This window comes from Apodemus sylvaticus, chromosome 22 (assembly GCF_947179515.1).
Source record: "Apodemus sylvaticus chromosome 22, mApoSyl1.1, whole genome shotgun sequence".
Taxonomy (NCBI): Eukaryota; Metazoa; Chordata; class Mammalia; order Rodentia; family Muridae; genus Apodemus; species Apodemus sylvaticus.
In genome coordinates, this window is record NC_067493.1 from 8,621,265 (window position 1) to 8,693,353 (window position 72,089).

At 39.1% G+C, this 72,089-nt stretch overlaps 1 pseudogene; it reads right to left on the reverse strand.

Annotated features, from left to right (window-relative positions):
* Positions 1-3,918: 3,918 nt before the first annotated feature.
* LOC127673257 (zinc finger protein 431-like) lies at positions 3,919-48,723 on the reverse strand (annotated as a pseudogene).
* Positions 48,724-72,089: the final 23,366 nt, after the last annotated feature.

Below are 72,089 nucleotides of genomic sequence, written 5' to 3' on the forward strand. Positions count from 1 at the left end.
GACATGCCTAAACATAAAAATGTCACTTTACAGAAAGCCTAGAGCCAACATTAAATTAACTGGAGATAAATTCAAATTAAGTTCACTAAATCCCAAACTAGACAAGGTGGACCATTCTCTCTATAACTATCTATTCAATATATTATGTGAAAGTTTAGCTAGAGCAATAAAACTAAAGGAGAGGAAGGTGATATAAATTAGAATGGAGGAAGTAAAATTATCTTTCTTTGCAGATGTTATGATAGTTTGCATAAGTGAACCAAAACTTCACAAAGGCAGTTCCTAGAGCTGATGAACACTGTCAATAATGTTGTTGGATGCATGGTTAGCTAAAAAAGAAAATAAAAATTAGTGGTCTTTGTAGGTAAAAATGAGTTTGCAAGTACAAATAAAATAGAGAGATATTATAAAATTTTAATTGATTTTTGACCCTTGTCACATTTTTCTACATGATAAATTACATTGAGTAACTCAATATAGGTGTGTTGGCAAAGAACTTACCAAAATCAATTTAGTCACAGATTACTTTTGGTATTCCTGGAAGTTCTCAAAATCTACTGTGATATGCAAAGGCTTTAATAGATTAGTTGCATGCTAAAGAGTTTACTCTTGTATAAAGACATTAGAAAGTAAAAATTTTAACACATTGCCTATGTTTATGAGGTTTCTCTGTATTATGGCTTTTCCTTATGGTTTCTATGAGAACTGCTACATGCAAAGTCTTTCTTTACAAAATGGCTTATTCATAGCATTTCTCTCCAGGATGTATTTTATGCATTCATAGTTAACTATTGTAAAATATTTTATCACATTGATTGCAATTATAAGATTTCTCTTCAATATGTGTTCTGTTATATTGTCAAAGATGACTATGATATACAAATATTGGGAACAAGGAAAAAAAACTTGCTCTAAGGACTGCCTTTCGGTTGCCAACCTCCATTTATTCATGAGTTGTAACCAAGTTCAAGTACCAGGTCATAGGGGACCTGCATACTTAAAAATATTTGGCAAGGTTTCATCATTTGATTTATTCCACAAACATAATGACTGTTCTTAGCCATAATTTCTGTTATCCATGTTTTATTACTCAAAATAAAATTCCTGTTCCTAACTACGAAAGAACCAATGGGTGTGAAAGCTAAAAAATAAAACCTACATTCTGTATCATTTCACTTAGAGTAACAACAGAAGAAAATCCTGATTGTTGAGAAATATAGCTGTAACTTAGCATGGAAATTTGTGGTTTTCAGGTTTGAAATCTGTATCAAACTCTGGCTCAGGGTAGGGACAGAATGGGGCGTTTCAGATAAGCTTCTTAATATATTTTTCAAGAATGCATTAATCAGTAATGATTTGACTACAAAAGCTTCTTATCATTTGCATTGTCCTGGTGTATGAATTGTGTTGAAACTCAGTGAATCTCAAAACATAGAGGCTTTACCACATTGCTGCCATTCATAGAATTTCTCTCCACTGTAAATAGTTTCATAATGATGAAGACTATAGAGGTGTGCAAAGGTTTCATTATACTAAACACATTCATAAAGTTTCTCTCTAACACACATTCTTTCATGAAAATGAAGACTACAGAATTGTTCAAAGTCTTGACCACATTAAAAGAACTCACATTGTTTCTGTCTTATCATGTCCATTGCTATGAGAAGTCATAATGAACAAGGCAACTCCTATAAAAGCAACCATTTAATTGAGGCTGGCTTATAGTTTGAGAGGTTTATTCCATTGTCATCATATTAGGAATGCAGAGAGTCATGATGCTGTAGAAGCTGAGAGTTCTCCATCTTTATCTAGTAGCAGCTAGAAACAGACTGTCTTCCAGGGACCTAATATGGGGGGTCTCTTCAGCACTGGTAGGAATTTTAGAGCCCACCCCACAGTGATGCACTTCCTCCAACAAGGGCACACCATCTCATAATGCCACTCACTTAGCTTAGCATATTTAAATTACTATATTTTACTGCCTGGCCCCCATATGATTTTCCAAACACATGAGAGTATAGGGATCACATTTAAACATGCAGAATACATGAGCTCCTACTTCAAAAGTCCCCATCCTCTATAGCAGTCTCAAAAACATTGAGTCCAAAGTTCAAAGACTCTTCTGAGATTAATCTAATCATATAATAGTAATCACATATAATTTTAAAAACAAAAATCACATCATATGTCTTCATATAGACAGGATACAGTTCACCATTCCTAAAGGTCATTGTGAGGACATCCTGTACCTAAAAAAGACCAAACACCAGCTGAGCAATCTCTAAACTCTGCAAGTCCAGGTCTGATGTCAAAGCATTCTTCTGATGTCTAACTCTTTTCTGTGTTGTTTACTGAAACACAATTGTTTCACTTTGAGTCGCTTTTATTCCCTTAAAGCAGTTTTTCTAAGCAGGTAACACACAGTTCTAACATCTCAAAATCTCGGTGTCTGTCTCCAAGGTAATTTCAATATCACAGTTTGTTGTTTCAATGTCTGGGATCCACACATGATTACCCATGGTCCTTTAAAGAGAATGGGTCTCTTTTCCAGTTCTGCCCTCTGCATCACTCTAAGGTCTGGGTGACTCCACTATCCTACTCCTGCTGTTCTTGATGCTCATCCCATGGTACTTGCATCTTCAGGATGCTGGGTTCTTCTGCTGCAAATATGCTTAACCTGTAGCCTCCCTATGATCGTTCAGTGATGCTAAGACTCAGTTGCTCTGCATGACAATTTGATGCATTCAAAACCAATACCTCTTGGGTGATTCTTATACATGAACAAGTCCAACATTGACTATCGCTAGAACACATTCTCTTTTTCACTCTGAAAACACTACCCAGAAGATTTTCACACAGTGATGCTGTTTTTTTCCCCATCATCTCTAATTCTTGAATTACAGCTATCCAGCATTAATTGTCTCATTAGTCCCTTCTATTCCTGTCTCTAAATCCAGAGCCACATAGACAAAGCTGCTGACTTCTGCCACTTGATATAGCTGAAACATGGATACTTCCATTACATTATCACCCACTTTCTATTTTTCAAAAGACTTCACTGCCTAAGTTTGGTGGTCCTGGAACTTGCTCAGTAGAATAACCTTGAACTCAAGAGATCTCTAGGGCTCTGTCTCCTGTACTCTGGGATAAAAATCATGTAACACCATGCCTGGACCTAAGCTTTTCCTTTCAGATATTAAATTGAAAACCCAGAATAGCAATCAAGTTCCCTTCTCAGTTTGACACATACTTGTAATGTCATATCCACACATGAAAACAAGAACAAGGTAATAATAATTCCTAACATGATATAGTTCACATTCATACAACTGCAAATCCATATGTTTAGCTGGATGGAATCTTACCCTAATGTAACCATTCCTTTAACACCATTGACTATCCTTGATCACAGGATTTAGCCTCTTTCAACGTCTTGAGGATGCTTTGCATTTTGAACCTGACATTTTGTATTTTTCATTTCTTAGTTTTCTATGTTTGTTAAAAACTGTAAGTCAAATTTTATGTGGTGATTTTCAAGACTTATTTTGTCAAAGCAATCTCTTTCACATAACCTCAAGGAAACTCTTCAGGTAGGGGTAAAAGGCAGCAATCTTCTATGCCAAGGCATCAAAAGAACCATCTCCAGAGTGGAAATAATCCCAAGCACCAATGTCTATCATATTCCTAATATGATAGCCCCCTACTCCCACTTAATTCATGATTATAGTCAGTAGGTTTCTTTCCAACACAGAGAATTTGCAGATATCTCCCTTCTGAATATACTTTACCACATTGATTACATTAATAAGGTTTCTCTCTGGTATGTGTTCTTTGATCATAGTGGAGCTGAATGGGTGTTGCAATTGTTTTACCACATTGATTATATTCGTAAGGTTTCTCTCGATTATGTATTTTCTTATGTCTTTGGAGATTACTGTGACATGAAAAGGCTTTAAAACATTGATTACATTCATACGGTTTCTCTCCAGTATGTGTAAGTTTATGTCTTTGTATATCACTGGGTCTTGCAAAGACTTTACCACAATGGTTACATTCATAAGGTTTCTCTCCAGTATGTATCAGTTTATGTCTTTGGAGATTTCTGTGACGTGCAAAGACTTTACCACATTGATTGCATTCATAAGGTTTCTCTCCAGTATGTGTTCTTTTATGATATTGGAAAGAACTGCGCTGTGCAAAGGCTTTACCACATAGATGGCACTCATAAGGTTTCTCTCCAGTATGTGTTCTTTTATGTCTTTGGAGATCACTGTGCTGTGCAAAGGCTTTACCACATTGATTACATTCATACGGTTTTTCTCCAGTATGCGTTCTTTTATGTCTTTGGAGATTACTGTGCTGTGCAAAGGCTTTACTACATTGATTACATTCATAAGGTTTCTCTCCAGTATGTATTGTTTTATGATATTGGAGATGACTGGATCTTGCAAAGGCTTTACCACATTGATTACATTCATAAGGTTTCTCTCCAGTATGCGTTGTTTTATGTCTTTGGAGGTGAATGCGCTATGCAAAGGCTTTACCACATTGATTACATTCATAAGGTTTCTCTCCAGTATGTCTTCTTTTATGTATTTGGAGAGCACTGTGCTGTGCAAAGGCTTTACCACATTGATTACATTCATAAGGTTTCTCTCCAGTATGTGTTCTTTTATGTTTTTTGAGATGATTGTGTCTTGCAAAGGCTTTACCACATTGATTACATTCATAAGGTTTCTCTCCAGTATGTGTTCTTTTATGTCTTTGGAGATGAATGCGCTGTGCAAAGGCTTTACCACATTGATTACATTCATAAGGTTTCTCTCCAGTATGTGTTCTTTTATGTATTTGGAGAACACTGTGCCGTGCAAAGGCTTTACCACATTGATTACATTCATACGGTTTCTCTCCAGTATGTGTTCTTTTATGATATTGGAAAGTACTGTGACATGCAAAGGCTTTACCACATTGATTGCACTCATAAGGTTTTTCTCCAGTATGTGTTCTTTTATGTCTCTGTAGATAACTGTGAGCTGCAAAGGCTTTACCACATTGAATACATTTATAAGGTTTCTCTCCAGTATGTGTTCTTTTATGATATTGGAAAGTACTGTGATGTGCAAAAGTTTTGCCACATTGATTACATTTATAAGCTTTCTCTCCTGTATGTGATCTTTTATGTCTTTGTAGATAACTGTGAGCTGCAAAGGCTTTAACACATTGATTACATTCATAAAGTTTCTCTCCAGTATGTGTCATTTTATGTTTTTGGAAATCACTGGGTCTTGCAAAGACTTTACCACATTGATTACATTCATCAGGTTTCTCTCCAGTATGTGCTATTTTATGATATTGGAGATGACTTGATCTTCTAAAGGCTTTACCCCATATATTACACTCATAGAGTTTCACTCCAGTATATCTTCTTACATGCCTGCAACGTTAATTAGCACATGTGAAATCTTTACCACATTCATAACTCTGATCAATCATTTAATCAATATGAATTATGTTTACAATTTGTCTAATGGTAAAGAAGCAGCAGACCTTAAGGTTTTAGCAATTTATATGTTCATGGTGTTCTCCCTTATCATGAGTAGTTCAAGACCCCTGTGATAGTTATTACATGGCTCATATTTATAACACCATCTTTTTATATGATGTATTTTAGCTATCTGAAGAAAGAAAATCTCTGATCTTTATAACACTGATTGTATTCATATTTTCTCCTCTCGTGTGAATTACAACACTTTTGACTATTAACCAGGACACACAGAAGAATTTTCAAATTCTTAATACCCATAAAGGTTTTCTGAACTATGAGTTTTGGGATATTCCCTGTAAAAATAGAAAACCAACTAATTGCAAATATCTTTCACATTCCTAATTTCTATCAAAGTCAGAATACTATGTATCTTCTTGTTTTAGAACAAAAAATTTATGTTTCCTCTTTCAATATGCCTATGCTCACATCATTTTTATCCATTGTGACACATGATATACCTAATAAAAAAGAATGATAAATGAGAGTTTTACACATTGCATTCACACTGTTTGAATTTTTGTTTCTCATACGATGTGCAATATAGTCTAATGTTTCTCCACAACAACATTCTTGATACTCATAAAATGCTCTCTCACCAAACTTAACCATATTACTACAAGAATATGAGTATCACCAAACTTTCTATGGACTATCTGCTTATTAGAATGTTTTGGATATAGATTTATCATTATTCATCATGCAATTTTTAAATACTTTGAGCCTATACAGAATGTCATGACCACAGCATAGCTCTAATGGAGCTATTTATCAAATGGATACACAAACCAGATATTGGATCTTGAGGTACATGGTTTTGTAAGAATATTATAATCATAGCTACACCTAAAAGACTGTTATTTTATAGTCTTGCTTTTAACTGGAGATTCCATAAGATATTAAAATTTCCTCAGAGATAGTTTTGTATAAGCTTGTACAAGAAAATTACCTTTCAGGTTTTCTACTACTTTGACAATGTTCTTCAAGATGATGGTCTTCCCAATCATAGCCTAAAACACAGTACAAGAAAATGAATGATATAGTTTTGGAAAATAGGCAAAATTAAAGATACTGTGAATTTTAACTGTACTGTGAAAGTTACAGTGAAAATTCAGAGAAACTGAATTATTCAGCTCAATTTTTATACAGTTAAAATAATAGAAGATCATCAATAACCAAGGAACATTTTTTCCTTCTGAAAAAAAAATAACAGTCTTACCTACAGCTTTGAGGTTCAGGTACGTTTCAAACATCACATTTTTGTAGAGACTCTTCTGGGAAGGATCCAGCAAATTCCACTCTTCCTCCGTGAATTTCACATGCACATCATCAAAAGTCACTGCATCCTAAGTATCCCATACAAATGTACAACACAAAGCATGATACTAACATCACCGGAAAACAAATATATGCTTTCTCAAATATATACTCATATAATTCTCGTGCTTGCTCTGCTTATTTTCTGACTCAGAATTTATAATTACTGTGTCATTTTAGAAGGAGCTTTAATTATAATTTACACCTCTGTTACTTTTGAAACTTTGAATAGGACACAGCTTTGCCAGAGAAATGCAAATTGAGAGGGAGATGCAGAGGAAACAGACCCACAATACTGAGCACACATTTGAAAAATTGTATGAACAATTGCTAACAACAAACATGATGGGCAATCTGTGTGTATTTTCTCATGTCTTTAATCACAGAGGCACAGGCAGGTGTATGCCATTTACCTAGACTCCGGCATGGCCTTTGTAATGTGTTCTAGGAGACTAAAATGTATATTTTAAGACCCTCAATCCCTACAAAAAATAACCATGGGAAAAATGATACTGAACGCAAAGTTCTTTATGAAAGTTCCTACAAAGAATTATAAATTCACAGAACATCTGTATTCACCTGGCAGAAATATGAAGTTTAATCTATAACATTTGGTCAAATTTCAATACTAAAGATATGGATGAAAAACTACAGAGACAGGTAGTAGTGGCGCACACCTGTAATCCCAGCACTCTGGGAGGCAGAGCCAGGCGGATTTCTGAGTTCGAGGCCAGCCTGGTCTACAACGTGAGTTTCAGGACAGCCAGGGCTATACAGAGAAACCCTGTCTCGAAAAAACCAAATCCAAAAAACAAAACAAAACAAAACAAAAAAGAAAAACCACACAAAAATATGCTTATATTACAAATACAAGACAGGTGTCTTTTGTGGTTTCTCTACTACTTTAAGGACAGACAAAGCTACACAGAGAAATTTGTTTTGGAAAAGAAAAGCAAAAAATAGAATAAATATAAAAATATAAAACAACTAGACTTGTAAAATAGATTATCACTGATTAGCAAATGTATCCATTGTATTTTATATGATTTAAGGAAAGAGATTATCATGAATATACGGGAGCATGAGAAGAAAGCTGAAGGGTCAGTTTCAACCACAACACAGAACACACCATGGACACAATGTTTCACCTCTAAAAGAAATGCTGGGTAAAATCTGGAGCAGAGACTGAGGGTATGGCCAATGAAAATTTGCCCCACTTGAGAGTACCATCCTATGGGCAAACACCAATCCATGACATTATTAATGACAATCTGCTATGCTCCCACACTGAAGCCTTGATTAATTGTCTATTGAGAGGATCCACCCATAGGCTGACTGAAAAAGCTGCACAGATCCAGAGTCAAACCTTGCATGGACCTTGGGGAATCTTATGGAAGAGTTGGCAGGAAGACTGAAACCCCTGAGGAGGATAGGAACTCCACAGGAAGACCAAGAGACTCAAGTAACAAGCACCCTTGGGGACACTCAGAGACTAAGCCACAAACCAAGTAGCATACACAGGACGGACTAAGGCCCCTGGCACATATATAGCAGATGTGCAGCGAAGAGGCTCAGATGGTCGTCTAATAACAACTGTAGCAAGGGCTTTCCCTATACCTGTGGGGGTGGGATATCTTTCCAATCTCTTTCTTTAACTGGGCTGCCATGTCTGGCCTCAGTGAGAGAGGATGTACTTAACTCACAATAGAATTGATGCACCAATTTTCGGGATACCTGGGGGCCCCGCAAACTCTCAAAGAAAAACAGAAGAGACTGGGGCAGGGACTCTGCCATAGCAAGGGACATATAATGCGGATAGTGATAAGGGTGACAAGGAATATATAAATAATTGGAAAAGCAAAAAAAAAAAAAAAGGCAGCAAAAATAAAATTTTCATTCTATAAACACTATCCTGGAAGGTATCTGGAATGGCTCCTACCAGAAGATCTTCCACAAGCTTCACAAAGAAAGCCAGACAGGACAGACAAGCAGCCAAAGACATCAGCCTATCTATAAGCTTTTTTGTTTCAATCAACTGCATCCTGACCCTTGACACTATGGGCAAATATTCATCCTGTGATGAAAATGCATTCAGTCTTTCTTCAGGGATCCTAACAGTCTGCAGGAACTCCTACACTGTTCAAACATGTAAAGTCTCTTCTGACACACAAGGCAAAATCTTGAAGGTCACCTTTTGTAACAGCTTGGGTACATCCTCTCCTTGTATACATCTCTCCATGGCAGATTTACCAATGCTTTAGTTACCTCAACAAACTGTGGTCGCAAAATGAAATTCAAGAAACATCTTCATAATTTCAGTGCAATGAACTCTCATGGAGTCTTCCCTATGGCTGTGACTCTGCCAAAAGATGTCTGGATTTGGGCCAAATTTAAACCATACAGGAAGAATCCAGGAACTCGAATTTATCATCTATCACTTTTCAGAGGCCACACCATATAAAAGATCCTCTTAAGTTTGGCTTCTAAGGTGATGGACTCTGCCTCACTTGGTCCACAAATAAGAGCTAGAAACTGAAAAAAATCAAGATGTCCCTCAACAAAAATTTGGATAAAGACTATGTGGTTCATTTACAAAATGGAATTCTATTCAGCTAGTAAAAACAAGAACATTATGAATCCTGCAGGCAAATGGATACAACTAAATACTATCATCCTCAGTGAACTATCCCAGACCCAAAGGGACATGCATGTTTGTACTCACTTACAAATGTATAATAACCATAAAGTACAGGATATCTGCATGACATTTCTTAGTCCGGAAGAAGCTAAACAAGAAGGAATGCTCAGGTGCTAGATAAATGGCTCAGTTGGCAAAAGCACTGATTGCTCTTTTGAAGGTCCTGTGTTCAGATCCCAGCATCGACATGGTGGCTCACAACCACCAGTAATGAGATCTGATGCCCTGCTCTGGTGTGTCTGAAAGCAGATACAGGGTTCTTATATATAAAAAAATAAATATATTTTTAAAAAGAAAGAAGGCTAAAATGAGCATGGTTGAATCACACTCTGAAGTGGAAATAAAACAGTCAATGGAGGCAGATGAAAGAGAGAGAACTGGAAGGGCCAGTAGTTAAGAAAGGGGAAGGGGAGGTAAGGAACAGCTGTGGTGAGAGAAAAGGAAGGGCCATAGGACAAGGAAAATGAATTGAAATCTCCAGCTGACAGGGATCTAAGAGTTTAGGCATCTTTAGGATATGCTACAGACCATGAAAGGGAGGGCAACAGGCAGTCCATGGGGGGGTGATTATAGCTGAAATACATAGCAGTGAGATTTGGACACTGAAGAGGGCCACACCCTAAAGACAGGCAGAACTCCCAGTGGAAAGTTAACTACACCAACCAAACCAAAAACCTTTCCAAGCAAAATTTATCTTGTCTACAAGAAATACAGGCAAAAATATGGAGTAGAGAATGGGGGACTCACCAAAGTATACCCTGCTCAAATTGAGACCCATCCCATGGGCAATCACCAATCCCTGACTATACTGAGGATATATTTTTTTGTACTTCCAGAGAGTAGCTTAGCATAATTGTTCTCTGAGAGTCTCCATCCAGCACCTGACTGAAACAGATGCAGAGCCCACAGCCTAACATTGCACAGAACACAGGGGATTTTTGGAAGAGTTGGGGAAAGAAATGAGGGCCTCCAAAGAAAAAGAAACCCATAAGAAGTCCCTCAGTGTCACCTAACCTGGGCACTAGGAAACTCTCAGAGACTGAGCCACCAGCCATCCTTCAGATGACTGTAGCTCTGAAAGGCTGAAATTCTCTCAATGTCACATCTCTCCTTATGGATTATGTTTCCTTATGGATTGCTAGGGTTTTCTTACCCTACCCACCTCCTCTCTTAGCTTCCAACATCAACCAGCAATCTCTCTTGAACATAACAAACAGGTCAGTAACAGAGCCTGCACTCAGTCAACACTCTAAAAATCTACAAAGAAAACTGTAACACAGAAATAACACTTCCACAAAAACAAGACAAACTGAGAAACTAGTACCTAGTCCAATAATCACCAAAAATGCAAATACCTAGGACCAGCATAGAAAGATGTAATACCAGCCAGGAAAATAAGTCACCATCCTCAGGCTCTCACTCCTCTCCCATTCCACAAACAACATCTTTTGTATCAGAGCTCTTGTGTGTTTTACTTTCTCAATATATGTTAGAGAAAGAGGGGGAAGAGGAGGAAGAGGAGAGGGAAGAGGAGCAGGAGGAGGAGGAGGAGGAGGAGGAGGAAGAGAAGAAGAAGAAGAAGAAGAAGAAGAAGAAGAAGAAGAAGAAGAAGAAGAAGAAGAAGAAGAAGAAGAAGAAGAAGAAGAAGAAGAAGAAGAAGAAGAAGAAGAAGAAGAAGAAAATTAGCATAAAGAAAATATTTCCAAGAAAACCACAAATGAACGAATTGATCCATCCTTGTCTCCTTGTACTAAGCTCAAATCCAAATGGATCAAGGACCTCCACATAAAGCCAGGCACTCTGAAACTAATAGAAAAGAAACTGGGGAAGACCCTTGAGGACATCGGTACAGGGAGAAAGTTTCTGAACAGAACACCAATAGCGTATGCTCTAAGAGCAAAAATTGACAAATGGGACCTCATAAAATTACAAAGTTTCTGTAAGGCAAAGGACACCATCAAGAGGACAAATCGGCAACCAACAAATTGGGAAAAGATCTTCACCAATCCTACATCAGATAGAGGGCTAATATCCAATATATATAAAGAACTCAAGAAGTTAGACTCCAGAAAACCGAACAACCCTATTAAAAAATTGGGTACAGAATTAAACAAAGAATTCTCACCTGAAGAACTTCGGATGGCGGAGAAGCATCTTAAAAAAATGCTCAACTTCATTAGTCATTAGGGAAATGCAAATCAAAACAACCCTAAGATTTCATCTTACACCAGTCAGAATGGCTAAGATTAAAAATTCAGGAGACAGCAGGTGTTGGCGAGGATGTGGAGAAAGAGGAACACTCCTCCACTGCTGGTGGGGTTGCAAATTGGTACAACCACTCTGGAAATCAGTCTGGCGGTTCTTCCGAAAACTGGGCACCTCACTTCCAGAAGATCCTGCTATACCACTCCTGGGCATATACCCAGAGGATTCCCCAACATGTAATAAGGATACATGCTCCATTATGTTCATAGCAGCCCTATTTATAATTGCCAGATGCTGGAAAGAACCCAGGTATCCCTCAACAGAAGAATGGATGCAAAAAATGTGGTATATATACACAATGGAGTACTATTCAGCCATTAGAAACAATGAATTCATGAAATTCTTAGGCAAATGGATGGAGCTGGAGAACATCATACTAAGTGAGGTAACCCAGACTCAAAAGGTGAATCATGGTATGCACTCACTAATAAGTGGATATTAACCTAGAAAACTGGAATACCCAAAACATAATCCACACATCAAATGAGGTACAAGAAGAAAGGAGGAGTGGCCCCTTGTTCTGGAAAGACTCAGTGAAACAGTATTCGGCAAAACCAGAACGGGGAAGTGGGAAGGGGTGGGTGGGAGGACAGGGGAAGAGAAGGGGGCTTATGGGACTTTCGGGGAGTGGGGGGCTAGAAAAGGGGAAATCATTTGAAATGTAAATAAAAATTATATCGAATAAAAAAAAAGGGGAAAAAAAAGAAAGCTTTCATTGACTAAAGGAAGGTGCCTGTTAATGTACAAGAAGCATCAAAAATACCAAACAGATTGGGAAAGAGACTTTTGCCACATCAAAATCAAAACACTAAACATATTAGTTAAAAAAAAACAACAAAACATTACAGCAGAAAAAAATTAACAAACCAATCAAAAGAAAAATTAGTAATGTTTGAAATTAGAACTATTAGATTCATATTTGTGTTCTTTTTTTTTAAGGAATATATTCGTTACTTATATTATATTCTCCCTGCATGTATTACTGCAGTCCAGTAGAGGGCACCAGGTCCCATTACATATGGTCATGAGACCATGTGGTTGCTAAGAATTCAACTCATGGCCTGTGTAAGAACAACCAGAAGTCTGAACCTTTGAGCAATCACCGCAGGCCTAATCCTGCCTTCTTAATGTATATTGTAAAAGACAAAAAGCTTTGGGCACAGGCACTGCATAGTCACAGAAAGCACCCATGCTTCTACAAGAATGCAACTGGTCCAGATATTTTGGACAGAATTACAATCATCCGTGATACTGATGTTATTAAGAGGTCATGTCCTGAACTATCAAGTAAGGAGCAATACTAGAAACCTCACAGGTAGTCACATCTGGCTGGAGATTCCAATCCAACCCCATAGAGGACTCACCACCCCAGTGCATACAGCTCAACTGCATGTTCCTCCCCATTGTTGGCAGTGATCCTGTGCTCACCATGTCTTGATTTCAGAGCTTCCCTGTGGTCCCCTCACAGCAAACAACAGCAGAGCTCAGAGCAGGACACAGAGAATCATTCAAGGTGCACAGCCACAGGGAACACACCAAAAGGCACCCTGTAGATCCCGCCTCTTTGTCTGACTGGCAGGTCTGCCTCACGCCCTTGATTGGCCAGTGACTCTTAGCCTTCCTCAGGTTAAAGTGAGCTTCCTATCTAGGGCCACACCTTTTCAACATCTCAGGAGTGGTTTGCACTTCATTAACATTTGAAATAAGATTCCAAGAGGTATCTCACCCCACCCAGCTCAGTGGGGGAAACAACATTCCAGTCCAGGCTGGTCAGTTGCCTGCTCCTCCCCTCTCTGAGCCAGGACTCTACACTTATCAGTACCTGTGCCTGTGCTTTCCTCAAAGCACTTGCCTTTTTCCCATAATCATGATAAATAGTTTGCCTATGCCATTACTGAAGGTGCATTGGACATATCAATCTGACCCAGGGATTGATGACCAAATGTATCATCCAGGTTACTAACATTAAATATTGATATTTAGAAACAACAGTTTTAGCCAGGTACATGCCTGTAATCCTTGCACTTGGGTGGCAGGCAGATGAGTCTCTGAGTTCGAGGCTAGCCTGATCTACAGAGTGAGTTCCAGGTCAGCCTCTGCTATACAGAGAAACCCTGTCTCAAAAAAAGAAAGAAAGAAAGAAAGAAAGAAAGAAAGAAAGAAAGAAAGAGAGAGAGAGAGAGAGAGAGAGAGAGAGAGAGAGAGAGAGAGAGAGAGAGAAGAAACAAAGAAAGAAAGAAACAAAGAAAGAAACAAAGAAAGAAAAACTAACAAAACCAAACTCAGTGTTTTGTTTTTGTCTAAATCCTGGGCTCAGTGAAACTGAAGCTCCCTTCTCAAACAACTTCATAAAAAAAGCTAGAAACATAATGGAAACACTGTTGAGCACTATTACTAGTCAGCACATTTTCGACAGTGGCAAATTAAAAAACAAAATACAGTTGAATTAGTACAGATTGTCAAAATAAGCCTATCTCAAGTCATATAGAAAATGAATCTTTCTATGTATATAGAAAGGGTAGTTAACAGAATGTCCTGATAAAGGCTGTCAGCCAAGGGGAGTTAGAAAAATCAAGGACTGGTGGATTTCATGTGGCAGGATATTGTAGATGATCTTCAGTATATACCAGTATATTTAAGAAACAAGTACTTCTGAATGCCAGTTTAAAAAACAAACAAACAAACAAATCACCTTTGTTTTATAAAATAAAATAGTACAAATACCAAAACAAAAGAACTGCTTTTTCATGACACTTCTATAGGTAGGTTGCAAAAAACACATATAGCCTATATCAAAAGTGGATCAGAAAATCTCAAAAGATCAAGATCAAGAAAGGGTTTCTCACTTCAAAAGGTATAATTAAGAAATATCCCCCACAGTAAACAGGGCTACAGTTAGGGTTAGGGGAGTAGAAAATATGGTAAGATCAGTATAAGGGATTTTAGGATTAGGATGCTTAGGAAATTAAGGTGTTTAGATAGGATTAGAGATTTAGAGGAAGTCCCAGGGTTAGGGTCATGTTTAAGATTAAGATGGCCACCATTATTCTTGATGATCCCACTGAATCAATAGTATCCCTGTTACACAATGAAAAAATGTCAGGGATTGGGTCAGTCTCAGGATTAGGTCAAAATATTTGTTTGCTGTGCTATGTGTACTCAGCTTCTATCTCTACAGCCATCTGCCTTCCTAGTCCTCTTTTTCACAATATCAAAATCTTTCCTGTCCCAATGAAAGTGTAATGTGAGTTATCCAAGAATCTAAATTTCTCAGATCGGAAATATCTTTACATTATTATGGGTCCCAGTGCACATACAACAGAAGAGTAAATCTGACTCACAACATCACTTTTCCCAAGCTTACAAACACACTACACCTAAAGAAATTCTTAAGATTATTAAAGAATGGCAGTAAAATGTCCTTGTTATTAGTTAGTACTTGCTGATCAATTTATTACCTACTCCTAGGTCAGGACACACCTCATCGCTCCTCAGGCTCAGGGAGAGCTTCTTTAAAAATCATAAGCCTAGCCAGGCGAGGCACGCCTACACTGCCACCACCACACACACATCACTGGGCACTTGTAAACCAGGAGAGTGCAGTGAGTTCCATCCAACCTGGAAGACACAGTGAGATCTAGGGCAGCCATAGACGATGCTGCAAGATCCTGTATCAAAACTCTCAGGTTAATAAACATCACCCACTACATGTATGCACGCAAAGGACTTCAGTTTGAGAACAAATGTTGTAGGCAACATTTAAAACTTACGACAAGTCACTTCAACACAGCATCCTCTGATCACAGGACATGGACTCCTTTCTCAGAGGGAATATTAAATAACACTGGCCAACCTTACAGCTTTACAGTGATAACTGCAAACACTGTCAAAAAAATATATGGGCCAAAATTTTCGCCCCTGAGCTAATGGCTTGGCTGCTGTTTCCACCCTTCTAAACCCCTCATGTATCCCTACTGCTTCAACTACACAGTAGGACAGCAAGAACATATTTGACACTTAGCAGTTTCCATGTGGTTTTAGGACTCAGATAGCTCTCACTGTTAGTCTATGTCCTCCCAGATTTATAAAGAACCTCGCCAGCCAATCAGTAGTGGCACACAACTTTAATCCCAGAACTTGGGGGACAGAGGGAGGTGGATCTCTTGTGATTTTGAGGCCAGTCTGGTCCACAGAACAAGATTTAGGGGCAGCTAGTCCTAATGATGAAACTCTTTCTCAAAAAAAAAGCAACCAAACCAAACAATCAAACAAAACACCCTTGACAAACATGCAAAATATCCCACCTGTCTCAAACCTAATCCAAGGCTATCCCCCTTACCAATCCATTGAAGACCCTTCCAGATCATCTTCCCCCATAGTCTCATCTCACCATAACAAGTCAACATCACTTTAATTCCCTGCAAGCTCACTCCCTGATGGCTTAAGTCTGAGCCTCAGGAGTCACAGTTCTGCATTTAATTGCAAGGTAAAGCCCACCTCCAAATGTGTTTGTTTTTTAACTAAAAAATTGTATGTTGTGGTTTTAGTTGTCTAATCAAATCCTATTCATAGCACGTCTATTATGGAGACCTTTAAAGAGAAAAAAAATCAAAACATATATATCTTTGTCTTTTCTAGACATCTGGGGACATTCATTCATTATTACTTTATGGTAGTTCTCAAAGTTAAAAAGAAAATCTGGCCCATTTCCTGTAAGAAATTTAATTTTAGAGTCTGTCAACCTTTTAAATGCACTGTTCTTATTTTTAAAATATATGCATGCATACTTGAATAAGGCTCAGCCAAAGTTTCCATATTTCCATTCCCTGGGCACTCGATAACTGATTAGATGCCAGGCTCCCTGATTAACACATCAACTCCACGATCTCATTTGTTTAACAAATAAACTCTTGTCATCTCTGCCATCCCAGGCATAAGCAGCAGCCATTACAGTTATCAAAGTGATACCTATACCTGATACTGGTACTGTGCAGAATCCTAATGCCTAACACACACACACACACAAACACACACACACACGTGTTATCTAACTCAGCCCGTGTTAATGTTAGCACGGTCTCCATCAGCAATGCTGTGGGAGCTGTAGGGTTCGCCATCTGTGGTAGCACAACAGGGAAAGCCATTATTAAGTGATATCAACTCACATTCCTTTCTACAGGTAGATGAACATTATCTTAACCACCCAGATACTTAATTCCCATCATAAATGCAAATTAAATTTCCGCAAACATGATAATCAGCATGTCACCAAAAAACTGAAATGCCTTTCTCCTGAATTCTTAAGGCTGTTGGTGGTGGCAAAAGCCTTTAGTCCCAGCACTCTGTAGGCAGAGACAGGTGGATCCTCTTGTAAGTTCAAGGCCAGACTTGTCTACAGAGCAAGTTCAAGAACAGCCAGGGCTACATAGAAAAAATAACTGTCTTGAAAATCCAAAATAAATACAAAAATGTTGATTAAGTGCTGTTATACATTTTTTTCACTCTTTTGAATTTCAGACTCAACAGATGGGCAATTCTACTTTGGTTTTGTTTTGTTTTTAAAGTAAAGTAACAAAGCTCTTCAAGGATCCGCTAAGTTATACCACCGCCTTCCCAATGGCAAAACTGTGTTTCCAAGTTTCTCCAAAAGCAATTAGGGGAAAGAAAGGAAGAATACACTCGGGATGTAAAGAATGGTGAACCTCCATGATAAGACAATAGAAAAAAGTTGGTAACCAGATCAAGACTAGCTTGTCCCTACAACACACACACACACACGCACACGCACACGCGCACGCGCACGCGCACACGCACACGCACACGCACACGCACACACACACACAAAGCTCTGCAAGAGCCAGCTTCAATTCAAAATCTCTTCAGTCCTGAATCTTCAACTGCCCATGTGTCTTCACCTCTCCACAGACCTCTCCTGGCCTCTCATACTGGCAAGGCTCAACTGCTACTCATTTTCATTACTCCTTGTCTTAGTCAAGGTTCTATTCCTGCATCTTGACCAAGAAGCAAGTTCGGGAGGAAAGAGTTTACTCAGCTTAAACTTCCATGCTGCTGTTCATCACTAAAGGAAGTCAGGACAGGAACTCAAGCAGGTCAGGAAGCAGGCTGATGCAGAAGCCACGGAGGGATGTTTCTTACTGGCTTGCTTCCCCTGGCTTGCTCAATCTGCTCTCTTATATAAACTAAGAATACCAGTCTAGGGATGGTCCCAATCCACAAGAGACCCTCCCTCTTAATCACTAATTGAAAAATATGGCCCACAGTTGGATCTCTTGGAGGAAATTCCCCAAGATAAGCTCATTTCTCTGTGATAACTCCAGCCTGTGTCAAGTTGACACACAAATCCAGCCAATATATTTGACCCCTTGTCACTTGACACACCAACATTTCACTATTAATCCTATATCCCTACTTTCTTATTCATCTCTAAGATCTAAATAACTTTACAAGTCCCATACTCTTTACATGTTAAAAATTCAATTCCTTTAAAAGGTCCAATATCTATTAAAATTCAAAGTATTTTAAAAATTCAAATTCTCTTAACTGTGGGCTCCACTAAATACTTTCTTCCTTCAAGAGGGAAAAATATCAGGGCACAGTCACAATCAAAAGCAAAATTCAAACTTAAATGCTTCAATGTCTGGAATCCAACTCAAGAACTTCCAGGCTCCTCTGAGGGCTGGGGTCATTTCTGCCACTCTTCCCTTTGTAGCACACAACTTTTCTTCTAGGGTCCAGCTGCCTGTACTCCACTGCTGCTGCTGTTCTTGGTGGTTATCTCATGGCACTGGAATCTCCAAAACACTGCTGTTTTCTGCCATAACTAGGCTTCACATATGAAGGCACTTTTCATGGTGCCAAGCCTCAGTTCCTATGCATGACCACCTTATATCCTGGCCCATCAATTGCAACTGAGATTGCACCTTCACCAAAGGGCTTACATGGCCGGCCTCTCACAGTGCTGCGCTTCAGCTGTCCTCAATGACACCTTCACACCTTCAAAACTAGTACTGTCTGTGTTAAACATATGCACATTATCAATTCCAACCACAGCAAAAAAGTACAACTGTGGTTATCTGTGGAACATAGCCTCTGTACTCACAGTAAACACTTCCCAGAAGATTTCAGTTCAGTGGTGCTGGGCTCTTCTTAATCACTGCTAATTTCTTAGTTCCAGCGAAGGAGCCATCAATAGTCCCATTAATGCAAAAGGTTTTGCTTTAATAATTCTAGTATCTTGTTAATCTCAGCAGATTCTTCAGCCCCAGCTAACCAAAATCACAGAATCTTCAAAATCAAAACAGCAACATCCCTGAAAAGAATCTTAAATTTTCCTTCTGAAATTTCACGAGCCCGGCCATCATTTACTGAACTGCTCTCAACATATTATCATACAAGCTCCTACAGACAATTCCACAGAGCTCTTAACAACCAATGCCTCTTCTAACCCAAAGTTCCAAACTCTTTGCACAGTCCTGCCCAAAACAATGGCCCAGGTTGTCTCAGGGATACTCCACTACGCTGGTACAAATTTCTCTTAGTCAGGGTTTCTATTCCTGCACAAACATCATGGCAAAGAAGCAAGTTGGGGAGGAAAGGGTTTATTGAGTGTATACTTCCATACATTTGTTCATTACCAAAGGAGGTCAGGATTGGAACTCAAGCAGGTCAGGATGCAGGAGCTGATGCAGAGGCCATGGAGGGATGTTTCTTAGTGGCTTGCTTCCCCTGGCTTCTTCAGCCTGCTCTCTTATATAATCAAAGGCTACCAGCCCAGGGATGGCACCACCCAAAATGGGCCCTCTCCCCATGATCACTAATTGAAAAAATGCCCCACAGTTGGATCTCATGGTGGCACTTCCCCAACTGAAACACCTTTCTCTGTGATAACTCCAATATGAGTCAAGTTGACACACAAAACCAGCCAGTACACTCTTCAATTCACTTTGCTGCCTTGTCTAAATTCAGTAAGAGAGCTATGCCTAACCATGCAGAGAGTTGAAATTTCATAGGTGTTTGATACGCCAGTGGTGCTCATGCTTCTTAAGAGATAAAGGAGTTAGGGATGAAAGCCCGTGTAAGGTGGAAAAGAGAGATGGGAGAAAGTGGAATTTAAATCAAATGGATAAATAATAAATAAATAAATTAGTGGGGAAGTAACAAACAAATACATATAAATAGAATGAAAATTAAGAAATTAGCCCATTATTTTTAAAACTTGCCCCACTCTATATGCAGGTATAAGACAAGGAAAAAGGATTTTTGGCAAAATATCACACAAATGACCTCTCACTGAAATTTACAGTTTCTGAATTCCTCTGATATGCTATGTTCTTAATTTTCTCTGGCTGCATATTGTCAAGACTTCCATCTTCCAGGTCCTATGAGAAAAAATTATTAAATACCATCTACATATTTCTATGACTTTCACCATCTCAATTTCTGATGTATTCCATATTCCTTCAAAAGAGAACATAGATTCTGTCCAGCAGCAAAATCATATATTGATACCATTTGTTGTTGCTGTTCTAACTTCCTATTCTGCTTCTGTGATGGAATCCTGTGCGCAAAAGGATCTCGTGTAATAAATGGTTGTTGTGAATGCTTCTGTCAGACCACAGTTCACCACTTTGGGAGCTTAGTGTAGAAAGTGAAGCTACAAACTGAAGGTCAAAGCATGGACAAACATTGTCTCCTGGCTTGCTGTCCTGCTTGGTCAGTGTCCCATGCGCAGTTAGCTCTCTCATGCATCCCAGATCCACTTGTTAATGAATATTGTCACCCTCAGTGGAAGAGCCTTCCCACATCAATCATCAACACTGTCTCACACAGATAGAGCAACCAGCAATTATGACAGAGACACACCTTCAACTGAGGCCCGTTCAGATGACTGTAGCTCTGGAATATTGAAATGTTGGCAGCTTCACCTCTCTCCTGACTACATCTCCATGTGGATTGTTAAGATTATGTCTTCCTGCCAACCTCCTATCCTAGCTTCCAACATTAGCCAGCATTCCCTCTTGAACATACCCAGCAAACAGAGCAGTAAAAGGGGCAACACTCAGTCAACACTCTCTGATAATCTAAACAGCAAACTATGACCCAGGAATAACTTCCCATCCAAACTAGACAAACAGAGAAAGCTTACCTAACCTAAAATAACCACACATGCAGATGCCTAGACAGCAGCACAGAGAGAAAAGGTATTCCAGCCAGGAAAATAATTCAACATCCTCTGATTTTTCATGCTCTGCCTCGCTTCATACAACCTCTTTTTTTCATCAGTTAGTTTAGTTTAGTTTCTCAAGAAATATTAGGGAAGGAAGAGGAGAAAGAGAAGGAGAAAGGAGATGAGGAGGAGGAGAAGGAGGAAGAGAAGGAAGAAGAGAAGAAGAAGAAGAAGAAGAAGAAGAAGAAGAAGAAGAAGAAGAAGAAGAAGAAGAAGAAGAAGAAGAAGAAGAAGAAGAAGAAGAAGAAGAAGAAGGGGAAGAAGGGGAAGAAGAAGAAGAAGAAGAAGGGGAAGAAGGGGAAGAAGAAGAAGATCAATAAACATAAAGGTCTAGAAAATATTTCCACAGAAATCATAAATGAAAACTTTCCTAAACTAAAGAAGATGACTGTTAACGTACAAGTAGCATCGAAAATACCAAACAGATTGGAAAAGTGTCTCTTTGCCACAATCAAAACACTTAAGATAATTTAAAGAAATATAAAAAAAAATCTACAGAAGAAAAAATAACAAACTAAACAAAATAAAAATAATTAATGTATGAAATCAGAACTATTAGATTCATATCCATCTTCTTTTTTTAAGGATTGAATTCATTATTTATACAAAGTTGACAGAACATATATTCCTGCAGAACATATATTCCACCAGACCCCATTACATATAGTTATGAGCCACCATATGGTTGGTAAGAATTGAACTCATTGCCTGTGTAAGAATAGCCAGAACTCTTAACCTTTGAGCCATCTCTCCAGGCCTAACCCTGCCTTCTTAATGTATATTATAAAAGACAAAAAGCTTTGGACCCAGGTGCTGCATAGTCACAAAAACCACCCATGCTGCTACAGGAAAGCAACTAGTCCAGATGTTCTGGACAGAATTACAATCAACCACGAAACTTAAGGTATTTAGATTTCATGGCCTGAATTAGCAGGTAAGAAGCAGCAATAGAAACCTCACAGGAAGTCGCATCTTAATGATGCTTCCGACCCAACACCATAGAGGATCCACAACCCCAGCACCCACTGCTCAGCTGCATGTTCCTTCCCATTGTGGGCAGATATTGTGTACTCACCATGTTTTGATTTCAGAGCTTCCCTGAGGTCCCCTCACAGCACACAACAGCAGAACTCAGAGCAGGACACAGAGAAGCATTCAAGCTGCACAGCCACAGGGAACACCTCAGAAGGAGAAGATGAGGGCGAGAGTGAAGAAGATCAATCAGCATAAATGTCTAGAAAACATTTCCAATAAAATCATAAACGAAAACTTTTTTAAACTAATGGAGGTGCCTGTTAATGTAAAAGAAGCATCCAAAATATCAAATAGATTGTAGAAAAGTGTCTTTGCTGCACAATAATCAAAACAGCAAGCATCAAAGGAAAACAATATAAATAACTACTACATAAATAATTAACAAAACTAAAGAAAAAAAATAGCCTGGGACCTAGCCCCATCCATCCCACAGCCCTTGACCCCAGCCAGCTCCAACCTGATTATTTATGTTCCTTGGGAAAGCGCCAGCCCAGACCTCTCTAAACTCTACCAGTTCTTTGTCTTTTCTAAGCCCGGCCTGTCGCTTAAGGATCAGGATGCAGTTTATTGGCCTGTGAATTCCCTACTTCTCTCACCAGCTCACAGCCAGAAGCCAGGGCCGGGCACACAGCCCAGTGATACATGGCGGCCAGGCTCGGCTTCTGTTCCCACAGGAGGGTCGTGCCAGGAGGCCACTAGCCCCGCCTGGAGGAGCACAGAGAGGGTTTGCACTCCTCCCTGCTGCAAACTTTACAGAGCAGAGCAGGAAGCCCGTGCCTTGCCCATCCACTGTCCCTGCCAGGAGCACAGAGAGGGTTTGCACTCCGCCCTGCTGCAAACTTTCAAGAGCAGAGCCATAAGCCCGCGCCTTGCCCGTCCACTGTCCCTGCCCAGAGCACAGAGAGGGTGTGGACCACGCCCCACTGTAAACTTTACAGAGCAGGAAGCCCGCGTCTTGCCTGGCCTCTCCAAACTTACAGACTGCTTCTGTGGAGACAACAGGAGGATAGCGCGGTGTAACTTGAGAGCTCACAGACACCCACAGCACGGAGCACTATCTTCATCCGGATGCGCACATGAATGTGGTCCCATTCCACAATTCCAGGCCCAGCTGCTCCGAGCCAGGGAAGCTAAGCAATCGCAGCAGCTGTAAATGCGCGTGCTCACCTCCTTGCCGCCTCTGCCAGACCTCTGACCAACGCGCTCATTCAGACTCCCAGCCCACTTTCATTCATAAAAATTAAAGACAGGAAATGATGACATTCCAGGAGGCTGGATGCAGGTCGGGCGCTGAGGTGACGTCAGGGGTGGTGCCAGCGGTTGTTGGGTGACAGACAGGGACGCCAACATGGCGCCTGCCAGGGGCTGAGGTGCATGGTCATGGGGAGGGGGCGGGGCTCGGGGTACATCAGGGGCGTGGCCAGCGGTTGCTGGGTGTCAGTCAGGGAATCCAACATGGTTCCTGCCCAGGCTGAGATAGATGGGCGAGGGGCGGGGTTGGCATGATATCAGGGGCAAGGCCAGCCTTTTCTGCTTGACTGACAGTGATGCCAATGTGACATTTTCACTGAATTTGAAGAAATATATAAATATGTGTGTTAAAATTGAAGAATTTAAGGTAAAATAAAACACATGAAAGTGTACACATAGATAATACTTCAAAACTGCTTGATAAACCATGTAAAAAATTTCTAATCAAATTGATGGCTTTCATGGAAAATACTTCTTATAAACTTGAAGAAATATACAGAAAATTTATTTAAAATTAAGATTTGTTATTGAAAATAAATACATATAAAAAGTTGACAAAGAAAACTAAATGTGTAGGCAAACTCAATTTTAGGAATAAATTGAAAAATAATGTGTTAAAATTGAAAAATCTGTTGGAAAATAATAATGGTAAAAAGATAAATTATCTTTACTAGATCAAACACCTAGAAACATTTTCTCATAAAATTCATGATTTTCAAAGAAATTTTTTCTGATATAATTGAAACAAAATATAGAAAAGTAGTGTTAAATTGAAGATTTTCACTGGAAATTATTCACATAATTTTGTGTACATAAAAACATCTCTAAATAATTGAAATATTAAATAGAAATATTTTCTGATAAAATTAAAGTTTATCTTAACTAACATCTGTAGTGATATTGAACATATGTGAGTTCAAATTGAAGAATTAATTGGAAAATAATAATAGTAAAATAGTAAACATAGAAAATATACCTAGAACATTGTCCAATAACCTAGAAAATTTTTTTGATAAAATTGAAGATTATGATGGAAAATATTTCTAATACAATTGAAGTAATATACAGGAAATTTATTATAATTGAAGATATCAGAAAAGATAATACAGATGAAATATTATTAGACATATAAACTATTTCTAAACTAATGGAAAAAGGTAGTAGAAATATTCACTGAAAATATTTGTGAAAAAAATGAAGTGGAACTTGAAATAGTGAAGGTTTTAATTGAAAAATAATACAGATAAACAGTAGACATAAAAAGTTCCTAAAATGATTGTAAAATAAACTAGAATCATTTTCTGATAAAATTGAGGGTTTACATGTAAAACATTTCCGAGAAAATTAAAGTAATATATTGAAAAATGTGTTAAAATTGAAGTATTTGTTGGAAAATAATGTTAAAAAATGTAGATAATTTTATTTTTACTGAATGACCAAGGACATAGAAAAATTTGGGATGAAAGGGAAGATTTTCATGGAATATATTCCTGATAAAATTGAAGAAATACATAGAAAAAAGTGTGAAAGTTGAAGATTACAAGGAAAGGGATGCTTCTAAAATGATAGAAATAAAAATATTTCTAAATTAAATAATGAGAGAATTAGAAAATTTTGATAAAATTGGAGGTTTACATGGAAAATAATCCAAGCACTGGGCCTTTTTCTAGTTCCATTTAGCTTTGAATTTCATAATTTATTCATGTAAATGTCTATAGTAAGCTCCGTTTTTGAGACATGTTGAGCACAGAGTCACTGCCCATAGTAAGGAGGAGCAGACATATGAGCAGTGGGAGCAGTGGTGGTTGGTCCTCCCTAGAGCTGCATGGGAAGCGTCGGCCAGGTGTAGCCAGATGTTTGCACCTGTGAGGTCCCTTGTGGTGCTCCTCCCTTGCTAGATCAGGCTGTGACCTCTGAATAACTTCACTATCAGGGCTGAATCTGCTCAAAATACTTGGACCAGGGGCTTGCTTGAAGAAATGCAATGGGCAGGATGCCAAACTTTGACAGCACTGGTTTCTCTGGAATCTTCTACAAGTTCTGCCCTTAGCATTCACCACTTAGAAGTAAGGTCCACGTGCAATTAATTTTGTAGAGCAGTTAAAAGGCCTCTCATATACTGGGGTGCACTGCCATATTAAACTGAGATGTACAAGAGTAGAATTTGTGATGTAAAGGACTTACCAAGCTTAGGAATAATGACAGTAAGTAGCATTTAGCAGATGGAGGATGGCCTTAAACACACCCCACGGATGAAGTGTGCTAAGCAGGGTGGTTAGAGACTAGGAGGCTGGGATTCACGTGTTCGTTCACCAGGTTTGTTTAGAAATCAATCTCCAAATTATAACAAAGGAGACATCTGTGGTGTACAACCAGCTACTTGGCACATGCTCATAACAAAAAACAGATTTGTACAAGCTGCTCAAAGTGTCAGTATTGAGTCACCACCAACATCAAGGACTGTTGGGCCTGAAGCCCCCATTTTCTGATTGTGAAAAGCATAGGTCTGTCTCATTGTGAATACTACATTGGAATTGTAAACATTTTCTGATAAACTCGATGATTTACATGGAAAATGTTTCTGATAAGTTTGAAAAATATATAGAAAAACATGTTAAAATTGAACACTATAATGGAGATTATACAGATAAAATGATAGGTATAAAATAATTCTAAGTTGACTGAAAGTGGAATTACAAACATTTTCAGGTAAAATTGAAAATTCACGTAAAAATATCTGTAATAAAATTCAAGAATATGTAGACAAACACGTTAAAATTAAATATTTTCATAGCAATTTTATAGATAAAATGGTAGATATAAAAAACCTTTCTAAGTTAATTGAAGGTGGATGCCTACAATTATTTTATCTATATAAAATTTTCTATGATAATCTTCAATTTTAACATACTTTTTCTAAAATTTTCTATGATTTTATCAGAAATGTTTTCCATGTAAAACTTTAATTCAGTCATAAAAGGTTCTATTTTATTTTTGAAATAATATAGCAATGTTTTATGTACATCATTTTACTCTTAATCTTTCAATGAAAATTTTAAATTTTAAACTTTTTTCTATATATCTCTTCTATATTATCAGAAATATTTTCCACGAAAATCTTCAATTTTATCATAAACTGTTTTTAATTCCTTTTTTCAATAGAAATATCTATATTGGGAGACAGCCATTTGAGAAGGGAAGAAACCCTATGTTCTTGCAGACAGGAGCCTAGCATGGATATCCTCTGAGTGGCTCTGACAGCAACTGAGATAGATGCAGATACTCACAGCCAATCATTGCACTCAGGTCATGGATCGCTATGGAAGAGTTAGAAGAAGAATGGAAGGAGCTGTAGGGAATTCCAATAACTTAAGAAGACCAACAGTATCAGTAACCCAGACCCCTGGGAGCTCACAGCGTCTAAGCCATCCAGCAAAGAGCACACTTGGGCTTGGGCCGGACCCCAGTCACATATGCATCAGAGGACGGAATTGTCTGCAGTCAGCGGGAGACTATTCACCTAATCCTTGCTTTTTTGTGGCAATTACAAATAATCAGAACTACGAGTTTTCTTATTAGCACTGCGTGCTTTGTGTGTCAAAGGTTTAGATTTGTTTTGCCTTCATTTTCAGTAAACTCTAATCATTTTTTCTTTAATTCTTCCTTGTCCGAGTTATCATGGAGTAGGGTGTTGTTCGGAATCCATGTTGATGTGGGACTTCTCTTATTATTTCAAACCCAGCCGAAGTCTTTGGTGAAGTGATAGGATGCATGGGATCATCGTCAAACTTTTTTTGTCTGTTTAGGCCTGTTTTATGGAACTGGAGCTACAAACTGAAGGTAAAAACATGGACAAGCTTTGTCTCCTGGCTTGCTCTCCTGCTTGGGCATTGTCCCATGCTCGGGTCTCTCTCTCATCCAGCTCAGGCCCACTTGATTATGAGTATTGTCACATTCAGAATCATGAACATTACCTCACACGGACATAGCAACTGCCATTCTGATGAGAGCACACCCTCAACTGAGGCTCCTTCAGATGAACGTAGCTCTGACATGTAGAAATGCTGGCAGATTCACCTCTCTCCTGACTATGTCCCCTGGTGGATTGAAAAGATGATCTCTTGCTGCCCACCTGTTCTCTGCTTTCCTACTGCTTGTTTTCATAATATCGAAATCTTCTTTCTTACCCAGAATGAAATAGGTCAGTGCGTTATCCATTAACCTAGAATTCCCAGATGGGAACTATCTTTATATTATTATGGGGCCCAGTTCACATACAACAGAAGAATAAACATGACTCACAACATCATGGCTTTTCTGGTGTGTTGGGGTATCCAGGGCTTGCTGTGGTGGGAGAACTAGATTTTGATGATACCAATTTGCCTTGGGTTCTGTTGCTTTTGTTTTTGCCCTTGTGTCTCACTCTCTGGTTGTCTCTGGTGTTGGCTGATCTGTCTGTGACTGAGGTTTCTCTCTCCTGCAAGCCTGTGTGTGAGTACTCCTGAGAACAGTTCTCTCCAGGAGGAATTTTGGTATGGGGATAATTCGCACATAGTCAGCCCGCTCCTAGGTGGAGCTCCAGAAGGATTCTGTCCCCAGCTGTTACTTGGTTTCTGTGTCCTGATGGCTCTGGGTGGATCCCTCTTGGGCCTGGAATTTTAAGAAGAAGTGGAGTCTTACCTATGTTTGCAGGTGTGGTATTACTTCTGGGAGATCAGCTCTCTCCCCACAGTATTTGGATATGGAGCACTGTGGCACAGGATCAGCTCTGGGTGCAGGAGGACAATGGAAGGGTCATGTCCCAGGCTGCTCCTCAGTTATTTGACCTGAGTTCTCTGCGGGGGTCCTTTTGTGCAGATGTGGTAGTCTTACCTGTACTCACAGGATTGCCGTCACTCACTCTTGGAAGACCCTCTCTTGGGGATGGAGAACTGTGGTACAGAATTAGCTGTCACATTTAGAGTTTTGATTATATGTGACAGGACAATTTTATTTTTGTTCTAAATTATTTGGGGTGCTATAGGCTTCTTGGATATTTACAGCCATCCTCTTATTTAGGTTTGAGAAGGTTTTTATTTAAATGATTTTATTGAAGATTTTTTTCTAGTAGTTTGAACTGGGTGTTGAGGGATTGAAACATGCTATTAGAGAGAGAGAAGGATAGAGGAATGGGATGGGCATTTTGGGGATTGTGTACCAGGAGAGAGGTAAGAACTAGAAAAAAATATGAAAGTAATAAAAGAGTTAAAAGGTAAAAAAAAAAAAAAAAGACTAAAAGATCTCCCATGTTCAAGGATATAGAGATTTAACAAATTTTTTCTGACATTTCAAGGACAAATAATACAAATAACATCAAGGAAAAGTGTTCTAATAGCACCGTGGTTGCAGATCTCAGATGAACAGCTACGTGGTGCTATTCTATCCTTAGAATATGGCCGGTTTTGACTCTAAGGAGGCTGGTTCCAAAGATGTCCACAGCTGCGCCTAAATCCACACCAGAAGGAATCCATTTAAACTCGCCCTGACTGTGCACTGTCTCAGAGCTAAGTCAGCACTATAGTCAATTCCTTCATAGTTTCATTTTTATGTGCATGGTTGTGTTGCTTGCGTACATCTCTGTGCAATACCTGCAAGGCCAAGGAGCATCAGAAACCTTGGGACTGTATTTACAGGACTTGATTACTTACCAAGTTGTTTATGGCGCTGAACCTTATCTTCCTTCAGTTCACAATCTTCTTCCTTAGCATGCTGCCTGTCTACATGTGATTTTATTGAAAAATTATTTAACATTTTAATAAAATTATATCTTGTTATATCTTGTTATCTCTCAATGTCTTCCCCACGTCTTCCCTTCCAAGTCATTCATTTCAAGTCAGTATGTTTTAGAAAGTATGTACAAATATGAAGATACAGTTTGCTGAGTGCATTTTTGTTGGCTGTGTGTATGTGATTCAGGGATAAACACTTAGATGAACACATGTATTGGTAAGCAATTTGAAAGCTCTCTCTGCCTCAGGCTAATTCTTCCACTTGCGAGACACTTGCTGTGTTTCCACTTTCATGGTGAACCCATGTCCCTCTGGAATCATAAACAAATTATACTTTCTCAGAAGTAACCTTAGATATTATAATTTATGATAACACAAATGGCACTAGTACACAGCCATACATTTTTACAACTGCAAAAGTTCTTTCATGTACCTTAAGAAAATTGTGAAATACAAAAAGGTTTCCTTACTGTTGCCTTCATGTGTCTTTTCTCAATACATGTTTACAAGTGCAAATAAAATCGAGGGGCATCATAAACTCTAAATTGATTCTTGACACTTGTCACAGTTTTTTTAAGAAAAATAATAATCTTGAGTGAAACAATGTAAGTGTGTTGCTTCAGATTTTGCCAATTTCTTTGTAGTCACAGATTACATTTGGTATTCTTGATTGTTTTCAAAGACTATTGTAATATGTAAGGGCTTTAGTAGATTGATTGCATACCAAAGAGTTTCATCTTGTACAACGATGCCAGAAAGTGCAAAACATTAACCCATTGTCTATGTTTATGGGGTTTATCTGAATTATGACTTTTTCTTATGACTTTTTCATAGTCTTTTTCTAAGGCTACTGTTACATGCAGAGACGTTAACACATTGCTTTTGCACAGTGCTTCTCTCCAGGATGGGTTCGTTTATATATTTATAGATAAATGTGTTGTGAAAATGTCTTATCACACTAATTGCATTTGTAAGATGTGTTCTGTTGTACATTTGATATGATGTATATAATATATATATATATATATGTATATGTATATATATATGTATGTGTGTGTGTGTGTATATATATATATATATATATATATATATATATGATGACTTACATATATAACGTAATCTATTATATTATATATGACGTATATAACGTAATTATATGTGTGTTTGTGTGTGTGTGTGTGTGTGTGTGTGTGTGTGTGTGTGTATGACTATAATATATAAATGTTGGGAACAAGCAAAAAGAAATTTGTCCTAAGGACTGCCTTTTTGTTAACAACGTCCATTTAAACATAAGTTCAAACTAAATTTAAGTGCCAGGTAATAGCTGACCTTAGTACTTAACGATAGGTAGATTTCATTACTCATGTTTTGTTCTCCAAAAAAACCCCAACTATTCATAACTGTAATTTACATTACTCCTGTTTTATTTCTCAAAATATAATGCTTGTCTCTAAACACCAAAGAACACATGGCTATGATAGGCAAGAACATAACATCTATATTCTGTATCAGTTGCCAAAGATTAAGAATAGGAAACTGTAGTGATTGGGGGGAAATATAGATATAACTTGTCACTGGTATTTGTGGATTTCAAGAATGGAAGCTATATAATTTACAGACTCAGCGTGGATAGGAGTGGACTATTTCAGATAAGCATAGAAGTATATTTTTCTCACCCGGATTTATCAGTACTGACTTGATTACAATAATTTCTTATCATTTGCATTCTTCTGATGTTTGAGTTGTGATGTACTTCAGTAGACCCACAACATAAAGGCTATACCACAGTGCTGTATTTCATATAATTTCTCTCCAGCATGCATAATTTCATAATGATAAAGATTCCAGATTTTTGAAAAGCCTTCACCATACCAAATATTTTCACAAGGATTATCTGCAGTACGAATTCTTACATGATGAAGAAGACTGTAGAATTGTGCAAAAACTTCACCAACCTAAATTCGCTCACTTTATTTCTATATTACATTTTCAATTACTAAGAATAGATGAAATGATCAATACAAACTTTATAAAAGCAAACATTTAATTGGGGCCACCTTACATTTTCAGAAGTTTAGCACAATTTCCTCATAGGAGGAAACATGGTACACATACAGGCAAACATAATGCTGGAAAAGAATATAAGAGTTCTACATCTTGACCCAAAGAAAGTTAGGAAGAGTCATCTTCCACGGTGGTAAAAGGAGGGTTTCTTCAGCACTGGGAGGAACCCAAAGCCCACCCCAACACTGTTAAACTTTCTTCCAAAAAAACCACACCTCCTATTATTTCCACTCCCTCCCCCACATATATCATTCCACTGCCTGGCCCCATATGATTGTTCAAACACAAGAGTGTATGGCAACCATACTTCAAGAAAGCATATTGCAAAATCCATGATCTCCAATGTCAAAAGGCACCATCATCTATCAAAGTCTCAAAAATGTTAAAAGTCCAAACGTCAAAGAGTCTTCTGTGATTATTCCTATCATGCAAGAGTAATCCGCTATATTTTTGGAAACAATAAAGAACATCATATACCTTGAAATTCACAGGATATTCTTTATTAATCGTAAAGGTAATCATGAGGAAATACTGGACCGAAGGAAGACCAAAGCCAGCAAAACAATCTCCAAACTCTGCATCTCCATGTCTGTTGTCAAAGTATTCTTCAGGTCTCCAAATCCTTTCTGCTTTGTTTACTGAAGCACAATTCGTTCTCTTTGCTTTCATCCAATTCATGAGCAGGTATCATACAGTTCTAACAGCTCAAAAACTTGGGGTCTCTAAGATAACTTCAATTTCACAGCTTCTTGTTTCAATGTCCTGGATCCACACATGATCTTCTCTGCTCCTCCACTGGGTCACTTTTCCAGCTCTGCCCTCTGTATCACTTTAAGCTCTGGTTGACTCCATTCTCCTACTCCTGTTGTTCGTGCTGTTCATCCCATGGTACTTCTATCTTCAAGATGCTGGGTTCTTCTGCTAGAACAAGTCTTGACCCCATAGCGACCCTTATGCTTGCTCAATGGTGCCAAGCCTCAACTGTTCTGCATGACAACTTCATGAACTCAAATTTAATACCACCTGGGTTATTCTTACACATGAAAAACCCCAGTTGCACCATTATGTCCAACCTTGGTGATCTCTAGAACACACCTTTTCTGTCACTCCGAAAATAGCAGTCAGTTTTCACCACAGTGATGCTGATTTCTTCTTCATCACCTCTAATTACTAGCTAGCCACCATCAATTGTCTCTGTATTATTACCATTTAAGACCGAGCTGCTGAGTTCTGCTGCTTACTGGGGCTGGAACACAGCTCCTTCTGTTACTTTATCAGCAGCTTTCAATATTTCAAATATATCACTGCCTAATCGTGGCTTTCCTGGAACTTGCTTAGAGATCTACCTTGATCTCAAAGACCTGCATGACTCTGTCTCGTGAATGGTGGGTTAAAAAGCATGGAACACCATGACATGATCTAAGCAATTCTGCTTATATTTTAAATTCAGAACCCAGAATCCAAATCTATCTCTTGGCAATTTGACACATAATTGTATCTTCGTATGTCTACAACAAAACAGTAACCAGGTAATAAAAATTCCTAACATGATACAGTTCTCTTTCATACAACTGCAAATCCATATGTTTAGCAGAATGCAATCTTTTCCTAATGTAACCATTTCTTTAATGCCATTGAATATCCTTGATCACAAGATTAAACTTCATTTAAATTCCTGATAAAGCCTTGTATTGTGAACCTCTCTTTTTTTATTTTTCCTTTCTTAGTTTCTATGTTTGTTAAAATTTTTCATGCCAAATTCTATGCGGTGATTTTCGTGACTTACTTTGTCAATACAATTAATGTAAATATCTTTACCTTAACCTTAAGGAAACTCTTCAAACGGGGGTAGCAACCTTCTTTGCAAAAGCATAAAAAAAAAAATCTCCAGAGTGGAAATAATCCCAAGCACCCATGTCTATCATATCCTACTCTGATACCCTCCTAATTCCCTCTTAATTCATGATCATATTCATTATGTTTCTCTTCAGCACACAGAATTTGGAGACTTATCCCAGGTGAAAACACTTTACCACATTGATTACATTAATAATTTTTCTGTCCGGTGTGTGTTCTTTTATGATACTGGAGATAACTGGGTCTTGTAAAGGATTTACCACATTGTTTACATTCATAAGGTTTCTCTCCAGTATGTGTTCTTTTATGATATTGCAGATTATCGTGATGTGTAAAGGCTTTACCACATTGATTACATTCATAAGGTTTCTCTCCAATATGTGTTTTATGAATTTGGAGATGACTGCGCTATGCAAAGGCTTTACCACATTGATTGCATTCATAAGGTTTCTCTCCAGTATGTGTTACTTTATGATATTGGAATGTACTGTGACATGCAAAGGCTTTCCCACATTGATTGCATACATAAGGATTCTCTCCAGTATGTGTTCTTTTATGATATTGAAATTTACTACGCTGTGCAAAGGCTTTACCACATTGATCACATTCATAAGGCTTCTCTCCTGTATGTGTCATTTTATGTCTTTGGAGATAACTGGATCTTGTAAAGGCTTTACCACATTGATTACATTCATGCGGTTTCCCTCCAGTATGTGTTGTTTTATGATTTTGGAGATTACTGCATCTTGTAAAGGCTTTACCACATATATTACACTCATAGAGTTTCACTCCAGTATATCTTCTTACATGCCTGCAATGATAATTAGCACATGTGAAAACATTATCACATTCATTACTCTGATCAATCAAGTAATCAATATGAATTATGTTTACAATTTGTCTAATGGTAAAGAAGCATCAGATCTTAAGATTTTAGCTCTTTATATGTTCATATTGTTCTCTCTCATTATGAGTTGTTCAAGATAAGAGTGATGGTTATTACATGGCTCATATTTATAATACCCTCTTTTTATATGATGTATTTTGGCTATCTGAATAAAGTTAGAAAAACAATGATCTTTATAACACCGATTGTATTCATATTTTTCCTCTAGTGTGAATTACAACACATGTGACTGGGAATCAGGACACACAGAAGAATTTCCAAATTCCTAGTACCCATAAAGATTTTTTACACAATGAGTTTTGGGATAGTCCCTGTAAAGCTAAAAAACCAACTAATTGCAAATGTATTTCATATTCCTAATTTCTTTCAAAGGTAGAATACTACATATCTTCTTGTTTTAGAACAAAAATTTTATGTTTCTTCTTTCCATATCCCTATGCTCACATGATTATTATCCATTGTGACACATGATATACCTAATAAAAAGAATGAAAAATGAAAGGTTTACTCATTGCATTCACACTGTTTGAATTTTTGTTTCTCATAACATGTGCAATATGGACTAATGTTTCTCCACAACAATATTCTTGATTCTCATAAAATTCCCTCTCACCAAACTGAACCATATTTCTACAAGAATATGAGTATCACCAAATTTTCTATAGACTATTTGCTTATTAGAATGTTTTGGATATAAATTTATCACTATTCAATGTGCAATTTCTAAATACTATGAGACTATACAGATTGGCAGATCCACAGCACAGGTCTAATGGAGCTACTTATCAAATGGATACACAAATCAGATATTGGATCTTGAGGTACATGGTTTAGTAAGAATATTATAATCATATCAACACTTAAAGGACTGTTATTTTCCACTTTTGCTTTTTGCTGGAGATTCCATAAGATATTAAAATTTCCTCAGAGACAAATTTGTAAGAGCTTGCACATGAAAATTACCTTTCATGACTTCTATTATTTTGAAAATGTTCTTCAAGATGATGCTCTTCGCAATTATAGCCTAAAACACAGTAATAGAAAATGAATGATATAGTATTGGAAAATAGGCAAAATTGAAGGTACTGTGAATTTTAACTGCACCGTGATAGTTACAGTGAAAATTCAGTGAAACTGAATTATTCAGCTCAATTTTTATACAATTAAAATAATAGAAGATCATCAATAACCAAGAAACATTTGGTTCCTTCAGAAAAAAAAATAACATTCTTACCTATAGCTTTGAGGTTCAGGTAGGTTTCCAACATCACATTTTTGTAGAGACTCTTCTGGGAAGGATTCAGCAAATTCCACTCCTCCTCAGTGAATTTCACATGCACATCATCAAAAGTCAGGGCATCCTAAATATCCCATACATGTACAACACAAAGCATGATACTAACATCACCAGAAAGTAAATATATACTTTGTCAAATATATATTCACATAATTCTCGTGCTTGCTCTCCTTATTTTCTGACTCAGAATTTATAATCACTGTGTCATTTTAGAAGGATCTTTAATTATAAGTTACACCTCTGTCACTTTTGAACACTTTGAATAGGACACAGCCTTGCTAGAGAAATGCCAACTGAGAGGGACATGCAGGGGAAACAGATCCATAGTACTGAGCACACACCTGAAAAATTGTATGAACATTTACTAACTACAAACATGATGGGCAAGCTGGGTGTATTTGCTCATGTCTTTAATCACAGAGACACAGGCTGGTGTATGTCTAATAACTTGACACTGGCATGACCTTTGTAATGTGTTCTAGGAGACTAAAAGTTATATTTTAAAACCCTCAATCCATGCAAAAATCAACCAAGGAAATAAAAATGATATAGCAATCACAGTTCTTTACTAAAGTTCCTACAAAGAATTATACATTCACTGCACATCTGTATTCATCTGGCAGAAACAGGAAGTATAACAGTTTAAACTATAACATTAATAAAATTTTACTAAAAGAGAATACATGATTAAATTGTTACAAATGGATGGATGAAAATAATAGTAATATAAATTTTGATCACAAATAAGAAACATAGGGCAGGAGAGAGAGCTCAGCATTGGAAATCTCCTGCCCATCTTCCACATAATGTTGGACAATTCCTCGCAAACACATGGGGACCAACAGCTACTCATTACTTCAAGATCAGGAGTTCCCAGGTCATCTTCTGACAACAGTAAATATGAGGCACACATGATATTCATATTCATGCACACAGGCAAAATATTTCCATTTATTCAAACATTTCAGAACAAACAAGAGACAGAGAGAGAACAACATTCATATGAAACCTAACGAACCTGAATGCTCAGATAATATTGATGTCATGAATATATGCCATTCTGAGAAATAAAATATAGTCTATATATTTGGCCAAATTTCAATACTAATGATGTGGATGAAAAACCGCACAAAAATATGCTTATATTACAAGCACAAGACATGTGTCTTTTGCGGTTTCTCTTCCTACGTTAAGGACAGACAAGGTTCACAGAGAAATATGTTTTGGAAGAGAAAAGCAAAAAATAACATAAATTTTAAAAAATATAAAACAACCAGACTAATAAATAGATTATTATTGAATAGCAAATGTATCTATTGTATTTTATATAATTTAAGGAAAGAGATTATAGTGAAGGTTTGGGAGCATGAGAAGAAAGTTGAAGGGTCATTTTCAACCACAACACAGAACACACCAAGAACACAATGCTTCCCCTCTAATAGAAATGGTGTGTTAAATCTGGAGCAGAGACTGAAGAAATGGCCAATGAAAATTTAGCCCCACTTGAGAGTGCCATCCTATGGACAGGCACCAATCCATGACATTATCAACGACACTCTGTTATGCTCCCACACTGAATCCTTGAGCAATTTTCCATTGAGAGGATCCACCAAGCAGCTGACTGAAAAAGCTGCAGAGATCCAGAATCAGACATTGCATGGACCTTGGGAACTATTATGGAAGATTTGTTGGAACGATTGTAATCCCTGAGGAGGATAGGAACTCCACAGGAAGACCAAGAGATTCAAGTAACAAGCACCCTTGGGGACACTCAGAGACTAAGCCACCAACCAAATAGCATACACAGGATGCACTAAGGCCCCTGGCACATATATAGCAGATGTGCAGCACAGAGGCTCAGAAGGTCGTCTAACAACTGTAGCATGGGCTTTCCCTATAGCTTTGTGTGTGTGTGTGGGGGGGGGTGGGGATATCTTTTGAATCTGTTTCCTTAACTGGGCTGCCATGTCTGGCCTCAGTGAGAGAGGATGTACTTAACTCACAATAGAATTGATTCACCAATTTTGGGGATACCTGGGGGCCCCACAACCTCTCAAAGAAAAACGGAGTAGACTAGGGGAGGGACTCTGCCATAGCAAGGGAAATATAATGGGGATTGTGATAAGGGTGCCAATGAATATATAAATTATTGGAAAAGCAAAAAATGAGAGAAAAAATAAAGTTTTTCATTCTATAAACACTATCCTGAATGATATCTGTAAAGGCTCCTCCTTCATGATCTTCCACAAGCTCTGTAAATAAAGCCAGACAGGAAAGTCAAGCCCACAAAGAAATCATCCTATCTAGAAGTTTTTTGATTCAATTAACTACATCCTGACCCTTGACATTATAGGCAAATGTTCATCCTGTGATGTAAATTCATTCAATCTTTCTTCAGGGAACCTAACAGTATGTAGGAACTCCTACTCTGTTCAAACGTCTAAAGTCTCTTCTGACACACATGGCAAAATCTTGAAAGTCGCCTCTTGTAACAGTTTGGTTACTTCCTCTCCTTGTACATATCTCTCCATGGCAGATTTACCAATGCCTTAGTTATCTCAACAACCTCTGGACACGGGGATTGAACTCCTTTCTCAGAGAGAATATTAGACAACACTGGCTGACCTTACAGCTCTACAATGATAACAGCAAACACTGTCAAAAAAAAAAAAAAAAGAAAAAAAAAACATGGACCACATGAGCAAAAGGATTGGCTGCTGAAATTATCCCCCTTCTAAATCCGTCTAATATCCATACTGCTTCAACTACACAGTAGGACAGAAAGAACAGGTTTTGCGCTTAGCAGTTTCCATGTGGTCTCAGGTCTCATGTGGCTCTCAATGTTAGTCTATGTCCTCTCATATTTAAACAAAACATGGAAAGCCAAGCAACAGTGGTTCCAACCTTTAATCCAAGAACGTGGTGGGGCAGAGACAGGTGGATCTCTTGTGAGTTTGAGGCCAACCTGGTCTATAGTGACAGCTCAGGCTAATGATGAAACCCTGTCTCAAAAAAAGAAAAAAAAAAAAGAATTAAGAAAATCTAACAAACCAAAACCCTTGACAAGCACACAAAATGCCCCACCTGTCTCAAACATGCTCCAAGGCCATATGACCCATCCAGATCATCTTCCCCCACAGCCTCATGATCTGTCAACATGTTAAAAGCACTGCTGTTATTTTTAAAATATATGTGTGCATACTTGAATAAAGCTCAGCCGAAACTTTCCATGCGGCCATTCCCTGGGCACTCGATAATTTATTAGGTGCCAGGCTCCCTGCTTAACACATCAACTGCAGTGTCTCATTTGTTTACCAAATAAATTGCTATCATCTCTGCCACGCCAGGCATAAGCAGCAGCCATGACAGTAATCAAAGTGATATCTGTACCAGATACTGGTGTTGTGCAGAATCCCTAATGCCTAACACACGTGTTATCCAACTCAGCCCATGATGCTGTCAGCACAGACTTCATCAGCAATGCTGAGGGAGCTGCAGTGTCTGACATCTGTGGTAGCCTAACAGGTAAAGCCATGATTAAGTGATGTCAACTCACATTGCTTTCTACAGGTATATGAACATTATCTTAACGACCCAGATACTTAATTCCCATCATAACTGTAAATTAAACTTCCCCAAACATGATGATCAGCATGTCGCAAAAAAATGAAATTCTCTTCTCCTGAATTCTTAAGCCTGGTAGTGGTAGTGCAAGGTTTTATTCCCAGCACTCTGTAGGCAGAGGGAGGCAGATCTCTTGTGAGTTCAAGGCCAGCTTGTTCTACAGAGCATGTTCCAGAACAGCCAGGGCTACACAGAAAAAAAAAAAAAACTATCTTGAAAATCCAAAATAACAATAATAATGATGAAAAAGTGTTGATAGAAATTTTTTTCAGTTTTGACTTCCAGACTCAACAGATGGGCAATTCTAGTTTTGTTTTGTTTTTAAAGGAAAGTAAAAAAGTTACTTTGCGATAAGATTTACCATTGCTAGCTGGGCATGGTGGCACATGCCTGTAATCCCTGCACTTGGGAGGCAGAGGCAGGTGTATTTCTGTGTTTGAGGCCAGCCTGGTCTACAGAGTGAGTTCTAGAACAGCCAGGGCTACACAAAGAAACCCTGTCTCCAAAAAAAAAAAAAAAAAAAAAAAAAAAAAAAAAAAAAAAAAAGATTTACCATTGCTTTCCCAATCGCAAAACTGTGTTTCTAAGTTTCTCCAAAAGCAATTAGGGGATGGAAAGGAAGAATACACGCGGACGTAAAGAATGGTAAACCTCCACAATAAGGCAATAGAAAACAAACAAACAAGCAAACCAAAATGGGTAACTGGACCAGAAGGAGCATGTCCCCCCAACACACACACACACACACACACACACACACACAGCTCTGTAAGACCCAGCTTCATTTCAAAATCTCATCAGTACTGAATCTTCAACTGCCCCTGTGTCTTCACCTCTCCACTGACCTTTCCTGGCCTCTCATACGGGCAAGGCTCAACTGCTACTCATTTTCATTACCCTTGTCTTAGTCGGGGTTTCTATTCCTGCACAAACATCACGACCAAGAAGCAAGTTGGGGAGGAAAGGGTTTATTCAGCTTACACTTCCATGTTGCTGTTCATCACTAAAGGAAGTCAGGACTGGAACTCAAGCAGGTCAGGAAGCAGGAGCTAATGCAGAGGCCATGGAGGGATGTTTCTTACTGACTTGCTTCCCCTGGCATGCTAAGTCTGCTCTCTTATATAAACTAAGATTACCAGTCTAGGGATGGTCTCAATCCACAATCTCCCCTCTTGATCACTAATTGAAAAAAATGCCACACAGTTGGATATCATGGATGCACTTCCCCAAAAGAAGCTCCTTCCTTTGTGATAACTCCATTCTGTGTCAAATTGACACACAAAACCAGCCAGTACATTTGAACCCTTGTCAACTCGACACACCAACATATCACTATTAATCATCAACCCTTATTTCCTTATTCATCCCCAAGATCTAAATAACTTTAAAAGTCCCAAAGTCTTTACATATTAAAAATTCCAACTCATTAAAATATCCAATATCTTTTAAAAATTCAAAGACTCTTAACTGTGGGCTCTACTAAAATACATTATTCCTTCAAGAAAGAACAATATCAGGGCACAGTCACAATCAAAAGCAAAACTCAGACTCCAATAAATGTAATCCAACTCACCAGCTCACCATGTTCTGAGCTCCTCCAAGTGCTTGAGGCACTTCTGCAGCTCTGCCCTTTGTAACACACAGCGTGTTTTCTAGGCTCCAGCTGCCTGTACTCCACTGCTGCTGCTGTTCTTAGTGTTCATCTCATGTTACTGGCATCTCCAAAACACTGCTGCTTTCTGCTGTAACTAGATTTCACCAATAGCCTCTCATAGGTTCTCTTAATGGTGCCAAGCCTCAACTTCTATGCATTACAGCTTCAGTTTTGGGCCATCAATTGCAACTGAGGCTGCACCTTCACCAATGTCCTTCCATGGCCTCTCACAGTGCCAAGCCTCATCTACACTATCTCACACAGACATTGCAGCCTGCCATTCTGTTGAGGGCACACCCTAAACTGAGGCTCCTTTAGATGATTGTAGCTCTGAAATATTGAAATGTTGGCAGCTTTAACTCTCTCCTGACTATGTCTCTTTGTGTATTGAAATTATCACTTCCTTCACACCTCCTCTCCTAGTATTCAAGATTGACCAGCAATCTCTCTTGAACATAACCAAAACATCAGTAAAGAGGCCACACTCAGCCAACACTATAAAAATCTAGACAGAAAACTGTAACAAAGGAATAAACAACCACACAAACAAGACAAACTGAGAAACCTTACCTAGACCAATAATCACCACAAATGCAGTTGCCCAGATACCAGCGTAGAAAGATAAGTAATACCAGCCAGGAAAATAAGTCACCATCCTCAGGTTCTCACTCCTCTCCTTTTCCACAAACAACCTCTTTTGCATCAGACTCTTACATGTTTCAATTTAGTTTACTTTCTCAGGACATGTTAGAGAGGGGAAGGAAGAAGAAAAAGAAGGAGAAAGAGGAGGAAGAGAAGGAGGAGGAGGAGGAGGAGAAGAAGAGAAGGAGGAGGAGGAGAAAGGAAGAGAAGAGGAGGAGGAAGACGAAAAATATCAATCAGCTTAAAGGTCTAGAAAATATTTCAAATTAAATCATAAATTAATTTTTTTCACAAACCAAAAAGGTGCGCGTTAATGTACAAGAAACATCAAAAATACCAAATATTGGGAAAAAAAGTCCCTTTGCCACGTAATTATCAAAACACTAAACATATTAAAGAAATATAAAAAAAACTACAGCAAAAAATAACAAAATAAACAATAGAATGAGTAATGTATGAAATCAGAACTATTAGATTCATATCTGTCTTCTATTTTTTTAAGGAATGAATTCATTACTTATACAAATTTCTCCCTACATATACTCTTAAAGGGCAGAAGAGGGCACCAGATCCCATTACAAATAGTTATGAGCTACCATGTGCTTGCTAAGAATTGAACTCATGGCCTGTGTAAGAACAGCCAGAGCTCTTAAACTCTGAGCCATCTCTCCAGGCCTGACTCTGTCTTCTTAATGTATATTATAAAAAAGAAAAATAGATTGGACACAGGTGATGCATATTCACAGAAACCACCCAGGCTTCTACAAGAAAGCAACTAGACCAGATGTTTTGGACAGAATTACAATCAGCCATGATACTGAAGTTATTCATAGGTCATAGCCTGAACTTGCAAGTAAGAAGCAACCACTAGAGACATCACAGGAAGTCACATCTGGCTGCTGCTTCCAATCCAACCCCACAGTGGACCCACCACCCCAGCACCCACTGCTCAGCCACATGTACCTCCCCATTGTGGGCAGATATTGTGTACTCACCATGTCTTGATTTCAGAGTTTCTTTGAGGACCCCTCACAGCACACAACAGCAGAACTCAGAGCAGGACACAGAGAATCATTCAAACTGCACAGCCACAGGGAACACACCAAAAGGCACCCTGAAGATCCCACCTCTTTGTCTGCCTGGCAGATCTGCCATCGCCCTTTGATTGGCCAGTGAGTCTTAGCCCTCCTCAGGTTAAAGAGTGCTTCCTATCTAGGACCACACCTTCTCAAGATCTCAGGAGTGGTTTGCATTCCATTAACATTTGAAATAAGATATCAAGAGGCATCACACCCCACCCAGCCCTGAGGGAGGAACAACATTCCAGCTTAGGCTGGTCAGCTTCCTGCTTCTCCCCCTCTGAAGCCAGGACCCTGCATTTTCCAGTGCCTGTGCCTGAGCTTTCCTCAAATCACTTGTCTTCTTTCCATAATAATGATGAAAAGTTTGCCTAGACTATTACTGAAGGTTCATTGGATGTATCAATCTGACCCAGGAATTGATGACCCAATGTAACACCAGCCTGGTCTACAAAGTGAGGTCCAGGTCAGCCTCTGGTATACAGAGAAACACTTGTCTCCAAAAAAAAAAAAAAAATAAGAAAGAAAAAAATAACAAAAACAAACCAAGTGGGTTTTTTTTGTTTGTTTGTTTTGTTTTGTTTTGTTTTTTTTGTTTTGTCTAAATCCTGGGCTCAGGGAAACTGAAGATCCCTTCTCAAACAACCCCATAAGAAAAGCCAGAAACATAAGCGAAACATAAGGGAAACACTGTTGAGCACTATTACTAGTCAGCACATTTTCAACAGTGGCAAATTAAAAAATAAAATACAGTTGGATTAGTACAAATTTTCTAGATAAGCCTATCTCAATTCATAGAGAAAAATGAATCTTTCTATGTATATAGAAAGGGTAGTGAACAGAATGTCCTTATAAAGGCTTTCAGCCAAGGGGAGTTAGAAAAATCAAGGACTGGTGGATTTCATGTTGCAGGATATTACAGCTAATCTTCAGTGTATACCAGTATATTTAAGATATAAGTATTTCCTAATACCAGTTAAAAAAACAAACAAACAAATCACCTTTGTTTTATAAAATTAAATAGTACAAGTACCAAAACAAAAGAACTGCTTTTTCATGACACTTCTATATGTAGGTTGCAAAAAACACATATAGCCTAGATCAAAAGTGGATAAGAACATCTCAAAAGTTCAAGATTAAGAAAGGGTTTCTCACTTCAAAAGGTATAATTAAGAAACATCCCCCAGAGAAAGCAGGGTGAGATTTAGGGTTAGAGGATTAGGGGGTTATAGTTAGGATCAGGACAAGGGTTGTTAGGGTTAGGATGCTTAGGAAATTAAGGGGTTAAGATAGGATTAGAGATTTAGTAAAAGTCCCAGGGCTAGGCTCATGGTTAAGGTTAAGATGGCCACCATTATTCTTGATGGTCCCACTGAGTCAATCGTATCCGTTACACAATGAAGAAATGTTAGGGTTGTGGTCAGTCTCAAGATCAGGTCAAAGGATTTGTTTGTTGTTGTATGTAAACTCAGTTTCTATCTTTCTGCTCATCTGCCTTCCTAGTCCTCAATTTTTATAATATCAAAATCTTTCCTGTCCCAGTGAAATTGGAAAGTGAGTTATCCATGAACCTAGTATTCCCAGATGGGAAATATCTTTGCATTATTATGAGGTCCTGTTCACAGACAACAGAAATCCACTACTCCTTTAGTTTTTCTAAGTTTCATCTGGGGATCCTCATAAGATGTACAAAATCATGGGACTTGGTGCCCCTCTTTGGTAATATAATAAGTATTGCATGGGCCATTTGTCTTCACCACATCTTTAGTAAATATAACCAAATGGTACAAGACAAAATGGTCTCCATCATTACTCTTGCTGGTCTCACTGAGTCAAGAGGAACCCAATTACACAAAATACCACAACTATAAGCTATTCATTTTATATCTTAATGTTTTGTTCTGTTCTTATTCTGATAGCTTCTACCTTATTCACTCAATGGTTTCTCTAAAGAACCTAAAAGTTTATCCATACCTTTTCCAAACTAACATACTGAAAAAGGAAGTGATGACTCTGATATTCACAAAATCAAACAGATAATCAAGGGACAAGTTGCCAAGGGCAAGACCGACTGCTGCCAGCAAAGAATATCTGTGCTACTCTGTGTTGGGTCTCAGTGTCAGTTATTTATGCAGCTAATTCCCCTCAGTGATAAAATGGCCTTGAATACTCTTCTGCTCTAGATATGTATGGTTTACTTTCTGTCCAAATTAAAAAATATGATTACTAAAGATTTTTTTGTGAAGTTTTTACAAAATAATCAATGAAAATTATGGAAAAAAAAATCTTACACAAGCAATAAACATAAATTCGTGGCTTAATGAAATTTGTCTTTTATTACTTATGTATAGAATATCCACATGGGATCATGGTTTATTCTTCACATCTTTTTCTTAATAGCAAATAGATTACAAGTAAAGTAAACTGGTTAACTTAGACTAAGTTATTTTTATTCAGAATAAATAAAACTTAAAAATTAATATGAATAGACAAATGTATATTTAGTCAATAAATCGCCACAGGTAAAATAAATTTGAAATGACATTATGTCTCTGAATCTTTATTTTTAATGGTTAACATGAGGATATATATTTAAATTGTAATGTCTATTTTTAAGTACCTGATATATGTAAACATACAGATCTGGTCACAGTGGTATCTCTATGAACCCTATCCCAATTCTAGTCCACAACATGGTCACTATCCCTTAGGGTTCTAAATTAGTTTTAAAGATTTTTGCTTTCCTAGAGCAGGATTTGTTTTTTATATTGGACATTGTCTTCATTCAATGTAATACATGAGTGCTTTTGAAAATGAAATATACATGTGTAAATATTTACATAGACAAAAACACTTTAATAATTTAAACAATATTTATTTCCCAAAATGCCTCATTAAAAACCAATAAACATACTAAGATAGAAAGATCAGCACAGGGCTTCTGACTTATTGTCTAAATTACACAACAACCATTTTCATATCTTCAACTCCCGTGAATTAATATAATCACAGAAGGTCTTTTTAAATGTTATTAAAACTCTGTGAAATGAGAGGACATAGGTGGCCAATATTTCTATAATTTGTAGGGGGAATAACTAGTTAGGTCATGTGAATTTGTCTAAAGATAACCTGAGTAAATTGTTTTTGATGTATAGAATGTACTTCATGGCTGGAGAGATGGCTCAGCATCTAAGTGCACTGGCTGCTCTTCGAGAGGTCCTGAATTCAATTCCCAACAACCACAAGGTGGTTCACTACCATATGCCACAGGATCATATGCCCTCTTCTTCTGTGTCTGAAGACAGGGATATTATGCTCCCATACATGAAATAAATAAATAAATCTTTTTTTAAAGAAATGCTTTGTCAATTTTCTTTAGGGAAAAAACAGTAATTTTACCTTTTATCCTTTGATAAACTATGATACTTTTAAAATGTGGTATCATTGAAACATAGAAATAGGAAATAAGGCCGGGCGGTGGTGGCGCACGCCTGTAATCCCAGTTCTCTGGGAGGCAGAGGCAGGTGGATTTCTGAGTTTAAGGCCAGCCTGGTCTACAGAGTGAGTTCCAGGACAGCCAGGGCTATACAGAGAAACCCTGTCTCGAAAAAACCAAATTAAAAAAAAAAAAAAAGAAATGGGGAATAAAAATATTTTATTCCCTACTCCTGAATTAATATTCTGACAATAAATTGTGGATTTATTTGTCAAAACTATTTTAACTCATGGTGTTAACATTTAACAGTCTTTAAAAGAAGTAGTTATATATAGAGATTTCTATGTCTTCTACTCTGATCCTATATAGTTGGAGTTCAAGGTCATCCTTTTATCTTCTTAAAAAGCTTTCTGAAAGCACATTTTCTAGAAAGAAAAAGAGCCAGGACTACTGAGTATCATTGGCCATCTTATTTTTCATTCCAATCATTGGACTGAAAGAATAATTAAAGCCACCTTGTTGGGGTAAATATTGTTATATTTTTTTTACCACAATTGAATGATACGGATTCCAATTAAAGACACAAAAGACTTGGTGTTTATAATAAGATTTAAAGCACTAGAGTTGTATGGACTATTTTGTATAGTTCCTGTTAATAATTGTGAGATATCATTTGTCTGCAATGGGGAGTTAGAGAAAGGATCAAAGGAGCTGAAGGGCTTTGCAGTGCCACAGAAGGAACAGCAATGAGTCACCCAGTACTCCCAGAGCTCCCAGGGACAAAATCATCAACCAAAGAATACCCATGGAATTACTCATCTCTCCAAACACATCAGCAGCAGAGGAAGGTCTTGTTAGAGACACCAAAAGGAGGAGAGGCCCTTGACCCTGGAAAGATTTGATGCCACAGTGTAGAGGATTACCAGGACAGAGGGTGGGGGAGGGTTGATTGGGGAAGTGAGATGGCTTAATGGATTTTCAGGAGAGGGGGGCTCAAGGACAGCAGACAAAGTTTGAAATGTAAATAAAGAATATATCTAATTAAAAAAGAAAAAAAATAGATACAGTGGTCAAAAAATCTGTATTATAAACTTTCCTGGTACTAACCCACAAAGAGTTCTCCAACTTATGAGAAGGCCAAATCACAAACGATTGGAAAAATGAAGGAGGAGGAGGAGAAAGAGGAGGAGAAGGAGAAGAAGGAGGAAGAAGAGGAGGAGGAGAAGCAGCAGAAGCAACAGCAGCAGAAGAAGAAGAAGAAAAAGAAGAAGAAGAAGAAGCAGCAGAAGCAGCAAAAGCAGCAGCAGCAGCAGCAGAAGAAGAAGAAGAAGAAGAAGAAGAAGAAGAAGAAGAAGAAGAAGAAGAAGAAGAAGAAGAAGAAGAAGAAGAAGAAGAAGAAGGAGGAGGAGGAGGAGGAGGAGGAGGAGGAGGAGGAGGGGGAGGAGGAGGAGGAGAAGAAGAAGTTGATGATGATAAAGGTCTAGAAAACATTTCCAATAAAATCATAAATGAAAACTTTCTTAAACTAAAGAAGGTGCCTGGTCACGTACAAGAAGCATCAACAATACCAAACAGAGTGAGAAAAAGTCCCTTTGCCACATAATAATCAAAACACTAAACATATCAGAATTATTAGATTCATACCTATTGTCTTATTTTTAAGGAGTTAATTCATTACTTATACAATATTATCTCTGCATGTATTCCTGCAGAGCAGAAGAGGGCAAAAGATTCCATTCCCTTTGGTTATGAGCCACCACGTTGTTGCTAAGAATTGAACTCCTGACCTGTGTTGGAACAGCCAGAGCTGTTAACCTCTGAGCCATCTCTCTAGGCCTATTCCTGCCTTCTTAATGTATATTATAAAAGACAAAAAGGTTTGGACACAGGTGATGCATAGTCATAGAAACCACCCATGCTGCTACAAAAAAGCAAATGGTCCAGATGTTTTGGACAGAATTACAATCAGCCATGATACTGAAGTTATTCAGAGGTCATGGCCTGAAATTGCAAGTAAGAAGAACCACTAGAAACCTCACAGGAAGTCACATCTGGCTGATGCTTCTGATCCAACCCCATAGAGGACCCACCACCCCAGCTCCCACTGCTCAGCCGCATGTTCCTCCCCATTGTGGGCAGATATCCTGTACTCACCATGTCTTGATTTCAGAGCTTCCCTGAGGTCCCCTCACAGCACACAACAGCAGATCTCAGAGCAGGACACAGAGAAGCATTCAAGCTTCACAGCTACAGGGAACACCTCAGAAAGAGAAGATGAGGGCGAGAGTGAAGAAGATCAATTAGCATAAATGTCTAGAAAACATTTCCAATAAAATCCTAAATGAAAATTTCCTAAACTAAAGAAGGTGCCTGTGTAAGAATAGCCAGAGTTATTATAAATATATAGCCAGAGTTAATGTAAAAGCATGCAAAATACCAAACAGATTGGGGAAAACACTAAACATCGAAAGTAAAGCAATAAAAAGAAATAAAAAAAAAAAAAACTTCTACAGAAATAATTAATAAAACTAAAGGAAAAAAAAAAAACCAAAACAAGTTACCCTGGGACCTAGCCTTGCCCAACCTACAGCCCTTCACCCCAGCCAGCTCCAACCTGATTATTTATGTTCCTTGGGATAGCACAAGCCCAGACCTCTGTAAACTCTACCAGGTCTTGGTCATTTCACAGCCCGGCCTGTGTCATTAAGGAACAGGATTCAGTTTATTGTCCTGTGAATTCCCTACCTGTCTCAGCAGCTCACAGGCAGAAGCCAGGGAAGGGCACAGACCAATGATCCAGGGCGACCAGGCTCGGCTTCCATTCCCACAGGATAATCGTGCTAGGAGGCCACTGTCCCTGCCTGGAGGAGCACAGAGAGGGTTTGCACTCTGGCCCGCTGCAAACTTTCCAGAGCCGAGCCAGAAGCCCGCGCCTTACCCAGCCATTGTCCCTGCCCAGAGGAGCACAGAGAGGGTTTGCACTCTGGCCCGCTGCAGACTTTCCAGAGCCGAGCCGGAAGCCTGCGCCTTGCCCGGCCATTGTCCCTGCCCAGAGGAGCACAGAGAGGGTTTGCACTCTGGCCCGCTGCAAACTTTCCAGAGCCGAACCGGAAGCCCACGCCTTGCCCGGCCATTGTCCCTGCCAGGAGGAGCACAAAGAGAGTTTGCACTCGGTCCCACTGTAAACTTTCCAGAGCGGGAAGCCCGCGCCTTGCCCGCCCACTGTCCCTGCCCGGAGCACAGAGAGGGTTTGCACTCCGTCCCCCTGCAAACTTTCCAGAGCGGGAAGCCCGCGTCTTGCCAGGCCTCTCCAAACTCACAGACGAAGTCTGCGGAGGCGACAGGAGGATAGCACAGAGTTACTCCAGAGCTCACAGACTCCTGCAGCATGGAGCACTATCTTCATCCGGATGCGCATGTGAATGCGGTCCCGTTCCACAATTCCGGGCCGGCTGCTCAGAGCCCGGGAAGCTCAGCAATCGCAGCAGCCACTAAATGAGTGCACTCACCTCCTTCCCGCCTCTGCCAGACCTCCAACCAACATGCACATTCAAACTCCCAGCCCAGGTTCATTCATAAATTAAAGACAGGGAATGACATCATTCCAGGAGGCTGGATGCAGGGCAGGCGCAGAGGTGACGTCAGGGGTGGTGCTAGCGGTTGCCTGGTGACGGACAGGGACGCCAACATGGCGCCCTCCAGGGGCTGTAGTGCAAGGTCATGGGGCGGGGGCGGGGCTCGGGGGACATCAGGGGACGCGGCCAGTGGTTGCTGGGTGACAGTTAGGGAATTCAACATGGCTCCCGGCCAGGGCTGAGATACATGGGCGAGGGGCGGGGTTAGCGTGATGTCAGGGGCAGGACCAGCAGTCTCTGAGCGACTGACAGTGATGCCAATGTGACATTTTCACTGAATTTGAAGAAATATATTAATATGTGTGTTAAAATTGAAGAATTTGATGTACAATAATACACATGAAAGTGCACACATAGATAATACATCAAAACTGACTGACAAACCATGTAAAAAATTCTAATCAAATTGATGGCTTTCATGGAAAATATTTCCTATAAAATTGAAGAAATATACCGAAAATTTATTTTGAATCGAGATTTGGCATTGAAAATAAATAGACATAAAACGTTGACAAAGAGAACTAAATGTGTAGGCAAACTCAATTTTACGAATAAATTGAAAAATAATGTGTTAAAATTGAAAAATCTGTTGGAAAATAATAATGGTAAAAAGATAAATTATCTTTACTAAATCAAGCACCTAGAAACATTTTCTCATAAAAGTCATGATTTTCAAGAAAATTGTTTCTGATATAATTAAAACAATATATAGAAAAGTAGTGTTAAATTGAAGATTTTCACTGGATATTATTCAGATAATGTTGTGTACATAAAAACATCTCTAAATAATTGAAAAATTAAATAGAAATATTTTCTGATAATATTAAAGTTTATCTTACCTAATATCTGTAGTGATATTGAAGATATATGTGTGTGTTCAAATTGAAGAATCAATTGGAATATAATAATAGTAAAATAGGAAACATAGAAAATATACGTAGAATATTGTCCAATAACCTAGAAAAAAATTTTGATAAAATTGAAGATTTTGATGGAAAATATTTCTAATACAATTGAAGTAATATACAGGATATGTATTATAATTGAAGATATCAGAAAAGATAATACAGATAAAACATTAGACATAAACTATTTCTAAACTAATTGAAAAAGGTAGTAGAAACATTCACTGAAAATATTTGTGAAAAAAATGAAGTAGAACTTGAAATAGTGAACGTTTTAATTGAAAAATAATACAGATAAACAGTAGACATAAAAAATTCCTAAAATGATTGAATAATAAACTACAAACATTTTCTGATAAAATTGAGGGTTTACATGTAAAACATTTCCGAGAAAATTAATTTATTGAAAAATGTGTTAAAATTGAAGAATTTGTTGGAAAATAATGTTATAAAATGTAGATAATTTTATTTTTACTGAATGACCAAGGACATAGAAAAATTTGGGATGAAAGGGAAGATTTTTATGGAATATATTCCTGATAAAATTGAAGAAATATATAGAGAAAAGTGTGAAAGTTGAAGATTTACAAGGAAAGGGATGCTTCTAAAATGATAGAAATAAAAATATTTCTAAATTAAATAATGAGAGAATTAGAAAATTTTGAAAAAAAAATGGAGATTTACATGGAAAATAATCCTAGCACTGGGCCTTTTTCTAGTTCTGTTTAGCTTTGAATTTCATCATTTATTCATGTAAATGTCTATAGTAAGCTCCGTTTTTGAGACATGTTGAGCACAGAGTCACTGCTCATAGTGAGGAGGAGAAGACATATGAGCAGTGGGAGCAGTGGTGGTTGGTCCTCCCTACAGCTGCATGGGAAGTGTCGGCCAGGTGTAGCCAGATGTTTGCACCTGTGAGGTCCCTTGTGGTGCTCCTCCCTTGCTAGATCAGGCCGTGACCTCTGAATAACTTCACTATCAGGGCTGAATCTGCTCAAAATACTTGGACCAGGGGCTTGCTTGAAGAAATGTCATGGGCAGGATGCTTAACTTTGACAGCCCTAGTCTGTGTTTTGCTTGCTTGATTAAGCAAGGCCACATTCTCTGTGACAATTATTTTTCCTTTTAAAGGTGCTTTTGGTAGTTCAATCATAAATACAAATTTACAATCACAAAAGAGATTTTTATGAACCATTCCTGAAAGTGTGTCTGTTTAATCATTGATAATTTAGATGTGAATTGTAACATCTCACTATTATTCATTTATCTGGTGGGCATTAGTTTTTAGGAAATGATTTCTACATACAGGATGCCATCCTGGAGTATTTCATGAAGGGATTGATGCCGAGTTATGGTGTTGTCCTTAATGTCACAGAGCATTTTATTTGATTCATCACAGGAAAGGAATGGTACAATGTTCATTGATGGTCTTCTCTTTTATCTCTCATTTTTCAATTATTGAGCATAGATATCTTTCATATACTATATTCTAATTACCTCTTTCCTCACCCTACTATTTCCAGATTTCCCTATCCCATGCCACTTGTTCAAATCCCTACTTTTTCTTTCTTTACCCTGTTAATAAACTAAACATCTAAACTATTCTATTATTATTATTAATTATAAAAAACAAAACCTCTAATAAAATAAAATGAAAAATATACAGATGAAAAGATAAATAAAACAACTAAGAAACCTCAACATACACAAATATATGAATATTAATTCATAAAATGAAATTACATAAAAACACAAGTATAAGCCACAATATACTTAAATTGGAAGGAACTTTGTGGCATAAAAAACAAACAAACAACAGCAACAACAAAACCAAAGACATGTTGAGCACAGGGTCAGTGAAGAAGAAGAGGAGCAAAAACAAAGTAATTGCATTTCAATTAAAAATGCCAAGATTTAAAAACTCAATCTTTTAAATTCAGAGTAAATCGGTGTGTGTGTGTGTGTGTGTGTGTGTGTGTGTGTGTGTGTGTGTGTCTGTGAGTCTCTGTGTGTGTGTGTTTCTGTCAGTTTCCCTCTCTTTCACCAGCCCCTCCTCCCTTGCCACACTCTCTGACCAATCTGGCCTTGAATTCACATTGATCTGCCTGACTCTGTGTGTGGAGTGCTGGGATATAAGGCTTGATTTCCCACACCTGGCTCAGAGTAACTCTTTAAGTAAAGTGAGTTCTTTAAGTAAACGGTAGGTGGTCTTCTTAAATAGGTTCATTGTTACAAGAGTCAGCTCTTTTGAGTAAAAAGTCCAGCTAATAAACAAAATGCTATCATTACCCCCCTAATTTCATTGTTCAATTATGCATATCCTTTTAATAAACTATCGTGTTCATACAACATTTGCCTTTTGATAGTAGTCCATGTTTTGAAGAAAAGCGACTCTAAGAATGTCATACTAGGTTTATAATCCTTGACAAAATCTCCAGTCTGAATTTATTTGGCAAGCACAAAGGTGTCCTGGAATCTGATCAAGTTCTTGCTGCTTCATGTTTAGTTTTCCGTGCTTTCCCTGAAATAGAGCTACTCTAGCCAAAGGCAAAATTTCTATTTGTTGTGAAACTGCAGAAATTAAACCATGCCAGCAATATTTACTTAGCCTAGTACTTCCCCTTTGCAGAATGGACCACTGAGCCCTGCACAGCAAGGAGGCAGCCAGAGCTGGCTTCTGGACTTCTCTGGGTGTTTATTCCAGGGACCTGGCTATAGAGCAGAGGAACTAGGGTCCCTAAATACAGATCAGCCCTGGGCCAATAGGAGGCCGGCATTCTGGGCAGCAGTCTCAGTCCTTTCCACAGCCTTCCTTAGCGTGGACCCTTCTAGGTGCTTTTGGGTTCGTAGAGCTCAGCTTTGCCTTTCCTTTCCTTGGTTGACAGGATCACTGATTCCTCTTTCAGGGCCAAGCTTCTTTTCATGTTTTTTGCAACAATATAAATTATGCCGTTTTCTTTGTGCTCTTTGTGAAATTTTGTTTTTCTTCCTCTTAGCTGATGGGCTCCCTTTTTCCTTTTTGAAGTCAAATTTGTTTTCTGTAAAGACATAAAAATTATATCGGTTTTTTTTTCTCTAAGAGGTCATCTCTGCACTTGGCTGTTGCCCCCAACCATCTCTCTGCTTGGAACAGAGGATTAGCATCTGCTCAAGTGTCCAGCTAAAAAAATGACACTTAACAGGATTTACAAGCAGGACACTGTGACATGTGTCTTTAATCTCAGTATGAAGGAGGCAGAGGCAGGGATATCTTTGACTTGGTGGTCCACAAATTGACTTTCAAAACAGCCAGGGTTACAGAAAGTAAGCCTCTGTGGTCGCTATTCTGTGTTGTTAACTTGATTAAATCTTGAATTAAGCAAAATCGAAAACATGAGGAAACTCCATCACAGGGATTTTTCCTTACTTTGTAAAAAGCAATCAATGTCTTTGAGGTAGGAATGCTCCACTTTAATTCATACTGTTTGAGCTTGAAAGGTCCAGGCCTTTAATCTGTATATGGAGTAAGGAAGCCAACTAACTTTGTTATTGTGATTGTTGTTGTTGTTGATATTCTGAGCCAGGGTTTATCTGCAATACCTCTGACTGTCCTGGAACTCACTTTGTAGACCAGGCTACTCACAAAGTCCCACCTGATTCACTTCCATACTGCTTGGATTAAAGGTCTGAATTGCCACACTTAGTAGTATACACTCATCCAGGGGCTTTAATCCAGGCTTTAATCCAGAGAATATATCTGGAACACACACCTTTAATTTGGGCCACACCTTAATCTTGAGGCCTCTATAAGAACACAGAGGAAGAAAGTTTTCACATTACCTGCTTGCTCTCTCCTAGCTAGCAAGTCTTATGACCTCCCTGAATTAGAGTCCACTTGTCTGTGATTCCATCTTCTATTGAAGACCAGCTGAGACATCCAGCCTTGGGGACTGAGAACTTCTGGATCCTTGGACTTTGCTTCCTATCCAGCTGTTGTGGAATAAGGCAGACTGCATCCTGTTAGTCTTTCTAATTTATCCCCTTTCAGGACAGAGAGAGGGAGTGAGAGATCATTTTATTTGATCTTTTTCTCGCTGAAACAAGAACCTCAAGTAGACTTGCTGGCCCATGAGCACTTTCCCCATTGCCTGTCTAATCAGTTGTCTATAATGTTTAACTGTAGACAATTGCATGTCGTTGCAAGGTATTTCTCATGCATACACATTGAGGTGGTGAGAGGCTAGTGATTAGAAGGGAGTGAGGAGGAGGACTCAGGAGAGAGACACAGGGAGGTGCTTGCAGGAGCCACAAGTGGGAGACGGGAGAGAGGCATAGCATACTAAGATGGAATCAGAGGTAAATATATCTAAAGGTTAGAACTTTTAATATAATAGATTTGGTTTCTTATTACCTTAGTGGCATCTTGTACTTGTGTTTTAAATATATTTAAATCTAATTGGCAAATTAACTACGTGTTGAGAATCTGTTCTTCTGGGTAATTTGGGGCACCTTGGTTGAGGAACCAAAGGGACTGGTGGCCCTGGGGTACTGTGACATGTGTGAATTGTGGGTCTGCTGCCAATGGTGGAGAGAGAACTCAGTTGAAATGCTTAGAAGCTGGAAGAGATTTTCTCTGAAGCAACAGTGAGAGCCCAGCTGATTAAGACTCTGTGGAGACCTGGTGAGTGTCAGGTGAGGCAGAAGAGATGCTAAGAGTGGCGCAGACTGCTCTAGAGAGTCTGAGGCAGTGACCAGATTCTTGAGAGCATGGCTTGACCCTACAAAAGGGTTAGATTGCTGCCTCTACTAAGGACCTCACTGAGAGGGATGGTTGTTTGTCCTGCATTTATAGGGGGTGAGGAATGTGATCACTCATTTTCTAATAAAATACTATTACAACATCCAGAGTGATAGCATCTTATGTTGAGAAGCTTCACTCCTTTTTTGTTTGCATGTTTTGTTCTTTGAGCCTAGATTGTCCTGTATGGCCTAGCTGTCCTGAAACTAGGTCTGACTACAAGGCTGGCCTTGAGGTCAAAGATCCCTTTGCCTCTGATTCTGTTCTTTCAGATCTGCTTCTTTCCCTTGGGTTCTGGGATAAAAGGATGTTGCCACAAGACTGTACAGAATCTTGCCTACTTAGGCAATGCAAACAGAAGCTAGGATTATGGGCTTAAAATCCAGTTACCCACAGTGTAATGGTTGGGAAGGTCCATAAAGTGTAGAGTATAATCCACTAACTAGAGTCTTCTCTGAATCAAAGGTCAAGGACTTGCCCAACGAGCTCGATGGATAAATCCAAGAATATGATGCAGTTTTCTCCCAGTTTTGTTAAAGGTACATCAGATTCTGAAGAACATTCCCTGCCAAGTGCACCTGTATTGTCAGCCCTGAGTCCAAGAGTTTCCACGCCTGAGGCACGTTGTTTCTGTGGAGAGTCAAGCTACTGCTCTGAGAATGGCTGGTTTGCAGACTAGGATCTATAATCCTTTTGTGTATTTGAGAGCTTGTACTACCTGAGATACTACCAAAGATTGAATTGTGCCATGAATTAGAGCACAGAGGTCTCCCAGAGTGTGGCTTCAGGCGATGTGGATGACAACAACAACCCAGACAAAGGTATAGAGGAGCCAGATCAATCCTTACCAAGCATGTTGAGGGAGAAAGGCCTGGCACTTGAGACCTATGATGGTGGAGACTGCCCTGACCAGGATTCTGCTTCTGACAGTCCCAGGAACCTAGGATGCTGGGCATGACTTCAAAGGGCTTTTAGTCAGAAGTGAACAAGCCACCCAGAAATCTGTTTGAAGATCAGGAGCCCTGATGTATGCTAAGAGTTGCAATTAGGAGATTTTCTGTCAGCTCCTGTATTATAGCAATGGCCCAAACAAGGCATTTTGTCTTTGCAGTCATCTGGTGTTTGTTTGCTTGTTTATTTACAGCATTCTTAAAAGGTGTTAAAGAGCTGGAAATTTGTGTTCTTTTGAAATGACCCAAGGGAAAAGATGGAGGGTAGATTGGACCCAGATGAGGATATTTTATTCTTTCCTACCTTCGGTTACAGGAGTAACTGGTGGTTTGTTTTTAAAAAGTCCTTAGGAGACTTTGAAATCCTGGTTTTCATGTTTGCTGGGACATAAAAGAACCAGCGCACAGGGAGTAACCTGGAGCACTTTAGGAAAACTCTCTGCTTAATCAACATGGTTGAGGAGAGATTTACCCAGAGGCTTCCTTTACAAATTTATCTAGGGACCACCTGCAACTTCCATTTTACCCTTCTTCCTTCTGTGTAGACTAGACTATGCCTGAACTCAGATTTACTTTGCCTTGTTTCTCTAGTATGGGGATTAGAGGCCTTTGCCCCCACTTTTGCAAAGGAGAATCCTTCTGTTTTCTGCAATTTCCTCTGGAAATATCAACATCATCCGTGAACAGACCTGCAGAAACAGGACTGGTTAAGTTGGAAGCTCAGGGCTGTGCTGGCCCTGACAGAGAAAACCCAGCTCCCTGGCCTTGAGATGGTGTCTATCTTTTATGTGCTTGCTCTCTTTGAAGAGGTTTGTGTTTTACAAGTCTGACTTCTGCTGATGGTCTTCCTAGCAGTTGAATCCCTCAGTAGGCTAAGCCATGTACCAGGCTAAAGAATGATTGCACAGCTCTCAGTGTCAAGAGGACAATTATCATTTTTTACACTTGGTTTGCTGAACTTCATTTTTTAGGAAGTGTATGTAGGAAATAAAATAAACACTGCACAGAAATACCGAATAGCATGTTTTCCTTTGAATATTCAATATTTTCAATACTTCACATCACCTGAAATTTCAACAGAGGTGTGAAGACTCATGTTATACATCTTGCATGCATTCAGAGAATGACTCATCCCTTGGCACCAGGCTGTTCTGTCAGTATTTAGGAGAAAATCCTGGGTTCGAATCATTGCACTTGCTGGCCATAATCTGATGTGGTTGTCAAAGAAAAAGGACCATGAAACAAAATAACTCACACAGTTGGAAATGGTTTCAGCTTGTGCAAGCCAACAGTCAAGAAGAACTTGGCTGTGTGGGAAATTAACAGTTAGTAGAGCCCTGAGCTTCCAAAGATGTGCACTGACCATTAGCATTCCTCTATGGAAGAAGAGCAGCCCCACAGCGTCCCATGCTGTGAAGAAGTGGCAGCGACTGGAGCTCAGAGGCTGAGCTGTGGATCTAGGGAGCTTTGGATCTTCTGGCTCCTTCCTTGGTCCTTGCTCCAGCTGTGGACTCTGTAAGTGTGGACAAGAAGAGAAGAGGATTAACTGTGGACCTGCCCTGCCAGGATTGCAAGACTCACATAAAACTCGGGGTGTTTGTGTGAGTTACCTGGGGCTGTCCTATGTTTTCCCTGTCAAGTGTACTCTTGGGCAATGGCCTCAAGCAACAGGGGAACTACAGCTAGGTGAAAAGCACAACTGAGAAGGAATATCAGTGGAGCACTTGTCTGTGCCATCTGGAAAATCTTAGGCGAACATAAAGGAAAGCAGCTGCAAGGGAATTTGCTTTTGCACTGAATTTGTTGCATTGCATGAGAGGGGGGCAGTTTCACAAGTCTTGGCACACTTTTAGGGCAGAATGGGTCATTTACCTATAGTAGACAGAATGAAGTCTCCTTTTTTAAATGTCAGGAGGGTGAGCAGGTAGGAAAAAAAAAAAAAACCCTCAGCACCTGCAATGAATGTCCATCCTCAAACCTGGGCACCAGACATTTTGGTCAGCCTTTAGGAGCACAACTTCCAGAACCAGAGCTCCAGCAGAATTCCACCTCTGTTCATCTGGCAAAGTCCAATCCTGTCAGCATAGTGAATGTTCGGAGGAACAAAAACACATATGTGGTTTCAAATCACCTTCAGAAAACAACTCGGGCCTGCTGGCAGCCTAAGGGAATGTGCCTTGGGGGACAATTCTTGGCTATTAGAGAAGCGGGTCCACATTTTGATCACTGAGATCACCACCACCTGGAGTGCCAGTGCCACAGCGCCCCTTGTGGTGAAGAAGTTTCTTGGCTGCAGCTCTGTCGGAGAACTGAGGATCTGCACATTGAGACTTTAGCATTCTTGCCAGGCCTCATTCCTTGGCTCTGCCTCCTGCATTGCCCTCAACCACCACAGCAATCCTGCATGATGGGGGTTCATTGGAGGGGACCAAGATAACTCGAATAAAATAAAATAAAATAAAATAAAATAAAATAAAATAAAATAAAATAAAATAAAATAAAATAAGGAGTATAATATTAGTTACATCAGTTTGGCTCTATTTTGTAGATCACTAACATTTCCCTAGCACTACAAATATCTTCTCACCTCATTGGAACTCACTTTGTAGACAAGGCTACTCAGAGAGATCCACCTGCTTGATTCACTCCCATAGTGCTTGGATTAAAGGTCTGAGTCGCCACACCTAGCAGAAGACACTCACCTTTAATCCAGAGATTGAATCTGGAACACACACCTTTAGTTTGGGCCACGCCTTCATCTTGAGGCCTATATAAGAACACAGAGGAAGTCAGTTTTCACATTGCGTGCTTTCCCTCTCCTAGATAGCAAGACTTATGACTTCCCTGTCATTAGAGCTTACTTGTCTGTGATTCCATCTTCTATTGAAGACCTGCTGAGACTGCCAGGCTCAGGGACTGGGAACTTCTGGATTCTTGGACTTTGCTTCCCATCCAGCTATTGTGGAATAAAGCAGACTGAATTTTGTAAGTCATTCTAATATATCCACTTTCAGGAAAGAGTGAGTGAGAGATCATTCTATTTGATCTTTTACTCTTTAAAACAGGCACATCAAGTAGATTTACTGACCCATGAGCACTTTCCCTATTTCCAGTTTCATTAGTCTACTATAAATTTAAATCTAGACAATTGCATCCAGAGTGATATGATCTTAATTTGAGAAGCTTCACTCCTTTCTTGTTTGCTTGTTTTGATTTTTGAGTCTAGGTGTTCCTGTGTAGCCCTAGCTGTCTTGAAACTAGGTCTGACTACCAGATTGGCCTTGAGATCAGATATCCAACTGCTTCTGCTTCTATCCCCAAACTACTTCTTTCCTATAGGTGTTGAGACTAAAGTCTTGCACCCCAGACTGGACAGAATCATGCCTCCTTAGGCAATGCAAATAGATGCCAGTATTGTGGGTTTAACACCCAATTTACCGTAGTATAATGCTTGGGAGGATATAAATAACTAACTGGAGATTTCTCTATATCAGCATTCCGTGGATAACCTGAAGGTTCTGAGGGAATACAGTCTCAGTTTTGTCAAAAATACAGCAGATTCTGAAGAGCATGGACTGCCGAGTGCACGTGATTTTCCATCTGTGAGTTCAAGATCTTCCACGTCTCAGCCTTTCATTCTGTGGAGAGACAAACCACAGCTTTGAGGATGGCTAGATTGTTGATTGGGATCTATACCACTTTTTTTTTTATATATTTGAGAGCTTGGACAACCTGAGATACAGCAGCAGATAGAATTGTGCCATGAAGCACTCAAAGAGCTTCCAGACTGAGAATCAGAGGGAGCCACAAGTGTCCTCAAGAGAAGTGGACAACGACAAAAACAAAGGTATAGAGGAGCCCGACCAATCCTTTCTCTTCCTCTGATTTTTATAACTGGAAATTTAATCCCCCTCCCTTTTCAGAAAACCCTGCAGGGCTTACAGATCTAATAGAGTCCCTGATGTTTTCGCATCAGCCTACCTTGGATGACTGCCAACAACTTTTACAAACCTTGTTCACCACCGAGGAGAAAGAAAGAATTCTCCTCAAAGCTCAGAAGAATGCCCGGGACAATGCCGGATGTCCTGTCCAGACACCGGCTAGGATAGATGAAGGATTCACCTTGTTGCATCCTCAATGGGACTATAACATGGCACAAGGTACAGAACAGCTGTCCAATTACTGTCGGGCTCTAGAGGCGGGTCTCAGGGGTGCCACACAAAGGCCCACAAATCTGGCTAAGGTGAGAGAGGTCATGCAGGCGCTGACTGAACCCCTTTCAGTCTTTCTGGAGAGGCTCATGGAGGCTTACAGAAGTTACACCCCTTTTGACCCCATGTCTGTAGGGCAGTGAGGCTCTGTGATTATTGCCTTTATTGGGCAGTCAGCTCCTGACATCAGAAAGAAATTGCAGCGGATTGAGGGATTGCAAGATTGTACTGTAAGGGATGTGGTTAGAGAGGCTGAGAAAGTGTACCACAAGAGGGAGACAGAGGAAGAGAAACAAGAAAGAGAAAAGAGGGAGAGGAGAAAAGACAAAGCAAGAAAAGACTTTGAGTAGAATACTGGCCGCAGTAGTAGACAGAGATAAAAGACACAGGATTTGGCAGTCAGGGGACCTGGGAGACGGAAAATGGCAGGGAACAAGGAGACCCAGAAGAGATAAACCGCACTTGGAAAAAGATCAATGGGCACAATATAAAGTCAATGGGCACTGGGCTAAACCTTTTACTCTAAGGTAGTGTCTGTCTTTGTCACTGAGGTGTGTTTCCAGTATGCAGCAAAATGCTGGGTCTTGTTTGCATATCCAGTCCAGTAGTCTGTCTTTTTATTGGCCATTGATATTAATAGTTATTAAGGAATAGTGATTGTTGCTTCCTGTTATTTTTATGTTTGCATGGTTATCTTATTTTGGGCTTTTTGAAAGACTACTTTATTGCTTTTTCTAGGGTGGACTTTCCCTCCTTATGTTGGCATTTTCTATTTATTATACATTTTAGGACTGAATTTGTGGAAGTATATTGTGTACATTTGTTTTTGTCACGGAATATGTTGTTTCTCCATTTATGTTAACGTTGAGTTTTGCTGGGTATAGTAGCCTGGGCTGGCATTTGTCGTCTCTTAGGGTCTATATGACACCTGCTCAGGACCTTCTGGCTTTCTTATTTTCTAATATTAAGTCTGGTGAAATTCTGATAGACCTGTGTTTATATGTTACTTGACCATTTTCCCTTACTGCTTTAAATATTCTTTCTTTGAATTGTGCATTTGGTGCATTGATTATGTGAGAGTAGAAATTTATTTTCTAGTCCAGTCTATTTGGAGTTCTTTAGTCGTCTGGTATATTCATGGGCATCTCTTTCTTAAGGTTAGGGAAGTTTTCCTCTGTAATTTTGTTGAAGATATTTACTGGCTCTTTAGGTTGGGAATTTTTGCTCTCTTCTCTACCTATTACCTTAGATTTGGCCTTCTCGTTTTGTCCTGGATCTCCTGGATATTTTTGGTTAAGAAATTTTTGCATTTACTTTTTCTTTGACTTTTCTGTCTCAGTATTTTCTACAGCATCTTCTACACCTGAGATTCTTTCTTCTCTTTCTTGCATTTTATTGATGTTTGCATCTATTACTCCAGATCTCTTTCCTAGGTATTCTATCTCCAGGGTTGTCTCACTTTATGAATCCGTTATTGTATCTATTTCCATTTTTAGATCCCGGATGGTTTTGTTCAATTCCTTCCTCTTTTTATTTGGCTTTTTCTGAAAACCATTAAGGGATTTTTGTGTGCCCTCATTAAGGGATACTGGATATTTTCCTGTGTTCTGTATATCTTTAAGAGAGTTATTTATGTTCTTCTTAAAGTACTCTATCGTCATCATGAGATATGATTTTAAATCAGAGACTTCCTTTTCTTGTGTGTTGGGGTATCCAGGGCTTGCTCTGGTGGGAGAACTAGATGTTGATGATACCAATTTGCCATGGGTTCTGTTGCTTATGATCTTGCCCTTGTGTCCTGCTCTCTGGATATCTCTGATGTTAGCTGATCTGTCTCTGATTGAGGCTTGTCTTGCCTGTGAGTCTGTGTGTCAGTACTCCTGAGAGAAGAGTTCTCTCCAGGAGAAATTTTTGTATGGAAATAATTGACACATAATCAGCTACCTCCAAGGTGCAGACAAAATCCAGAAGGATCCTCTCCCCAGCTGTCCCTTGGTTCCTGGATTCTGATGGCTCTGTGTCGCTCTCTCATGGTCCAGGGATTTGAGCAGAAGTGGAGCTTATAGGTGTGATGGAATTTCTGGGAGATCAACTCTCTCCACACAGAATTTGGATGTGGTGCACTGAGGCAGGAGATCAGCTCTGTCTGCAGGCAGAGAATAAAAGGATCATGGCCCAGGCTGCTGCTCAGTTCTTTCGAACTGAGTGCTCTGTCGGGGTCCCTTTGAGCAGAAGTGTTATTCTTACCTCTACCCATAGGCTTGTCAGAACTCCTTGGAGACCCACTCTCTCACTGCAGTATTTGGGTATGGAGAACTGTGGCACAGGATTAGCTCTTACATTTCGTGTTTTGATTATAGTATGACAAGAAAATTTTATTTTTTGTCTAAATTGCTTGGAGATCTATAAGCTTGTTGTATATTTATGGCCAGCACCTTTTTAAGTTGGAGAAGAATTGTTCTTTAATGATTTTATTGAGGACCTTTTTCTAGTACTTCAAGCTGTGTGTTGGAGGATGCTATTGGAGACAGGGGGTAAGAGGAATGGGATGGGTAATTCTGGGATGGTGTGCCAGGAGTGAGCTAAGAACTGGACTGAAAAAATGAAAGTAATAAAAACAAAAATAAATAAATAAATAAATAAATAAATAAATAAATAAATAAATAAGACTGAAAGATCTCCCATGTTCAAGAATATGTAAACTTAACATAATATGAGGACAATAAACTAAAAACAATCATCAGATTTAATACAAGCCCCCTCACATTTTCAGCTTAATTTTTTATCAGATACTTCAAGGACAGTACTCCATTTCATAGGGGGAAAAAACCTCTAAGGTATCTAAAACATTCTTCGACAATAATTGAATTGTTGGAAATAAGACCATCCTTTACTTTAAGATTTCTTTTTTAAAAGATTTATTAATTTATTTATTGTATGCAAATATCCTGTAGATGTCTTTTTGAAACTCCAGAAGAAGTCATCAGATCTCATTTTAGATGGTTGTGAGCCACCATGTAGTTGCTGGGATTTGATCTGCATAGAGTAGTGGGGTGTTGTTAGCTTTGGGGAATTTAGACCACACTTGGAGGCAGTCGGGTGTGTCATACTGTGGTTAATTCAGTAATAGAATAGGTTGGAAGTGGTTGAGGGACAGATGAGAGCTGTTTAGGAAATGGGGAATTTGGAAATATGTTGACAAATTTGGATACACAAGTGTTGGGGCATGTCTGGGTAGATGGGTCTCTCTCACAGCCTGACTTACAGATCATGGAATACAGAGATGTATACTATACAATATACTATATAATATATACAAGATTACTCAGATCTGACACTCTGACTGAAGAGAACAAAACAGAATAATCTTGTTTTCCTGATCGCTGTCCACAGGCATCATCTCCAAGCAAGACTGTCCTGAGAACTTCCCTCCCGTCCTGAATCTCCACATGCCGAAGGTGACCCTGGAACTGCCTTCTAACAAGTTCATGCGGCCAAAGCCTAGGAAGAAAGTGGACATCTCAAGTCTTCTGCTGCCAACGTGATGGGCTGGCTCTTCTCTCCATCCTGACCCAGGTCTCCACAGCTAACACATTTGGAAAAAAGCACAGCACTTTCCCATTGTTCTGACACTGACAAATCTCAGTTGCTGAGACCTCTGGCTTTTGAAAAGGAGGTGATCAACATTTGTGTCCCAGGAGAGTCTCCCGGGATGGGCACCTCAGCTTCTGTTCAGTAGAGGGAGAGCATTAACATGAAGGAAAAGTCTGTTCCCCATGACATAGACAATCCCTTGTCTGAACATTCTAGTGTATCCTGGAGAGCTCTAGGCATCCCCTGTGATGTCATCAGTGATGTCACAACTCCCACTGCTCTCAGGGCTTTCAATTAGTCCCTAGAGAGTTTACCCATATTTATGTCTGCAAGATGGAGGAGGAGTCTACTTGAGAGTGAGAATGGGGAGCTTAGAGAAATGAGAAAGTGAGGCCAAAGTAAGCTGGCTTTCCATCTCATTGTAAACCAGCAAGGAAAATGTGGTCCTGGGAAAGTCACAGGGAGTCATAGAACAGTGATGTGAAAAATTCCTGGATTAGGCACACTTTAGCCTGGCCTTCCAGTAATGCATAAACATACCTGTTTGTTTTGTGTTTTCTTTTTTTGTGTTTTCTTTTCTTTTTCAAGTGTGTCCTTTCTTTGTCAGGGTCAGCTCAAAAAAGATGAGGTGACTAAAGGCAGAGAGTTAAAAAATCTTTTGCCCAGATTTTCTGGATGTTGATCTTTTAAAAGTTCTGGTTTGTCTGGAACTGTTTGGGGTCCCATTAGATCACTTCCTCCACTTTTTACTCTCTGACTTACATCCAGTCTCAGTAAGTCAGTGACGCTCCATAAATTATGAATCAGTTATAGGAGCAGATATAGCTTGGAGATAGATTTTAAGGAAGAGGTGTCTGATAGTAGAAAAAGAAATGACTAGAATTGTGGGGCAAGCTGGTGTCCTATTTTCTCCTCAAGAAAACTTTACAACCAGATTTCTCTTTGTTCAATCATCTTTATTTTTGGTCAGTTTTCGCTGAAGATCTCCACGCAGCTCTCTTCCTCTCTATGTGCTGCCTGTGAAAGTTCTCCAAGCAATTCTCTCTTGCTATTCTGAAAACTTTACCTTGATAGTTTTTTTTTTCTTGCAGCTCATAGGCCCAGTCACTTATATTATATATAAATGCAGTAAATGACTTCTGCTCTCTTTTTGATTATCATATAAATCAAAATCCTGTGAACCTAGCCTCTTGCTCCTTAGGAGACAACAATTACTTATTTCCCTTAAACTTAGCAAAATAATTTAGATATCTGCTTGCCTCTGTTAAGCAAAAATGATAAGCGTGCTGTGGGTAACCTTTCTAGAAATTACAAGTTCTACAGGACCTGGATCTACACTTGCTCTGTGCCAGGCTGATCCAGAACTCAGTATATATATATATATATCCAGAACTTGCAATGTATCTTTACACAGACCAGTGATGAAGAATATCAAAGTCATGTTTGGTAAAAGATAAGGATTCATGTTGATCTCATCAATAAAAAAAAAAAGCAATACCAGAAAAAACTCATATCTTCTTGATGGTATTCTAAAACAAGGCACAGTGATGAATAAGGGAGATGCTGGAAACATAAAATATCAATTGCAGTAAAGTTTGTACTGTGAGGCATGCTAAACTTCTAAATAAATGTCTTGATACAAGCTTCATAAATGAGGGATCTGTAGAGCTGAATAAAATTTAAGAATTTCTAGACATAGGGCACTATGATATGCTAGGATATGATAAGATATGATGGGATATGATGTGATATGATATATTTTGTATTTTAGTAAATCAATAAGGAGCTTGATCTACCTCTTAATGCCATCCTTGAACTATATTGTAGTCCTATTGAATAAGACACAATAAAATAATATTGGAGATGTAATTCAGCAGATACATTTTTTCTTAAACTACATATAAAATATACAACATATTCTCCTTATTTTTATTATTTAAAACCAGTTTATACATCAGTCATCTTAATAATATCGTGTACTTTGAGAAGAAAATAATACATCAAAAATTTTGTTTAACTTTTATACTTATATCTTTTCATACTTTGAAATTATCATTAATGAATACTTAACCATGTCTGTAGCTGAGGATTCTTTATCTAATGTTGAGAATTAAATAATATCAAAACATATATGATTTTTTTTTGTTTTTTTTTTTTGTTTTTTCAAAACAGGGTTTCTCTGTATAGCACTGGCTGTCCTGGAACTCAACTTGTAGACCAGGTTGGCCATGAGCTCAGAAACTCACCTGCCTCTGCCTCCCAAGTGCTGGTATTAAAGGTCTGTGCTACCATTGCCCAGCAACATATATGATATTATTTGTGAATTAGGCATAGAAAATAAGCATAAAATGTTAATACCTGAACCCTTAAAGATTATATATTTACATTCTCAAAAATTGACCATATTATTGGACACAAAACAAACTTCAGTAGATACAAGGACTTTGCATTAATCCCTATGGGACTACCATGGATTTAGGCTGGTATTCAATAATGAAAATAACAACAGAAAGCCCACATATACTTGGAAGCTTAACAACTATCTCCTCTATAAAAACTTGGTCAGAAAATAAATACAGAAATAAATCAAAGTTTTTTTTTAATTCAATGAATATAAAGGCGTGGCAGATCCAAAGTATAGTACAACATGAAAGCAGTGCTAAGAGAAAACTCATAGCTCTGAGTGCCTCCATAAAGAAAGTGGTGAGAACATACACTAGTACCTTAACAGCTCATCTGAAAGCTGTAGAAGAAAAAAAAAAAAAGCAAATATACACAAGAGGAATAGACAGCAAGAAATATTCAAACTCAGGGATGAAATCAACCAAGTAGAAACAAAAAGAAATATACAAAGAACCAAGAAAACCAGGAGCTGGTTCTTTGAGAAACTCAGCAAGATAAACACTTAGCCAGACTAACCACACGGGACAGAGATAATATTCAAATTAACACAATAACAAATGAAAAGAGAGGCATAACGACAGAAATGTATCAGACCTTCAAAGGAGATCTAATAGCATTTTACACTATTCCATAAAATAGAAACAGAAGGAATACTACCCAATTCTTTCTATGAAGTTACAGTTACACTAATACTTAAACCACAAAAAGACACGTTAATAAAGAAAAGTACTCACCAATTTCCCTTGTGAATCTCTATGCAAAATTACGCAATAGTATACCCACAAACCGAATCCAAGAACACATTTAAATGATATTCCAACAAGAACAAGTAGGCTTAATCTTAGGGATTCATGGATGGTTCAATATGGAAATGCATCATCATAATACAAATATAATCAAATTAAAAAATAAACAACCAACATGACCATCTTATTAAATGGTGATAAATCATTTGACAAAATTCAACACCCCTGCATGGTAAAAGTGGTACAGAGATGAAAAATTCAGGGTCCATACCCAAACATAGTAAAAGTAATATGCAGCAAATAAATAGCCAATATCAAACTAAGTGGAGAGAAAATTGACGCAATTCTACTAAAATCAGGCACTAAATTAGACTGCCTTCTCGCTCCTTATTTATTCAATATAGTACTAAAAGTTCTATCCAAAGCAATTAAACAACAAAAGGAGGTGAAAGGGATACAATTTAGTAAGGAAGAAGTCAAAGTATCACTATTTGCAGATGATATGATAGTATAGTTACGTGACTCGAAAAATTTCACCAGAGAACTCCTTAACCTGATAAACAACTTCAGAAAAATGTCTGGATAGAAAATTAACTAAAATAAATCAGTAGCCTTCCTCTACACAGAAGATAAAAAGGCTGAGAAAGAAATTAGGGAACAACAACCTTCACAATATAATTAAAAATATATATAATTCCTTGGTGTTACTTTAACAAAGAAAGTGAATGATCTGTATGACAAGACTTCAAGTCGCAGGAAATGAAATCAAAGAAGACCTCAAAAGGTGGAATGGTTTCCCATGCTCATGGATTGACAGGATTAATATATTAAAAATGGCCATCTTGCAGAAAGCAACATATGGATTTGGTGTAATCCCCATCAAAATTTCAAATCAATTCATCAGAGTTAAAAAGAGCAATGTGCAAATTCATCTGGAATAACTAAAAACCTAGGATAGTGAAAACTATTCTCAGCAGTAAAAGAACATGTGCGGGAGTCATGGTCTCTGACCTTGCACTGTATTACAGAGCATTAGAGATGAAATCTGTTTGGTATTGGTAAGAGTCAGGAAGATTGTTCGATGGAACAGAATTGAAGTCCCAGAAATTAAGACACACACACACCTATGATCGTTTGATCTTTGATAAAGGAGCTAAAATCATCCAGTGGAGAAAAACAAACAAACAAACAAAAAACAAAAAACAAAAAACAAACAAACAAAAAAAAACCCTCAGCATTGTCAAGATATGATGTTGTTTCAACTGGTGGTCAGAATGTAGCAGAATTCAAATTGATTTATTCTTTTCTCCCTGCACAAAGGCTAACTTCTAATGGATCAAGGATCTCTGCATAAAGCCAGATACACTGAATCTAATGGAAGAGAAACTAGGGAAGAGCCTCAAATACATACGCACAGGGAAATTTTTCCTGAGCATAACACCAATGGCTTTAGCTCAAAGATTACAAATAGAAAAATGTGTCCTCATAAAACTGCTTTCAATAGAACAAAACAGCAGCCAACAGATTTAGAAAAGATCTTATGAATCATACAAACGATAGAGGGCTAATATCCAATATATAAAAAGAACTTAGGCAAATGAAGGGAGCTAGAGAACCTCATACTAAGTGAGGTAAACCAGTCTCAAAAGATCAATCATGGTATGCACTCACTAATAAGTGGATATTAACCTAGAAAACTGGAATACCCAAAACATAATCCACACATCAAATGAGGTACAAGAAGAAAGGAGGAGTGGCCCCTTTTTCTGGAAAGACTCAGTGAAGCAGTATAGGGCAAAACCAGAACAGGGAAGTGGGAAGATGTGGGTGGGAGGACAGGGGGAGAGAAGGGGACTTATGGGACTTTCAGGGAGTGGGGAACTAGAAAAGGGGAAATCATTTGAAATAAAAATATATCAAATTAAAAAAAATAAGGTTGCTATGAACATAGTGGAGCATGTGTCCTTATTATATCCTGGGGTGTAATGTGGGTATATGCTCAGGAGTGGTATAGTGGGGTCCTCTGGTAGTATTATGCCCAGTTTTCTGAGGATCTGCCAGACTGATTTCCAGAGTGCTTGCACCAGCTTGCAATCCCATCAGCAGTGCAGGAGTGTTTCTCTTTCTCGACATCCTCTCCAGCATCTGCTGTCACCTGAGTTTTTGATCTTAGCCTAACCAGGTGTCCCTCAACAGATGAATGTATACAGAAAAGGATTTACATTTTCACAATGGAGTTGTATTCATGTATAAAAAAGACTGAATTCATGAAATTTGCAGGCAAATGGATGGAACTAGAAAATAGCATCCTGAGTGAGGTAACCTAGACAAAAAATTACCCACATGGTATTCACTCACTGGTAAATGGATATTAGCCCAATAGCTCACTCTATCCAAGATACTACTCCCAGAACAAATGAAGTTTCAGAAGAAGGAAGACCAAGGTATGAATGCCTCAGAATGCCAGAGAATGAATGAAAGGCCACACAGAGACTGCCTCATGATCCATTCCGTATACAGTCATTCAAGCCAGACACTATTGCATATACAAAGAACTGCTTGTTGACAGGAGCCTGATCTAACTGTCTGATGGGAGGCATGGCCTGAGTCTGAAAAACACAGACAAACATTGGATTCAGCATGGGTTTCCTAATCGAAGTTTTAGAAAAAGGACTGAAGGTGCTGAAGGGCTTTGCAACCTGTAATGCACCATACAATGGAAATATGAAAGCGCCCTCGAATGGTCCTGGACTAACTGGATGTCTCCATGTAGAGGAATAAAAATAGATCCATACTTATCATGCACAAAACTAAAGTCCAAGTACATCAAGAAACTCAATATGAAACTGGATGCACTAAATCTCATGGAAGAGAAGGTGGGAAATACCCTTGATTGTAGGCAAAACAAAAGCACTGAGAAAGAAAATCACATACCCAGTTTGAAACCGGTGTAGGATTTCCGCCCAGCATTGTTGACATCTGAGCATAAATTTGCTCGGCTGCAGGTAGCAAGCTCTTGCAAACAGGGATGCTCAGAAAGGACTCTGGCCATTAGAAGTTAACTCAAAGCACAGCACTGTTGCCTGAGCGCCATCAACTGTGAAGATGTCACTGGCCTGCAGCTCTGAGCTGGGAGCAGCTTATGCTTCTGGACAGATTCCTTCATTGGCCAGGCTCCCTTTGTGGGATCCACAGTGAGGACAAGCAAGACGACAACTAACCATGGGCTTGGCCAGGATGAAAAATCTGGCCCCAAACCCTGGGTGTGTGAGTGAGAAGCCATCGGTTAGTGTCCTCTGTCACCTTGCACACTGGACAAGTGCACACCAGGGCCATATGCATGGAGCAACTGCAGAAGGGAAGGGGTGCAGGAGAAAGACAGCTCAGAAAGCAAAGCTTTAGGGTCCTGGACTGTGCTGTCCTGAAAAACAAACAAACAAACAAACAAACAAACAAAAATCCAAACCAAACCCCCCCCCAAAAAAAAAAAACAAAAACAAAAAGAAAAAAACAAAAAACACCAAAATTACGGGTGGTGGCGCACGCCTTTAATCCCAAGCACTTGGAGGCAGAGGCAGACAGATTTCTGAGTTTGAGACCAGCTTGATCTACAGAGTGAGTTCTAGGACAGCCAGGGCTACACAGAGAAACTCTCTCTCTCTCTCTCTCTCTCTCTCTCCTCCTCTCTCTCTCTCTCTCTCTCTCTCTCTCTCTCTCTCTCTCTCTTTCTCTCTGTCTTTGCGACCTGCCAATCACAGAGTGTCTCTCTGTAATCCCTGATTTTTCTCTCTCCCTAAAGAAGCAAGGAGGGATTTTCTTGTTGTTTTAAAGAAAAAGTAGGCTGGGAAAATGGAGGTCACAGAGTGAGGCTGAGGGAGGAGCCCGAGAAAGAACACAGGCCTGCGCTGAGGAAACCGCCTGCATCCGCGTGGGGCACCGAGGAAAGACCGGGTGGGATGGGGGTGGGGGGGTGGGGGGAGGGGCAGCACATGAGCACACGCCGGATTTCTGCATGTGGGGTTTATTACTCTTATATTGACCGTGAACGTGGGTGTCTGAGTTCAAGGAAGTTCTGTGCCTTTCCTGTCCTCGTGTCACGTCACACCAGCTGTGCCCAGGAGTGGGGCCTAGACGTGTGTCTTCCATGTGTGTGCAGGTTCACATGCACACTCATACGTGACCTCTCTACCTTCATATGAACATCCATACACAGCACACGCATTTGCTTTTATCGTATGGTGCTTGTGTGTGTGTGTGTGTGTGTGTGTGTGTGTATGTGTGTGTGTGTGTGTGTGTGTGTGTGTGAGAGAGAGAGAGAGAGAGAGAGAGAGAGAGAGAGAGAGAGAGAGAGAGAGACTGACTGAGTCCTGGTCCAAGGAGAGGTGTATATTTGACGTGAAGCCGCCACTATCAATTGCCCATTGGCTGACAAGACACAGTATTTCTGATCGGGGTACAGTCTCGACTATTCTGGACGTCACTCTGTGACTCAGTTTACCCATTTTATGTACAAGAAGGAAGAACCTGGAGAGACTGAGCACATAGTGGGTGCTGCAGTGCTGCCGGCTGTGTCGACTGCGGTGTCAGATGCCAGCTCTGTCCTTACCAAGAGCAAGAAAGAGAACTGGCGGTGGGACGGGGGCATCCTGCTGTGACGCCCTGCCACATGAGGCGGGGCCTGGCACCTGCAGCTGGGGCAGCTGTCCTGACTTGGCGTGTGTGCAATCAGCAAGCCCTGCCCTTGTCCCCTGAGCCTGGGGGTCGCTGCTGCTGTGAAAGGTGACGGTGACAGAGCCAGGTCACAGTGTCCTCGACTCCGCTCCTCTTCCGGAAATCTGAGGACCGGAGTTCAGTCCCTGGGACCTGCTGATGGGAGGAAGGAAATAACTCCCACAGACTCTGTCTTACACACACACACACACACACACACACACACACACACACACTAATATAAAAGCAAGAAGCCCAACAACCTAACCGGCACCACTGCCGACAGCTTCAAAGTACAGCATTACCACGCAGCGGCAGACATCCATTAGACTATCTCCCCTCGCGGTGGCCGTAGACAGAGGGAGGACGGCGCCGTCTCCCATGATGCTTCCATGAATTCGATCAAGCGCGGGGCGGGGCCAGGCTGTCACTCATCCTTGACTACGTCTCAGTCTCGAGGTTGACACACCCAGCA